Source organism: Heptranchias perlo, unplaced genomic scaffold (genome assembly GCF_035084215.1).
Source record: "Heptranchias perlo isolate sHepPer1 unplaced genomic scaffold, sHepPer1.hap1 HAP1_SCAFFOLD_47, whole genome shotgun sequence".
In the NCBI taxonomy this organism is placed as follows: domain Eukaryota; kingdom Metazoa; phylum Chordata; class Chondrichthyes; order Hexanchiformes; family Hexanchidae; genus Heptranchias; species Heptranchias perlo.
In genome coordinates, this window is record NW_027139484.1 from 1,979,422 (window position 1) to 2,051,510 (window position 72,089).

The window sequence follows — 72,089 nt, forward strand, 5'->3', positions numbered from 1 at the left end:
TGTATTGTTTGAGGAACACTATTAGTTTGAAGTGAGATATTTGTTTGAGGAACACTATTGGTTTGAGTGCTGGATTAGTTTGAGGAACACTATTAGTTTGAGGTGCTGTATTTGTTTGAGGAACACTATTAGTTTGAGGTGCTGTATTTGTTTGAGGAACACTATTAATTTGAGGTGCTGGATTAGTTTGAGGAACTCTATTAGTTTGAGGTGCTGTATTAGTTTGAGGAACACTATTAGTTTGAGGTGCTGTATTTGTTTGAGGAACACTATTAGTTTGAGGTGCTGTATTTGTTTGAGGAACACTATTAGTTTGAGGTGCTGTATTTGTTTGAGGAACACTATTAGTTTGAGGTGCTGTATTTGTTTGAGGAACACTATTAGTTTGAGGTGCTGTATTTGTTTGAGGAACACTATTAGTTTGAGGTGCTGTATTTGTTTTAGGAACACTATTAGTTTGAGGTGCTCTATTTGTTTGAGGAACACTATTAATTTGAGGTGCTGGATTAGTTTGAGGAACTCTATTAGTTTGAGGTGCTGTATTAGTTTGAGGAACACTATTAGTTTGAGGTGCTGTATTTGTTTGAGGAACACTATTAGTTTGAGGTGCTGTATTTGTTTGAGGAACACTATTAGTTTGAGGTGCTGTATTTGTTTGAGGAACACTATTAGTTTGAGGTGCTGGATTAGTTTGAGGAACACGATTCGTTTGAGGTGCTGTATTTGTTTGAGGAACACTATTAGTTTGAGGTGATGTATTTGTTTGAGGAACACTATTAGTTTGAGGTGCTGTATTTGTTTGAGGAACACTATTAGTTTGAGGTGATGTATTTGTTTGAGGAACACTATTAGTTTGAGGTGCTGTATTTGTTTGAGGAACACTATTAGTTTGAGGTGCTGTATTTGTTTGAGGAACACTATTAGTTTGAGGTGCTGTATTTGTTTTAGGAACACTATTAGTTTGAGGTGCTCTATTTGTTTTAGGAACAATATTAGTTTGAGGTGCTGTATTTGTTTGAGGAACACTATTATTTTGAGGTGCTGGATTAGTTTGAGGAACACGATCAGTTTGAGGCGCTGTATTTGTTTTAGGAACACTATTAGTTTGAGGTGCTGGATTAGTTTGAGGAACACTATTAGTTTGAGGTGCTGGATTAGTTTGAGGAACACTATTAGTTTGAGGTGCTGTTTTTGTTTGAAGAACAGTATGAGTTTGAGGTGCTGGATTAGTTTGAGGAACACTATTAGTTTGAGGTGCTGTATTTGTTTGAGGTACACTATCAGTTTGAGGTGCTGTATTTGTTTGAGGAACACTATTAGTTTGAGGTGCTGTATTTGTTTGAGGAGCACTTTTAGTTTGAGGTGCTGTATTAGTTTGAGGAACACGATTAGTTTGAAGTGCTGTATTTGTTTGAGGCACACTATTAGTTTGAGGTGCTGTATTAGTTTGAGGAACACGATTAGTTTGAGGTGCTGTATTTGTTTGAGGAACACTATTAGTTTGAGGTCCTGTATTTGTATTAGGAACACAATTAGTTTGAGGTGCTGTATTTGTTTGAGGTACAGTATTATTACGAGGTACTGTATTAGTTTGAGGTGCTGTATTTGTTTGAGGAACACTCTCAGTTTGAGGTGTTGTATTTGTTTGAGGTACACTATTAGTTTGAGGTGCTGTATTTGTTTGAGGAACACTATTAGTTTGAGGTGCTGTATTTGTTTTAGGAACACTATTAGTTTGAGGTGCTGTATTTGTTTTAGGAACACTATTAGTTTGAGGTGCTGTATTTGTTTGAGGTACTGTATTAATTCGAGATACGGTATTAGCTTGAGGTACTGTATTAGTTTGAGGTACTGTATTTGTTTGAGGCACTGTATTAATTCGAGGTACAGTGTTAGTTTGAGGTGCTGCGTTAGTTTGAAGTGCTGTGTTAGTTTAAGATGCTGTACTAATTTGAGGTAATATATTAGTTCGAGGTACTGTATTAGCTTGAGGTGCTGTATCAGTTTGATGTGCTGTATCAGTTTGAGGTGCTGTATTAGTGTGAGGTGCTGTATTAGTTTGAGGTGTTGTATTAGTTTGAGGTGTTGTAGTAGTTTGTGGTGTTATATTATTTTCAGAATCTGTGTCAATTTGAGGTGCTGTGTTAGATTAAGGTGTTGCATTCGTTTGAGGTACTGTATTAGTTTGAGGTACTGTATTAGTTTGAGGTACTGTATTAGTTTGAGGTACTGTATTAGTTTGAGGTACTTTATTAGTTTGAGATACTGTATTAGTTTGAGATGCTGTATTAGTTTGAGGTATTCGATTAGTTTCAGGCTCTGTATCGGTTTGAGGTATTTTTAGTTTGAGATTATGTATAAGTTTGAGGTACTATATTAGTTTCAGGTTCTTTATCGTTTGAGGTACTTTATTAGTTTGAGCTACTGAATTAGATTAAGATGCTGTATTAGTTTGAGGTATTATATTAGTTTCAGGTTCTGTATCGGTTTGTATTAGTTTAAGGTGTTGTATTTGTTTGAGGTACTGTATCAGTATGAGACGATGTATTAGCTTGAGGTATTATATTAGTTTCAGATTCTCGATACGTTTGAGGTACTGTACTAGTTTGAGGTACTATTTTAGTTTGAGAAACTCGATCAGTTTGAGGTGTTATATTAGTTTGGGGTATCTGGATTGTAAGGAAAGAGTTAGTCTTTATATTGAAGTAATATTAACCTTTAGCTTTTGCCTCTTAAGTAAGGAAGTATAAATCTCTGTTGGGAGAATGAAACTACAATCATAAGACAGATTTGCTTCATTTTACATGCATGCATATGTTTAACATAGAGACTAGTAGATTCTGAAGTCCAGAAACTCTTGGATTGCAGCTGATATCATAATACTCGTAAGTTAATTGTCCTTTTGATATAAACAATTCTCTGACAATCATAACAAGGCCTTTAAATCATTCAGAGTTGGTGAGTATGTGTATCAGACAGCATTGTGTGCTATTCGTCTTACCAGCTTCACAGGGAAGCAGGAGAGGTGTGACATCTGTATGATTGCTACGTATCATTCCATACTGACGCAGCGGGAAAGGGCTGTACTGGTGAGAGATAAACACCATTCTGCTTTTTGGTCAATGGGCAAGGCCATATGTTTTAACCAACAAGTTCAAAAGTTATAGTTATAATTAATGCCTAAAGCAGAACACCTGGCTGTGCGGAAGGAGCCTGTTTGCACCACAAGGCGACATCTAGTGGATGAGTGTAGTTAGGTGATGAGGGAAGTGATACTCTGATAACAGAGAAAATGCTGGAAACCCTCAGCAGGTCAGGCAACATCTGTGGAGAGAGTAACAGAGTTAATGTTTCAGGTCAATGACCTTTCATCAGAACCAAGTTGGGCAGTTGTGTTAGGTAATAGTATGAAACATAGGAATTGTTTCACTCATGTGAGGTGATTTGGGTACTTTTCTGTCTTTGGACGTTCAAGATCAAAAGTAAAATAAGGGCTCGTCCGGGATCTCTCACATATTTGGACAAACAACCCCGAAGCGAGAATCATAACCCTGGACCAACATACCCATTGGCAAAAGCCAATGCACTCAAAAGCCAGCCATCGTAAAACCCCTTTTGGTGGCTATCCTTGATAAGCAATTATGAGGACAGGTTGCATAGACTGGACTTGCATTCCCTTGAGTATAGAATATTAAGGGGTGATCTAATTGAGGTGTTTAAGATGATTAAAGGATTTGACAGGGCAGATAGAGACTATTTTCTCTGGTGGGGAAAGTCCAGAACAAGGGGGCGTAACCTTAAAATTAGAGCTCAGCTGTTCAGGAGTGAGGTCAGGAAGCACTTCTTCACACAAAGGGGAGTGGAAATCTGGAACACTCACCCCCAAAAAGCTGTTGAGGCCGGGGGTCAATTGAACATTGCAAAACTGAGATTGATTGATTTTGGGGCTAATTCGGGAGTTTAATGACTTTGACATTTTTCCCTGTGACTTGTATAGTTTCGATCGATGAAATATTCGTGAAGAGAGTCAGTGTAAAGAGTCTCAGCAGTTCATGTTTCCCCGAGACACTTCCTTCAGACCTGAGACCGAAAAGTTTGTCCTTTCCGTAGTGTAGCGGTTATCATGTTCGCCAGTTACATGCAGAAAGTCCCCGATTTGACCTCGGAGGGAAACATTTTGTTGGGACTTGCTCCCCATAAACCTCCAGGGTCGAGTTTGTTCATGCGTGAAAGGGGCGACAAACCTTTTTAAATTTAACAACGGCTACACCGGATTCCTGGTATAATAAGCACTAAACATTTTTAAGCAGACTCCTAAAATACAGTATGTAAAATGGGAAGGGATAAAAGTTCATGACATGCAAAGCTCAAAGATGTATTGACGTTTTAATTGTCACTTGGCAAACAAGTTAACATTTCCTTCAGTGTGCAACAGAACGTATTAATGGCGATTAAAAAAACATTAAATGTCTCACAGACTTGAATTATTTTTGTGCAATGAACTATTCCCAACCACAAGGGAACACTGCATCAAATATTTATATATTTAAGGATATAATAAGTTTTCATACATATATAATCTATGCCATCAGTAGACCTCGTGGTGAAACGGTAGCGCGTCTGATTCCAGATTCTGAAGACTGCGTATTTAAATCATGTCGAAATCACTATTTATCTTACCATTCATATCAACCTGGATAATTTCGGAATCACTGCTTTTTAATAATAAACGGAACTTTGGTCACTCGTTCATTGTTCATTGCTCCCTGTCATTGATAATTGAAATGAAATGTTAATCTGGCAAAACCGGAGAACAAAATATTAAACAAGCGAAACAAATACTGAGCAAAATTATTTGCAATGTTTTGGGGAAGTGCAGCTGAAAAGCAGAAGATCTGAATGGAATGATCAATGATTGAGCGGAATACATTGCTCGATTTGTTACTCGATTGCCTTCGACACCATGGAATTCAGGAGAACCTGTTTCATGGTTTGCACTGAACCCTTGGAGCGGAGCCAACAGCCGGCTCGCTGCCACAAAAGACAAGGAAGTAACAGTTTCCTCAGGCTTGGCTAGCTCAGTCGGTAGAGGCATTCCCCTCGGGATCGTGGGTGCGAGTTGCAACTTTTACGCTGCACTCATGAGCGGACCCCAGCGCTCCATTTTCGCTGAAATTGAGAATTTCTCCGCCACCTTTTTCTTGATATCACAATTGCTGCCGGTGCGAGTGAAAACGGCCCTCCGCTTCACTGTGAGTGCAAGAGACAAGTCTGGAGGAGCCGCGTGGCGTCCAATGAATGTCAAAACTTTAAAAGAAGAGTTAGCGATTCAGGGACACAAACCTCGCTGGTGGGCAAGAGATTTATTGTCAGAGGTTCCAGCCTTGCCTTCATCTCTTGTCCTCTGCGAGGCACTTGTTCCGGTTTAAATTTACAAACTGGGTGAGTTGGTGATCGGGGGGACTGCAGGAGACTCAGCGGCCCCGAGTGAGACACAGAAAAATCCGCCCAAGCCCTGTCCCAATGTACGTATGTGGAAGTAAAGACGGGAGGGGACGGTTTGACGCTCCAGTCAAACCGCCTGTCGGGGAACGCCTTGATTTTAAAATTCTCATCCTTGCTTTCAAATCCCACCAGAACCTCGCTAACCCACCCTATCATGTGGCTACAAGAGCAGGTCAGAGGCTGGGTATTCTGCGGCGAGTGACTCACCTCCTGACTCCCCAAAGCCTTTCCACCATCTACAAGGCACAAGTCAGGAGTGTGATGGAATACTCTCCACTTGCCTTGTTGAGTGCAGCTCCAAAAACACTCAAGAAGCTCGACACCATCCAGGACAAAGCAGCCAGCTTGATTGTCACCCCATCCACCACCCTAAACATTCACTCCCTTCACCACTGGCACAATGTGGTTGCAGTGTGCACCATCCACAGGATGCACTGCAGCAACTCGCCAAGGCTTCTTCGACAGCACCTCCCAAACCCGCGACCTCTACCACCTAGAAGGACAAGGGCAGCAGGCACATGGGAACAACACCACCTGCACGTTCCCCTCCAAGTCACACACCATCCAGACTGGGAAATATATTGCCGTTCCTTCATCGTCGCTGGGTCAAAATCCTGGAACTCCCTTCCTAACGGCACTGTGGGAGCACCTTCACCACACGGACTCCAGCGATTCGAGAAGGCGGCTCACCACCACCTTCTCAAGGGCAATTAGGGAGGGGTAATAAATTCTGGCCTCGCCAGCGACGCCCAAATCCCATGAACGAATAAAAAAAATCTCTGTGCTCCTCCAATTCTTGCCTCTTGCGCATCCCCGATTTTAATCGCTCCACCATTTGCGGCTGTGTCTTCAGCTGCCTAGGCCCTAAGCTCTGGAATTCCATCCTTAAACCTCTCCGCCTCTCTCTCCTTTAACACATACCTTAAAACCTAACTCTTCGACTAAGCTTTTGGTCACCTGTCCCAATATCTCCTTATGTGGCTTAGTGTCAAGTTTTGTTCAAAAACTCTTCCTGTGAAGCACTTTGTGAGGTTTTACTGCATTAAAGGTGCTATAAAAATGCAGGTTGTGTCCTCTGGTTATCGACCCTCCTGCCAATGGAAATAGCTTCTCCCCATCCATTCTATCAAAATCCCCTCATAATTTTGAACACCTCTATTAAATCTCCCCTTAACCTTTTTTTTTGCTCGAAGGAGAACAATCCCAGCTTCTCCAGTCTCTCCACATAACCCATCCCTGGACACGATGGAAGGCGGAGGGCTGCAACCAGGTTTGCAAATTATTGCCAATCGGGAGCTGGACAAATCGAAAGGAACCGAAATGACAAAGAGCTTTGTGTATCTGTAGATACGCTTTGGGAAACGGAATTGTAGGCGAATAAAGGACTGAGCAGACAGGCGGCCAAGACGCAGCTGAGTCGGCATGTCGCCCTGGAACAGTTACTCTGATGTTGTGGGTGAAATTAAGAGGTCGGAGCCATTTAAAGCGCTCCCAGTTACTGCAGATCAGGCATCAAAACCTGATATCAGCGTCAGGACGCTCAGAATACTTTTTCTTCATTCGTTCATGGGTTGTGGGCGTCGCTGGCGAGGCCGGCATTTATTGCCCATCCCTGATTGCCCTTGAGAAGGTGGTGGTGAGCCGCCTTCTCGAATCGCTGGAGTCCGTGTGGCGAAGGTTCTCCCACAGTCCGACTCAATAACAGACAAAGCACCGGTGGGCGCGCCGGTTGCAGGAGAGCTGGTTCGCGGTGATATCGACGCTGTGAGCGAGACCAGACCGTTTCCATGTTTCCACAAACAATGTCCCATCCTTTATTTCTGGAAAAGTAAGACTGATAGTGGACAATTGCATTTCTGTGGCTGCAACATGTAACTTTGGCTCGGTGACACGCTGCTTTAGTGTATCTAGCAAGAAAAAGCACCGGGCGGTTTCTGTGGCGCAATCGGTTAGCGCGTTCGGCTGTTAACCGAAAGGTTCGTGGTTCGAGCCCACCCAAGGACGAAAATTGCGCTTTTTTTCTTCCCACTTTCGGATTCATTGCCTCATTCTGATCGCCCTGAAGCCGGTGCCAGCTTTTCATTCCTGATCTGCAGTCACTGGCCGCACTTTAAATGGCTCCGATCTCTTCATCTCATTTCACGTTTTCGAATGTGTGATTTGGCTGCAAGAAAACACTCTGTGAACAATGTGATCTGAGCATGCCTGATTCGCCATAATTTACACTGCGGTCGGATATCAGGCACATGAAAAAAAACAGTGAAATGTTTGTGTGGGCGCGATGCTCTGGGATTCCCTGCCTGACCATCTCCACCGATCCTTCTCTGCAGCCTTCCGAAATACAGCGCAGTGAATGTATCCCTGTGAAATGAGCTCCTGGACAGTAATACGGAAATTAGTTTGGCTGAGGGGTTATATCCTTAACACGGAGTTTGCAGCATCAGGTTTCCGTAGTGTAGTGGTTATCACGTTCGCCTTACACGCGAAAAGTCCCCGGTTCGAAACCAGGCGGAAACATTTTAAAACCCTGTTCCCATTAAAAATTAGTAAATATTTAACGATTCACATTGCTGAATAATATGAACAAAGTCCATATCTCCCATCCCTGTTAATGCAGTCCGCTGAGAGCAGGCGATGAAAGCCAGCGTGATCGTGGGGGTGAAGGCTGCTTCCAATACTGTCTCATTCCCGGTGGGATCTGGCGGAGATTTGATAAGCCCCATCGATTCAACCAAGGTGGGAGAAATGAAACGGTGTTTGAGAAACATTCATATAAATGATAACATCCAGGATCCTGTCTTCAGAGCGCGTGGTGCAAAGGTCTGACTCCAGATCAAAAGGCTGCGTGTTCACATCACATCGGGGTCAGTGTTTCTTTCACCGCTCACATGAGACTGGATCATTCCCGAATGAAGGTTTTAATTGCTTTTTCACAAAAAAACCCAGAAGTTTGGTCTGAACCCTGACTCAGTACCGACCCAGTGGCAGGGAGGGTTGCGCCTGATACTCTCATTTATTTCATGCAACAAACTGACATGAACACTGGTATTGATTCAAAATTGACCTGCAGATGGACACACATGGAAAAAAGACAACCACAGAAACAGACAGCAACGACTTGCATATATTACATCCATATACATATTTATATATATGTACATAGCGCCTTTAACGTGGTCAGACGATTTAAGCTCGGTGAACTTGTTTCAGATTTCTGAAATGTACTTGTACATCCTTCAGAGGTCACGGGAAATATATTTTTTTCCCTTTCGAAAAAAGACGCGAAAAGCAGACATGTTTTGTTTTCAAAACGGCTGGAGAAATGGCGGACGATCATAAATTAGGAGTCGCCTTTGAAACATTTAAAGGCGACTACCTAAAAATCACTTAGTGCAAATTTCAAATCACGGTTACTATTTATTTAGGTCTGAAATAAATAACAATAAACATGTCAGTCAGCGCCCGCGGTGAGACGGTGATGAACTTGTTTGTTGTGAAGTTCACCGCTGGGCTAAAGTTGACGCCGTTCAAAAGACGTGAACCCACTCAATGTAAAGGATGAGCTCATAACCAACAGGTCCCGTCATCGTCAAACACCTCCTTTCTTGTTCAATAGAGGGAGCAGAGGCGTGTACATCATCAGACACCAGCAACTTTAAGAAATGGAACAGATAAAGGCACAGATGCAAGTTCCAAATCTTTTCAATGCAAAGTTATTTCACTTTACTTAAAGTGCCGTGAGGCTGAAAACGGGTCCCAGATGATTTGCGTTCACTCGTGACTTGTTTTCCAGTGTTGGTCCGTCAGGTTTGCAATTCAATTTGTGTTGGATATTGAAGATATTTCAGGATGATTGCACAACATACCATGTGTAAAGAAACATCTTGATAACTTCAATCATCGCACACTCTACATTGACGCTGCAGAGGCCCCAGCACCCCTTTCAATATTGTTTTTTTAACTCACAGTTTTCAAAAGGGAATTGGATAAACGCTTGAATGGAAACATTTTCAGGGCTATGGGGAAACAGCAGGTGAGTGGGACTAACTGGACAGCTCTTTCAGAGAGCTGGCACAGGCACGATGGGACGAATGGCATTCGAATGGCGCTGTCCTATTCCATGATTCCATTAATAGATCAATTTCCGCCTTTCACTGAGCCTCCCTAAATGGTGCGCAGTAATCGTGTCCCTGTGAAATGAATCTGAACAGTAATACGGAAATTAGCGTGGGTGAGCGGTTTGAAACTCTGGTTAGGCACCTAACAGGAAATTTCCCCTCTCAGTTTGATGAGATTATCAATGATCTCCCCCCCTTTCGATCTTCAATGTCTTTATATTTTTTTGATCTCTTCTTCCACTGTCATGCACTCAATGCTGGTCTCCCTGGTAAATACTGAAGAAAAGTGATTATTTAATATTTCTGCCATTTCGCTGTCATTGCCTGTGAGTTTGTCGTGTGTATCCCTTAGTGACCCTATTCCGATCCTAAACTTTCTTTGGCTGTTGATGTGTCCAGAATACATTGCTTTTTTTGATATTCCTTTTTGCCTTTCTAATAGTTCTTTAGACTTCTTTCCCAGTCTTTTCACATTCCCCCTCTCCTTTATTGTCCAGTGTGGGCCTTTTTCTTTCGTTTCAATTTTACCCTTATTTCTTTATTCATCCCTGGTGTGTCATTTCTGGCTAGTTTGTTCTTACTTTTTAGTGGGATATATTTCTCCTGGACTCTATTGATCACCGTTTTAAATGTTTCCCACTGCTGTTCTATTTCTTTGTCCAGGTCATTAATATGTCAACCATTTCACCGTTCGAAACTTCTCAAGTCACATATCCATGACAAAGCCAGTTGCTTTTGTGGGAGGAGCAAATCGACTTGGCAGTAAAATCAGCTGCAGCCCAATCCACAAATAAAATATTTCCACGTAACAGTAAAGATAACAAATGTCAGAAGTGGGATTCGAACCCACGCCTCCAGAAGAGACTGCGACCTGAACGCAGCGCCTTAGACCGCTCGGCCATCCTGACGACCGATTTCATGTTTCATTCTGCATCATTTCTGCACTGTTGGCCAGTGAAAGCATCATAAAAGTTTAAAATGGCACTCGCCTAAAGTCGGGCTCGAACCCACGATTAAGAGCTTAGTGCTCTGTCCGACTGAGCTCGCCGGGCCTGAGTATTGTTCACCGCCTGATCTGTCATTGCAGCAAGCAGGAGAAAGACACCATTTCGAATTATTGCAATCAATTCTGAGGGATCGGATGAACTGTCACTTCGAAAGTCACGGATTAATCAAGGACAGTCAACATGGATTTGTCAAGGGGAGGTCGTGTCTGACTAACCTGATTGAATTTTTCGAGGAGGTGACAAGGAGGATCAATGAGGGTAGCGCAATTGATGTAGTCGACGTGGATTTTAGCAAGCCTTTTGAAAAGTTCCCACATGGCAGATTGGTCAAAAAAGTAAAGGCCCATGGGATACAAGGGAATGCGGCTTGTTGGATCCAAAATTGGCTCAGTGGCAGGAAGTTAATGGCCGACGGGTGTTTTTGCGGCTGGAAGGCTGTTTCCAGTGGGGTGCCGCAGGGCTCGGTACTTGGTCCTTTGATTTTTGTGGTATCCATGAACGATTTGGACTTAAACGTCGGAGGCATGATAAAGACATTTGCGGGTGACACAAAAATAGGCCGTGTGGTTGATAGCGAGGAGGAAAGCTGTAGACTGTGGGGGTTCAGGCATTTTTCTGATAACAAAGCACTCAATCTATCGCTGAACGAATCTTGAACGAATACGTGTGTTTGACCCGGCACAGGCACGATGGGCCGAATGATCTCCTCTTGTGGACTAACATAATACGATGATACCAAGTGTTATCAGATGGAAAAGCAACACATTCCAAATAAAAGCAGAGAGAGGAAACTAGTCTAACAGCAAAACAGCACGGTGAGATATTGTATTTGGGAAGGATGAGGAGGGACAGTTTATCATGGTGGTAGTCACATAGGGTATCAATTGTGACTTTGATAAGGACCATTTCATGCTGCGACAGTCTCTGGTACTGTGTGTGAGTGTGGGATTCATTCTGTATCTGTCAGTCTCTGGTACTGTGTGTGAGTGTGGGATTCATTCTGTATCTGTCAGTCTCTGGTACTGTGTGTGAGTGTGGGATTCATTCTGTATCTGTCAGTCTCTGGTACTGTGTGTGAGTGTGGGATTCATTCTGTATCTGTCAGTCTCTGGTACTGTGTGTGAGTGTGGGATTCATTCTGTATCTGTCAGTCTCAGGTACTGTGTGTGAAGTGTGGGATTCATCTGTATCTGTCACTCTCTGATACTGTGTGTGAGTTTGGAATTGATTCTGTATCTTGTCAGCAGTGTGTGTGAGAGTTTGTGATTAATTCCTTACATAAAACTGTGTGTTAGTGTGGGAATCTTTCGGTATCTGTCAGTCTCTGGTACTCCATGTGTGTGTGGGATTCATTCTGTATATACAGTCTCCAGTACTGTATGTGGGAGTTGAATTCATCCTAGATATGCAGTTACTCATACTGCATGTGATTGTGGGATTCATTCTGTATATACAGTCTCCAGTACTGTATGTGGGAGTTGAATTCATCCTAAATATGCAGTTACTCATAATGCATGTTAGTGTGGGATTCATACTGTACCTGTCAGTCTCTGGCACTGTGTGTGAGTGTGGGATTAACTGTGTGTCTGTCAGTCTCTTGTACTGTATGTGAGTTTGGGATTCCTTCTGCATCTGTGAGAGTTGGAGTCATTCTGTGTCTCTGTGTCTCTGGTACTGTCTCTGAATGTGAGATTCATTCTGTATCTGTACGTAATTATTCTGTACAGATTACATTATGGCGTTCAATATTGTAGCTTTAATATCTCGATGTTAAAATAGTTTTACTCATTGTTTAATTGGTAAATATGGACATACTTTAGGATATGATGCTGGAGGTTTTAATCCGATAATTTGTGTGCTTTTTGGAGTACTATTAAATCTGTATCTCTGTGAGTACTGTTGTGGATATTAATGTATCTTTCAAACTGATAAGGTGACATTTTTGAATTGGTATGTAATGTGTAGATCAGTCTGTAGAAATAGAATTGACACCGTATCTTTCAATCTAATCTTGTATGAGATTTTTGGACTGGTATGTAATGTGTATCTCAGTCTGCACTAATAGAATTGACAATCTATCTTTAAATCTCATTCTACGAGTACATTCTGAACAAGTATCTAATTTGTTTCTCAGGTTTACTATCTTTCAATATTTCTCAATCTGATACTCTACCTGAGTTTTGGACTTGTGTGCAATGTGTATCATATGATACACTTTTCGAATGGATATTGCATGTATTAAAGTCATGTGTGAGAGTTCTGGGCTAGTATTCAATTTGAATCTCGGGGTACATTATTGGGATTCATTCTGTACCTTTGAATCGGGTACCATGTGTGATTTCTATCTGGTATTTAATTCGTAGCTAATTTTGCTCTATTGTGAGATTGACACAGTGCCTTTCACTCTGAGAGTGTGATTTTGGACTGGGATTTTTGTATCTACCTGTCAGCGGGACTGAGTTAGGGGGAATGGAACAGTGCCAGCCTCACCTACTCTGCTTGACTGTTGGATTGAAAATGTGTCTCTGGAAATTGTGATCAGTGTGGGACTGACTACTTCTGCTGTCTGAGACTGTGGAACTGATGACCTGTCTGTGTCTCTGTGCTCTGTGAGTGATAATATACCTACTGTGTGTGAGAAGGAGCTGGCTGCATTGTTCCTTCTGCCTCGGATGGAGGAAGCATCACATTTATTCTGGATCGTTCCAGTGTTTGCCTGGAGAAAGAAAACTATCTCTTGTTACTCAGGAACACGTGAGGTAGAAAATACAGAAGTGATCAGTTTAATATCTCTGTTAATGATCATTTTGAATATCCACAAATGAAATCCAGTGATACAAACAGTGTCAGTGTCTGACTCCACTGCAGTACTGCAGCACTCAGCTTCAGCATACCAGGTGTGTTGAGCTGTTTTACAACAATTTAATGACATCCAGACACGGCCCAACCCCTGCACCGATCCATGAATGGGACGACCCGATGGGGCAGGGACCTTTGTCCAGGTCAGGTTTCGAATCCCCTCTCCCATGGGACTAACCGTTCAACGGAAACCAAACAGCCGCTGTTTAAAATGTGTCCTTCACACTTCTCAGCTAAAGCCTGCAATAGATGCTCTTTGTATAACTCCCCACATCCTTACTGTCCGGCTCTGTTTCCACTCTTCACTATCCAATCACAATAAATAGGGTGAGGCTGGAACTAAACCAGGGCCATTCATTACTGGTTTGGGGAGAGAAAGCAGCAATGATTTTAATAGCAGGTTCTTCCCATTCTCTCTCCCTTCCCCTGGACACACCCTGTACACACACAGCCCGAGAATGACCTCTCCCTTCCCCCTCACACTCCATGTTCCGGGACCAGTTCCTGATCCACTCCGCCTCTTACAAACAGCCCCCCGGACTCCCGCTGAACTTCCCCCGGACTCAATGCCGATCTCTGAGCCCATCTGCGGACACGGTCCCGAAGCGATGATCTGCTGTAACGAGGCTGCTCTTTGCTCCCTTCCCCCGGGGGCCGTGATCTCTCCATTCCCGGCTGTTTTAAACCATCTTCTTCCGCTCACTGAGGGAATGGCGCCCACAATTCCCAATCCAAAAATCGATGGAAACTTTCCCCAATTGGAATTTTTCCGAGTCTGAGCAAAGGAAGTGGGTCTGGGGGAAAGCTCAGAGGGAATGGGGTCCACAGGCAGTGCAGGAACAGGCACCAGAATGGGAAACAGATGGGATTCCACCAGTGCCTAACGCTGGAATCTAGACTGACTTTACAATCTCCAACTATTAAACTAGATGTTTCCATCCCTGCTGTTTCTCTCGGGGTCTTTTGATGGTAAAGAGCCTTTCAGAGATAAAGTGAGCGGCTGTGAAATCAGCCAATGGATTCTCTTCATTAATGGTCCCTATAATGTGTGACTGAGAGAGGATTTCTCAAACCAATCCTGGAGAAACATGGGAGGAAAGTGGAAGTCGGTGTATTTGCTGGGACCGTGTAGGGTTAATATCAGGCAGCAACAGTCGCAGATTAATTTAACCGGAGTGAGACTGTAGGTCACTGAGAGTAATATCGAACAGCCCTGAGCTGTAAAACTGCAGATAGTACAACAGGCATTAGAGGGTTAAATGTGACCCATTGTTTCTGTCCCTCTCTGTACTGTCCCTGAGTGTGGGATTAATAGTGTGTCTGACCCTTGTACAATATCAGTGAGAGATGAGATTGCATCTTCTGTCTCTCCAACGCGATCTTTCTGGATAAAACGGCACTTTCCCGGTCAGTCTGGATCTAATACTGTTAACGTCTGTCTGTCACTGTGTCTCACCGCTCTCTGTCTCTCTCACCATGTCTGCCTCCCTCTCTCTCTCTGGTGCTGTATATGAAGGTGGATACTGCTATTGAGCGTGATTTGGACACAGATAGGGAGTGTAAGACTGATACTGTCTCTCTCTCTCTCGATTGCTGGACATGAAAGTGGGATACTGTCTGATATAAAATAGAGAGAATGAGATGCCCGGGCCGGGCCTCACAGTAAATGGGGATGTTTCGGCTCCAGTCCCAGTTCATGGTCATAATCTTTTCACAGATTCAGGGCGAGAGTCTCTGTGAGACGGTAACACTAGTGGAGAAACTCCGCGTCATAACTCAAACCCCAACACATGAGATTCTCCAAATAAACTGGAATAAGGTGTTTGTAAAACGCTGAACCCGTCTGGGAGGGGATGTGTGGGGAGATAGAACAGGGAAACAGACTGAAATGGAGGAGCCGAGTTGACTTGTTATTGAATGGACTGTATTTAGGCAGGAATATTAACGATTTTTCATTGTAACGGGGCTTATTTGAAAGCTTCGTGTTTTGGGAATCCTTGAATATGAAGCCCGGGTCTGTCAGGGTTTGTGCGGAGCGCTGAGGTTCGGTTCGATTATCGATAAACGGTTTGAAACTGTCAGATGGGGAGAACTGGAGGTTGAGCTGGAAGATCAGAGGCCGCTCTCCGCACTGTCACTCTGACTGTCTCCTCCCCTCCCGATTTCTCTGTTTAATCCCCCATATGGAACCAAAGCGGGTAGGTGGACTCTAAACACGGTTTACTCGATAACAGGACGAAAGGCGAGTAATGTTCCTGATCTCCTGGGCACCAGGCAATTCACTGTTATTTGTTTCTGTACAGAGTTACATTTCAGTGATTCCCCAGTGAGTTTGATGCGTTATGTAAATAATCCAACAAAATAGAACAGAAACGGAGCGAAGCGCTGAATTCCAGAGATGTGGAAAGGTTATTCGAGCAGTTCTGGTGATTCTTTACGAGCCCAATATGGCAAGTAGTTTAAATAAATACAAGAAACCTGGTGATGTGTGGGCTGGGATCGAGAAGTCACCGTTTAAAGTACCGGACTGTGGTCACTGCCCCGACTCCAGTCCCATTAATACCTCATCTCGTCCACAACGAGAAAAAAGCAGCTCAAAGCCACACTGGTAGCATGATATCAGCGTCTCCCTTCAGACAGTAACCAGCCCTTTCACAGATACAGTGGGTGGCTCTGAAAAGAGCCTTTACATCGAGTTACATTGAAACTGCACCACCGAAACAGGCCATTCGGCCCAACTAGACTATGCCAGCGTTTATGTTGCTCATGAGCCTCCTCCTTCCTGACTTCATCTAACCCTATTGGCATATCCTTCTATTCCTTTCTCCCTCATGTGCTGATCTATCTTCCCCTTAAATGCCCCTATGTTATTTGCCTCAGCTACTCCTCGTCATTGCAAGTTCCACATTCGAACCACTCTCTGGGTAAAGCAATTTCTCCTGAATTCCCTATTTGATTTATTAGCGACTATTTTATATTTATTACCTGAAGTTTTGGACTCCCCACAAGTGGAAACATTTTCTCCACATCGATCCTAACAAACCCTATCATTATCTTAAAAACCTCGATCAGATCAACCCTCAGCCTTCTCTTTTCGAGTGAAACGAGACCCAGTCTGTTCAGTCTTTCCTGATAAGAATATCCTCTCATTTCTGGTATCATCCTTTTGAATCTTGATTGCACCTTCTCCAATGCCCCTATGTCTATAATATGGAGACGAGACCTGTTCGCATTATTCCAAGTCTGGTCTAAACAAGGTTCTATACAAGTTTAACATAACTTATTTGCTTTTCAACTCTATCCCTCCAGAAATGAATCCTAGTGTTTGATTTGTCTTTTTATGACCTGATTAACCTGGGTCGCTACTTTCAGTGATTTGTGTATCTGTACCACTAGATCCCTAGCTCCTCTATCTCGTTTAGACTCTTATTATCCAAGCAGTGTGTGACCTCCTGATTCTTCATTCTGTAAGTTTATTATTTCCCTCTTGCATTTTGATGCATTCTTCTTTTGTATTAACTAAATCCCCCAATTTGGTGTCGTCCCCAAATTTTGGAATTGTACTTCAGATTCCCGAATCCAAATCGTTAATGTAAATTGTGAAGAACAGTGGTCCCAGCAACTGGAACTCCACTTCCCACCTTTTGCCAGTCTGAGTAGCGACCCTTAACCTCAATTCTCGGCTTTCAGTTTTGTAGCCAACTTACTATCCATTCAGCCAACTGACTCTGACTCCACGTGCTCTGAACTTAGCCATGAGTCTACAATGTGGTACATTATAGAAGGCCTTCGGAAAATCCAAATATATCACCTCTACTGCATTAACTTATCTGCACTTTCTGTTCCTTCTTCTAAGATTTCAATCAGGTTGGTCCTGTCCTTTGGGTTATCAGATTAAGCCTTGGCCGGTTTACTTGCTCTTGGAGCTCACAATGCTGGTTTTCTTCTGCAGCAGCACGGCCTGGATATCAGACAACACCCTGAGCGATGGTCACCCGTCCCAGCAGCTTGTTGAGCTCCTCGTCGTTGCGGATGGCCAGCTGCAGGTGTCTGGGGATGATGCGGGTCTTCTTGTTTGTCCCGGGCCGCGTTGCCGGGCAGCTGGAGGATTTCAGCCGTCAGATACTCGATGCACAGCATCCAGATAGACCGGGACTCCGGCACCCACACGTTCAGCATAGTTCCCCTTTCGCAGGAGCCTGTGAACACGGCTAACAGGGATTTGGCAGTCCGCCCCGGGATGAGCGAATCTTGGCCTTGGACAAAGCTTTACCGCCGGTTTTTCCTCTTCCAGACATTTCCACAATCTCACAAACACTTTCACAAAGAATGAAGAAATCCTCCCGCACTCGCCCTTCTGATACCTTCTGGAGGAGTACAGTGGGGGCAGTTGTGATGGGTCACTCTCAGAGTGTTTACACTGCCCGCTCACCCTCACTGATATTCTATCTTTGAACTGCTGTAATATTGTCCTTTAGTAATATTGCTGCTCCTCCTCCTTTCCCTATTTCCCTGTCCTTTCTAAAGATCTTATAGACTTGAATATTAAGCTGCCAATCCTGTCCAGTTGGTCGTCCGGTCTCTGTAATGATTTAATGTAATTATTTAACTTTACTCAATGGCTGATGTGAGCTGTGGTAAAATGTATTTCCAGCTGGTCAAGTATTGCAGGTATCGACTGTCTCTTCAGTCCGATATCAGGTGAAGAATTACTGGCTGGTGTGGAATTTCCATTGATTGGGGGTTGGTGAAATCTACTGGGCGGAAACAGGAACTGCAACAGAGCGAGAAAGGATCCGTCAGAAACCAGTGAAAATGAAGAACAAAATCCAACAGCCTGCAGTGTCTGGTCAGGATCTGATGTCTGGGAACTATTTTATTGTTGATTATTTTCAGCGATGGTGGTGTAGCGGTGAGCATAGCTGCCTTCCAAGCAGTTGACCCGGGTTCGATTCCCGGCCATCGCAATTAAGTGTTCGTATTAGTTTATTTCCATCAGAAACTCTTAAGTTCACAATCGAATTTGATGCAGTTCAGTTGGATATTATTTCCAAAACATAATCGGGTGTAATTATAGTAAACTGTTTTCAACCTTCATTTCTTTTCCCTATCGAAGGAAAAGAGGAAAAACATGCTGGAAATACTGATTTACCAAGGGTCCAATGAGAGTGAGGAAGGGAAATGATATGTTCGCCTTTATTGTAAGGGTGTTGGAATATCAGGGTAAGGAGGTCGTACTGCAATTGTCGTCTGAGGAAGTATTGTGTAAAATTGGCCAATATCCGGTGGAGTTTAGAAGAATGAGAGGTGATCGCATTGAAATGTATAAAATTCTTAGACGGCTTGACAGGGTAGATGCTGAGAGTCTGATTCCCCTGGCTGGAGAGTCAAGAACTAGAGCTCATAGTCTCAAGATAAGGGGTCGGCCATTTAGGACCGACATGAGGAAACATTTCTTCACTCAAAGGATTGTGAATCTTTGGAATTCTCTGCACCCCAGAGGGCTGTGGATGCTCAGTCGTTGAGTTATATTCAAAGCTGAGATCGATAGATTTTAAGAGAGCAACATGCATTATAAAGAGTTGGACGACCATGCATTATAAACAGTGAGAGCACCATGCATTATAAAAGTGAGAGCACCATGCATTGTTATCAGTGAGAGCACCATGCATTTAAAAAAGTGAGAGCACCATGCATCACCAACAGTGAGAGCAGCATTGATTATGAACAGTGAGACCAATATGCATTTTAAACAGTTAGAGCACCGTGCATTATAAACAGTGAGAGCACCGTGCATTATAAACAGTGAGAGCAACATGCATTGTAAACAGTGAGAGCACCATGCATTATAACCAGTGAGAGCACCATGCATTATAATCAGTGAGAGCAGCATTGATTATGAACAGTGAGACCAATATGCATTTTAAACAGTTAGAGCACCGTGCATTATAAACAGTGAGAGCACCGTGCATTATAAACAGTGAGAGCAACATGCATTATAAACAGTGAGAGCACCATGCATTATAACCAGTGAGAGCACCATGCATTATAATCAGTGAGAGCAGCATTGATTATGAACAGTGAGACCAATATGCATTTTATACAGTGAGAGCACCATGCATTATAACCAGTGAGAGCACCATGGATTATAATCAGTGAGAGCAGCATTGATTATGAACAGTGAGACCAATATGCATTGTATACAGTGAGAGCACCATGCATTATAAACAGTGAGAGAACCATGCATTATAAACAGTGAGAGAACCATGCATTGCAAACAGTGAGAGCAGCATTGATTATGAACAGTGAGACCACGATGCATTTAAAACAGTGAGAGCACCGTGCATTTAAAACAGTGAGAGCACCATGCATTATAAACAGTGAGAGCACCATGCATTATAAGCAGAGAGAGCACCATGCATTGTAAACAGTGAGAGCACAATGCATTTTAAACAGTGAGAGCACCACGCATGATAAACAGTGAGAGCACCATGCACGATAAACAGTGAGAGCACCGTGCACGATAAACAGTGAGAGCACCATGCATTATAAACAGTGAGAGCACCATGCATTATATACAGTGAGTGCACCATGCATTACAAGCAGTGAGAGCACTATGCACATTAAACGGTGAGAGCACCATGCATTATAAACTGTCAGAACACCATGCATTATAAACAGTAGGAGCACAATGCATTATAAACAGTGAGAGCACCATGCATTATAAACAGTGAAAGCACTGTGCATTATAAGCAGTGAGAGCACAAAGCATTACAAACAGTGAGAGCACAATGCATTGAATGCAGTGAGAGCAACATGCATGATAAACAGTGAGAGCAACGTGTATTATAAACAGTGAGAGCACCATGCATTATAAACAATGAGAGCAACGTGCATTATAAACAGTGAGAGCACCATGCACATTAAACAGTGAGAGCACCATGCATTATAAACTGTCAGAACACCATGCATTATAAACAGTAGGAGCACAATGCATTATAAACAGTGAGAGCACCATGCATTATAAACAGTGAGAGCAACGTGTATTATAAACAGTGAGAGCACCATGCATTATAAACAATGAGAGCAACGTGCATTATAAACAGTGAGAGCACCATGCACATTAAACAGTGAGAGCACCATGCATTATAAACTGTCAGAACACCATGCATTATAAACAGTAGGAGCACAATGCATTATAAACAGTGAGAGCACCATGCATTATAAACAGTGAGAGCACTGTGCATTATAAGCAGTGAGAGCACAAAGCATTATAAACAGTGAGAGCACAATGCATTGAATGCAGTGAGAGCAACATGCATGATAAACAGTGAGAGCAACGTGTATTATAAACAGTGAGAGCACCATGCATTATAAACAATGAGAGCAACGTGCATTATAAACAGTGAGAGCACCATGCACATTAAACAGTGAGAGCACCATGCATTATAAACTGTCAGAACACCATGCATTATAAACAGTAGGAGCACAATGCATTATAAACAGTGAGAGCACCATGCATTATAAACAGTGAGAGCACTGTGCATTATAAGCAGTGAGAGCAAAAAGCATTATAAACAGTGAGAGCACAATGCATTGAATGCAGTGAGAGCAACATGCATGATAAACAGTGAGAGCAACGTGTATTATAAACAGTGAGAGCACCATGCATTATAAACAATGAGAGCAACGTGCATTATAAACAGTGAGAGCACCATGCATTATAAACAGTGAGAGCACCATGCATTATAAACAGTGAGAGCAACATGCATTATAAACAGTGAGAGCACCATGCATTATAACCAGTGAGAGCACCATGCATTATAATCAGTGAGAGCAGCATTGATTATGAACAGTGAGACCAATATGCATTATAAACAGTGAGAGCACCATGCATTATAAACAGTAAGAGCACCATGCATTATAAACAGTGAGAGAACCATGCATTGCAAACAGTGAGAGCAGCATTGATTATGAACAGTGAGACCACGATGCATTTAAAACAGTGAGAGCACCATGCATTTAAAACAATGAGAGCACCATGCATTATAAGCAGAGAGAGCACCATGCATTGTAAACAGTGAGAGCACCATGCATTTTAAACAGTGAGAGCACCATGCATTATAAGCAGAGAGAGCACCATGCATTGTAAACAGTGAGAGCACCATGCATTTTAAACAGTGAGAGCACCATGCATTTTAAACAGTGAGAGCACCACGCATGATAAACAGTGAGAGCACCACGCATGATAAACAGTGAGAGCACTGTGCACGATAAACAGTGAGAGCACCGTGCACGATAAACAATGAGAGCACCATGCATTATAAACAGTGAGAGCACCATGCATTATATACAGTGAGAGCACTGTGCATTATAAGCAGTGAGAGCACTATGCACATTAAACAGTGAGAGCACCATGCATTATAAACTGTCAGAACACCATGCATTATAAACAGTAGGAGCACAATGCATTATAAACAGTGAGAGCACCATGCATTATAAACAGTGAGAGCACTGTGCATTATAAGCAGTGAGAGCAACATGCATGATAAACAGTGAGAGCACAATGCATTGAATGCAGTGAGAGCAACATGCATGATAAACAGTGAGAGCAACGTGTATTATAAACAGTGAGAGCACCATGCATTATAAACAGTGAGAGCAACGTGCATTATAAACAGTGAGAGCACCATGCATTATATACAGTGAGTGCACCATGCCTTATAAGCAGTGAGAGCACTATGCACATTAAACAGTGAGAGCACCATGCATTATAAACAGTGAGATACCCAGCATTATAGACAGTGAGAGCACGATGCATTTTAAACAGTGAAAGGACCATGCATTTCAACCAGTGAGAGCTCCATGCATTATAAACAGTGAGAGCGCCATGCATTATAAACAGTGAGAGCGCCATGCATTATAAACAGTGAGAGCACTATGCACATTAAACAGTGAGAGCACCATGCATTATAAACAGTGAGATACCAAGCATTATAGACAGTGAGAGCACGATGCATTACAAACAGTGGGAGCACCATGCATTATAAAGAGAGGAGCATTGATTATGAACAGTGAGACCAATATGCATTATAAACAGTGAGAGCACCTTGCATTAGAAACAGTGGGAGCACCATGCATTATAAAGAGTGAGAGCAACATGCATTATAAACATTGAGAGCACCATGCATTGTAAGCAGTGAGAACACCATGCATTTAAAACAGAGTGAGCACCATGCATTATAAAGAGTGAGAGCCCCATGCATTTTAAACAGTGAGAGCACCGTGCATTTTAAACAGTGAGAGCACCGTGCATTATAAACAGTGAGAGCACCGTGCATTTTAAACAGTGAGAGCACCTTGTATTTTAAACTGTGAGTGCACCTTGTATTTTAAACTGTGAGTGCACCTTGTATTTTGAACTGTGAGAGCACCGTGCATTTTAAACAGTGCACCTTGTATTTTAAACTGTGAGAGCACCATGTATTATAAATTGTGAGAGCACCATGCATTAAAAACAGTGAGAGCACCATGCATTGTAAACAGTGAGATACCAAGCATTATATACAGTGAGAGCACCATGCATTTTAAACAATGAGAGCACACTGCATGACAAACTGTGGGAGCACCATGCTTTATAAGCAGTGAGAGCACCATGCATTATAAACCGTGAGAGCACCATGCATTTAAAACAGTGAGAGCACCATGCATTTTAAACAGTGAGAGCACCATGCATTATGGGCAGAGAGAGCACCATGCATTTTAAACAGTGAGAGCACCATGCATTGCAAACAGTGAGAGCAGCATTGATTATGAACAGTGAGACCACGATGCATTTAAAACAGTGAGAGCACCGTGCATTTAAAACAGTGAGAGCACCATGCATTATAAACAGTGAGAGCACCATGCATTATAATCAGAGAGAGCACCATGCATTGTAAACAGTGAGAGCACAATGCATTTTAAACAGTGAGAGCACCACGCATGATAAACAGTGAGAGCACCATGCACGATAAACAGTGAGAGCACCGTGCACGATAAACAGTGAGAGCACCATGCATTATAAACAGTGAGAGCACCATGCATTATATACAGTGAGTGCACCATGCATTACAAGCAGTGAGAGCACTATGCACATTAAACAGTGAGAGCACCATGCATTATAAACTGTCAGAACACCATGCAATATAAACAGTAGGAGCACAATGCATTATAAACAGTGAGAGCACCATGCATTATAAACAGTGAAAGCACTGTGCATTATAAGCAGTGAGAGCACAAAGCATTACAAACAGTGAGAGCACAATGCATTGAATGCAGTGAGAGCAACATGCATGATAAACAGTGAGAGCAACGTGTATTATAAACAGTGAGAGCACCATGCATTATAAACAATGAGAGCAACGTGCATTATAAACAGTGAGAGCACCATGCACATTAAACAGTGAGAGCACCATGCATTATAAACTGTCAGAACACCATGCATTATAAACAGTAGGAGCACAATGCATTATAAACAGTGAGAGCACCATGCATTATAAACAGTGAGAGCACTGTGCATTATAAGCAGTGAGAGCACAAAGCATTATAAACAGTGAGAGCACAATGCATTGAATGCAGTGAGAGCAACTTGCATGATAAACAGTGAGAGCAACGTGTATTATAAACAGTGAGAGCACCATGCATTATAAACAATGAGAGCAACGTGCATTATAAACAGTGAGAGCACCATGCACATTAAACAGTGAGAGCACCATGCATTATAAACTGTCAGAACACCATGCATTATAAACAGTAGGAGCACAATGCATTATAAACAGTGAGAGCACCATGCATTATAAACAGTGAGAGCACTGTGCATTATAAGCAGTGAGAGCACAAAGCATTATAAACAGTGAGAGCACAATGCATTGAATGCAGTGAGAGCAACATGCATGATAAACAGTGAGAGCAACGTGTATTATAAACAGTGAGAGCACCATGCATTATAAACAATGAGAGCAACGTGCATTATAAACAGTGAGAGCACCATGCATTATAAACAGTGAGAGCACCATGCATTATAAACAGTGAGAGCAACATGCATTATAAACAGTGAGAGCACCATGCATTATAACCAGTGAGAGCACCATGCATTATAATCAGTGAGAGCAGCATTGATTATGAACAGTGAGACCAATATGCATTATAAACAGTGAGAGCACCATGCATTATAAACAGTAAGAGCACCATGCATTATAAACAGTGAGAGAACCATGCATTGCAAACAGTGAGAGCAGCATTGATTATGAACAGTGAGACCACGATGCATTTAAAACAGTGAGAGCACCATGCATTTAAAACAATGAGAGCACCATGCATTATAAGCAGAGAGAGCACCATGCATTGTAAACAGTGAGAGCACCATGCATTTTAAACAGTGAGAGCACCATGCATTATAAGCAGAGAGAGCACCATGCATTGTAAACAGTGAGAGCACCATGCATTTTAAACAGTGAGAGCACCATGCATTTTAAACAGTGAGAGCACCACGCATGATAAACAGTGAGAGCACCACGCATGATAAACAGTGAGAGCACTGTGCACGATAAACAGTGAGAGCACCGTGCACGATAAACAATGAGAGCACCATGCATTATAAACAGTGAGAGCACCATGCATTATATACAGTGAGAGCACTGTGCATTATAAGCAGTGAGAGCACTATGCACATTAAACAGTGAGAGCACCATGCATTATAAACTGTCAGAACACCATGCATTATAAACAGTAGGAGCACAATGCATTATAAACAGTGAGAGCACCATGCATTATAAACAGTGAGAGCACTGTGCATTATAAGCAGTGAGAGCAACATGCATGATAAACAGTGAGAGCACAATGCATTGAATGCAGTGAGAGCAACATGCATGATAAACAGTGAGAGCAACGTGTATTATTAACAGTGAGAGCACCATGCATTATAAACAGTGAGAGCAACGTGCATTATAAACAGTGAGAGCACCATGCATTATATACAGTGAGTGCACCATGCCTTATAAGCAGTGAGAGCACTATGCACATTAAACAGTGAGAGCACCATGCATTATAAACAGTGAGATACCCAGCATTATAGACAGTGGGAGCACGATGCATTTTAAACAGTGAAAGGACCATGCATTTCAACCAGTGAGAGCTCCATGCATTATAAACAGTGAGAGCGCCATGCATTATAAACAGTGAGAGCGCCATGCATTATAAACAGTGAGAGCACTATGCACATTAAACAGTGAGAGCACCATGCATTATAAACAGTGAGATACCAAGCATTATAGACAGTGAGAGCACGATGCATTACAAACAGTGGGAGCACCATGCATTATAAAGAGAGGAGCATTGATTATGAACAGTGAGACCAATATGCATTATAAACAGTGAGAGCACCTTGCATTAGAAACAGTGGGAGCACCATGCATTATAAAGAGTGAGAGCAACATGCATTATAAACATTGAGAGCACCATGCATTGTAAGCAGTGAGAACACCATGCATTTAAAACAGAGTGAGCACCATGCATTATAAAGAGTGAGAGCCCCATGCATTTTAAACAGTGAGAGCACCGTGCATTTTAAACAGTGAGAGCACCGTGCATTATAAACAGTGAGAGCACCGTGCATTTTAAACAGTGAGAGCACCTTGTATTTTAAACTGTGAGTGCACCTTGTATTTTAAACTGTGAGTGCACCTTGTATTTTGAACTGTGAGAGCACCGTGCATTTTAAACAGTGCACCTTGTATTTTAAACTGTGAGAGCACCATGTATTATAAATTGTGAGAGCACCATGCATTAAAAACAGTGAGAGCACCATGCATTGTAAACAGTGAGATACCAAGCATTATATACAGTGAGAGCACCATGCATTTTAAACAATGAGAGCACACTGCATGACAAACTGTGGGAGCACCATGCTTTATAAGCAGTGAGAGCACCATGCATTATAAACCGTGAGAGCACCATGCATTTAAAACAGTGAGAGCACCATGCATTTTAAACAGTGAGAGCACCATGCATTATGGGCAGAGAGAGCACCATGCATTTTAAACAGTGAGAGCACCGTGCATTATAAACAGTGAGAGCACCGTGCATTTAAAACAGTGAGAGCACTGTGCATTATAAACATTGAGTGCACCGTGCATTTTAAACAGTGAGAGCACCTTGTATTTTAAACTGTGAGTGCACCTTGTATTTTAAACAGTGAGATCACCGTGCATTTTAAACAGTGAGAGCACCGTGCATTATAAACAGTGAGAGCACCGTGCATTTAAAACAGTGAGAGCACCGTGCATTTTAAACAGTGAGAGCACCTTGTATTTTAAACAGTGAGAGCAACGTGCATGTTTATCAGTAAGTGCACCGTGCATTTTAAACAGTGAGAGCACCGTGCATTTTAAACAGTGAGAGCAGCATGCATTATGAACAGTGAGAGCACCGTGCATTTAAAACAGTGAGAGCACCGATCATTTTAAACAGCAATTGCACCTTGTATTTTGAACAGTGAGAGCACCGTGCATTTTAAACAGTGAGAGCACCGTGCATTTTAAACAGTGAGAGCACCGTGCATTTTAAACAATGAGAGCACCGTGCATTTTAAACAGTGAGAGCACCGTGCATTGTAAACATTGAGTGCACCGTGCATTTTAAACAGTGAGAGCACCTTGTATTTTAAACCGTGAGTGCACCTTGTATTTTAAACTGTGAGAGCACCGTGCATTTTAAACAGTGAGAGCACCTTGTATTTTAAACAGTGAGAGCACCGTGCATTTTAAACAGTGAGTGCACCTTGTATTTTAAACTGGAGAGCACCGTGCATTTTAAACTGTGAGAGCACCTTGTATTTTAAACTGTGAGAGCACCTTGTATTTTAAACTGTGAGAGCACCATGCATTTTAAACAGTGAGAGCACCGTGCATTTTAAACAATGAGAGCACCGTGCATTTTAAACAATGAGAGCACCGTGCATTATAAACATTGAGTGCACCGTGCATTTTAAACAGTGAGAGCACCTTGTATTTTAAACTGTGAGAGCACCTTGTATTTTAAACTGTGAGAGCACCGTGCATTTTAAACAAGGAGAGCAGCGTGCATTTTAAACAATGAGAGCACCGTGCATTTTAAACAGTGAGAGCACCGTGCATTTTAAACAGTGAGAGCACCGTGCATTTTAAACAGTGAGAGCACCGTTCATTATAAACATTGAGTGCACCGTGCATTTTAAACAGTGAGAGCACCTTGTATTTTAAACTGTGAGTGCACCTTGTATTTTAAACAGTGAGAGCACCGTGCATTTTAAACAGTGAGAGCAACGTGCATTTTTATCAGAAAGTGCACCGTGCATTTTAAACAGTGAGAGCACCTTGTATTTTAAACAGTGAGAGCACCTTGTATTTCAAACTGTGAGTGCACCGTGCATTTTAAACTGTGAGTGCACCTTGTATTTTAAACTGTGAGAGCAACGTGCATTTTAAACTGTGAGAGCACCATGCATTTTAAACAGTGAGAGCACCGTGCATTTTAAACAGTGAGAGCACCGTGCATTTTAAACAGTGAGAGCACCGTGCATTTTAAACAATGAGAGCCCCGTGCATTTTAAACAATGAGAGCACCATACATTTTAAACAGTGAGAGCACCGTGCATTTTAAACAGTGAGAGAACCGTGCATTTTAAACAGTGAGAGCAACGTGCATTTTTATCAGTAAGTGCACCGTGCATTTAAAACAGTGAGAGCACTGTGCATTATAAACATTGAGTGCACCGTGCATTTTAAACAGTGAGAGCACCTTGTATTTTAAACTGTGAGTGCACCTTGTATTTTAAACAGTGAGATCACCGTGCATTTTAAACAGTGAGAGCACCGTGCATTATAAACAGTGAGAGCACCGTGCATTTAAAACAGTGAGAGCAACGTGCATTTTAAACAGTGAGAGCACCTTGTATTTTAAACAGTGAGAGCAACGTGCATGTTTATCAGTAAGTGCACCGTGCATTTTAAACAGTGAGAGCACCGTGCATTTTAAACAGTGAGAGCACCATGCATTATGAACAATGAGAGCACCGTGCATTTAAAACAGTGAGAGCACCGAGCATTTTAAACAGCAATTGCACCTTGTATTTTGAACAGTGAGAGCACCGTGCATTTTAAACAGTGAGAGCACCGTGCATTTTAAACAGTGAGAGCACCGTGCATTATAAACATTGAGTGCACCGTGCATTTTAAACAGTGAGAGCACCTTGTATTTTAAACCGTGAGTGCACCTTGTATTTTAAACTGTGAGAGCACCGTGCATTTTAAACAGTGAGAGCACCTTGTATTTTAAACAGTGAGAGCACCGTGCATTTTAAACAGTGAGTGCACCTTGTATTTTAAACTGGAGAGCACCGTGCATTTTAAACTGTGAGAGCACCTTGTATTTTAAACTGTGAGAGCACCTTGTATTTTAAACTGTGAGAGCACCATGCATTTTAAACAGTGAGAGCACCGTGCATTTTAAACAATGAGAGCACCGTGCATTTTAAACAATGAGAGCACCGTGCATTATAAACATTGAGTGCACCGTGCATTTTAAACAGTGAGAGCACCTTGTATTTTAAACTGTGAGAGCACCTTGTATTTTAAACTGTGAGAGCACCGTGCATTTTAAACAAGGAGAGCAGCGTGCATTTTAAACAATGAGAGCACCGTGCATTTTAAACAGTGAGAGCACCGTGCATTTTAAACAGTGAGAGCACCGTGCATTTTAAACAGTGAGAGCACCGTTCATTATAAACATTGAGTGCACCGTGCATTTTAAACAGTGAGAGCACCTTGTATTTTAAACTGTGAGTGCACCTTGTATTTTAAACAGTGAGAGCACCGTGCATTTTAAACAGTGAGAGCAACGTGCATTTTTATCAGTAAGTGCACCGTGCATTTTAAACAGTGAGAGCACCTTGTATTTTAAACAGTGAGAGCACCTTGTATTTCAAACTGTGAGTGCACCGTGCATTTTAAACTGTGAGTGCACCTTGTATTTTAAACTGTGAGAGCAACGTGCATTTTAAACTGTGAGAGCACCATGCATTTTAAACAGTGAGAGCACCGTGCATTTTAAACAGTGAGAGCACCGTGCATTTTAAACAGTGAGAGCACCGTGCATTTTAAACAATGAGAGCACCGTGCATTTTAAACAATGAGAGCACCATACATTTTAAACAGTGAGAGCACCGTGCATTTTAAACAGTGAGAGCACCGTGCATTTTAAACAGTGAGAGCAACGTGCATTTTTATCAGTAAGTGCACCGTGCATTTTAAACAGTGAGAGCACCTTGTATTTTAAACTGTGAGTGCACCGTTCATTTTAAACTGTGAGAGCACCTTGTATTTTAAACAGTGAGAGCACCGTTCATTATAAACATTAATGCACCGTGCATTTTAAACAGTGAGAGCACCTTGTATTTTAAACTGTGAGAGCACCGTGCATTTTAAACAGTGAGAGCACCTTGTATTTTAAACAGTGAGAGCACCGTGCATTTTAAACAGTGAGTGCACCTTGTATTTTAAACTGGAGAGCACCGTGCATTTTAAACTGTGAGAGCACCTTGTATTTTAAACTGTGAGAGCACCTTGTATTTTAAACTGTGAGAGCACCATGCATTTTAAACAGTGAGAGCACCGTGCATTTTAAACAATGAGAGCACCGTGCATTTTAAACAATGAGAGCACCGTGCATTATAAACATTGAGTGCACCGTGCATTTTAAACAGTGAGAGCACCTTGTATTTTAAACTGTGAGAGCACCTTGTATTTTAAACTGTGAGAGCACCGTGCATTTTAAACAAGGAGAGCAGCGTGCATTTTAAACAATGAGAGCACCGTGCATTTTAAACAGTGAGAGCACCGTGCATTTTAAACAGTGAGAGAACCTTGTATTTTAAACAGTGAGAGCACCTTGTATTTCAAACTGTGAGTGCACCGTGCATTTTAAACTGTGAGTGCACCTTGTATTTTAAACTGTGAGAGCAACGTGCATTTTAAACTGTGAGAGCACCATGCATTTTAAACAGTGAGAGCACCGTGCATTTTAAACAATGAGAGCACCGTGCATTTTAAACAATGAGAGCACCGTGCATTTTAAACAGTGAGAGCACCGTGCATTTTAAACAGTGAGAGCACCGTGCATTTTAAACAGTGAGAGCAACGTGCATTTTTATCAGTAAGTGCACCGTGCATTTTAAACAGTGAGAGCACCTTGTATTTTAAACTGTGAGTGCACCGTTCATTTTAAACAGTGAGAACACCTTGTATTTTAAACTGTGAGAGCACCTTGTATTTTAAACAGTGAGAGCACCGTTCATTATAAACATTAATGCACCGTGCATTTTAAACAGTGAGAGCACCTTGTATTTTAAACTGTGAGAGCACCGTGCATTTTAAACAGTGAGAGCACCGTGCATTTTAAACAATGAGAGCACCGTGCATTTTAAACAGTGAGAGCACCGTGCATTTTAAACAGTGAGAGCACCGTGCATTTTAAACAGTGAGAGCAACGTGCATTTTTATCAGTAAGTGCACCGTGCATTTTAAACAGTGAGAGCACCTTGTATTTTAAACTGTGAGTGCACCGTTCATTTTAAACAGTGAGATCACCTTGTATTTTAAACTGTCAGAGCACCTTGTATTTTAAACAGTGAGAGCACCTTGTATTTTAAACAGTGAGAGCACCGTTCATTATAAACATTAATGCACCGTGCATCTTAAACAGTGAGAGCACCGTGCATTTTAAACAATGAGAGCACCGTGCATTTTAAACAATGAGAGCACCATACATTTTAAACAGTGAGAGCACCGTGCATTTTAAACAGTGAGAGCACCGTGCATTTTAAACAGTGAGAGCAACGTGCATTTTTATCAGTAAGTGCACCGTGCATTTTAAACAGTGAGAGCACCGTTCATTATAAACATTAATGCACCGTGCATTTTAAACAGTGAGAGCACCTTGTATTTTAAACTGTAAGAGCACCGTGCATTTTAAACTGTGAGAGCACCGTGCTTTTTAAACAGTGAGAGCAACGTGCATTTTTATCAGTAAGTGCACCGTGCATTTTAAACAGTGAGAGCACCTTGTATTTTAAACTGTGAGTGCACCGTTCATTTTAAACAGTGAGAGCACCTTGTATTTTAAACTGTGAGAGCACCTTGTATTTTAAACAGTGAGAGCACCGTTCATTATAAACATTAATGCACCGTGCATTTTAAACAGTGAGAGCACCTTGTATTTTAAACTGTGAGAGCACCGTGCATTTTAAACTGTGAGAGCACCGTGCATTTTAAATTGTGAGAGCACCGTGCATTTTAAACTGTGAGTGCACCTTGGATTTTAAACTGTGAGTGCGCCTTGTATTTTAAACAGTGAGTGCACCGTGCATTTTAAACTGTGAGTGCGCCTTGTATTTTAAACTGTGAGAGCACCGTGCATTTTAAACTGTCAGAGCACCGTGCATTATAAACAGTGAGAGCGCCGTGCATTATAAACAATGAGAGCGCCGTGCATTTTAAACAATGAGAGCACCTTGTATTTTAAACAACAATTGCACCTTGTATTTTGATCAGTGAGAGCACCGTGCATTTTAAACAGTGAGAGCACCATGCATTGTAAACAATGAGAGCACCTTGTATTTTAAACTGAGAGCACCGTGCATTATAAACAGTGAGAGCAACGTGCATTTTTTTCAGTAAGTGCACCGTGCATTTTAAACAGTGAGAGCACCGTTCATTATAAACACTGAGTGCACCGTGCATTTTAAACAGTGAGAGCACCTTGTATTTTAAACAGTGAGAGCACCTTGTATTTTAAACAGTGAGTGCACCGTGCATTATAAAGTTGCAACAATGTCCAGATCTGAAATTACATTCTGCACATTACAAGGTGGCTTGGACTCAGTCCATATCTGAAATCACATTCTGTACAATACACAGTGGGTTGGACTCAGTCCATACCTTATATTACATTCTTTTCAATACACAGTGGGGTGGACTCAGTCCATATCTTTTATTACATTCTGTACAATACACAGTGTGTTGGACTCAGTCCATACCTTATATTACACTCTTTTCAATACACAGTGGAGTGGACTCAGTCCATATCTTATATTACATTCTGTACAATACTCAATGGGTTGTACTCAGTCCACATCTTATATTACATTCTGTATATTACAAGGTGAGGTGGACCCAGTAAATATCTTATATTACATTCTGTATATTACAAGGTGAGGTGGACTCAGTCCATATCTTATATTACAGTCTGCACAATACAAGATGGGTTGTACTCACTCCATATCTTATATTACATTCTGCACATTACAAGGTTGGGTGGACCCAGTAAATATCTTATATTACATTCTGTATATTACAAGGTGAGGTGGACTCAGTCCATATCTTATATTACATTCTGGACAATACAAGGTGAGGTAGAGGTCGAGATTGAACAGGGAGGGGCGAGCTTCTAATTCAAACAGGAGAAAACAGTTGAGGGAATAGCTGTTGACCTTTCGCTGACAGCAACTGCCAGAATTAAAGTTGCAACAATGTCCAGAGCAGGTGTGGGCGAGGCCCAGGGACAGAAGAGAAAACACACCCAGGGGGAGGGTTGGACCCTGCAGCAAACACTGAGCAGCTCAGACAGGCAGTGCGGCACCGGTTAGAGGCATTCAGAGGAAAGGCAGGGGAGAAACAAGCTGCAGACTTGGATTAGGGAGAGATTGTGTGCAACTGGGGGAGTGTGAGAGAGGGAGAGGGAGAGGGGGAGAGAGAGGGAGAGAGAGAGAGAGGGAGGGAGAGAGAGAGGGAGAGTGGGAGGGAGAGTGGGAGGGAGAGAGAGGGAGATTGGGAGGGAGGGAGAGTGAGAGAGAGTGAGAGAGAGAGAGAGGGGGGAGAAAAAGAGAGAGTGAGAGAGGGAGTGGGAGGGAGGGAGTTCTGGCCTCTTGCTGTGCCTTTTTAATCCCTTGCTTTTGTATTTTAATCAATTCCCTCTCTCTCCCCTCAGGAATCTTTTTGATGAAATGCTGCAAGGAGATGATCCAGAAAGAGACATTTTGTGAGGAGGAGGAGGAGTGGGAGAAATCCTGGGTCAAGCATCGTTCTCTCCGCTGGGGACGGACTGACTGAGACCTTCACCACAGCCTGGACCCGATGGGGAGCACGTGAGTAATGTCTGGGTTACTCTGGGGTCACTGGGTGCACACTGGAATCACTGGGATATTCAGGGGACACTGGGGGGGGGTGGTCACTGGGACATTCAGGGGACACTTGGGGTGGTCACTGGGACATTCAGGGGACACTGGGGGGGGTCACTGGGACATTCAGGGGACACTGGGGGGGTCACTGGGACATTCAGGGGACACTGGGGGGGGGTCACTGGGACATTGTTGTGGTAGTTCTTATTGTTGTGGTGGTGGTCTGAACATCAAGACCGCCACTCTGGCATCACTCTGGCATGAATGGTTGCAAGCTGGGAACCCTGGCTGCACCCTGGCATCATCGTGGGTTGACTGCGGGATCACTGGGGACACTCGGTTGGCTCCTTGCCGCCATCTGACCAAGATGGCGGCTGGCGCAGCCGCCATTTTTCCATAATGTTGGCCTGGCTGTCCTCCATTTTGTCCAAGGTGGTGGCCAAGTTGGCCTCCATTTTGTCCAAGGTGGTGGCGACGCGGGCCTCATTTTGTACGGCATGGGAGCCGCGTGAGCGGCGACTTTTTAAAAAATGTTGGTCGCCCTCGCCCCCATTTTGTCCGGGACGCACTCCCCGCTGGCCTCCATTGGGTCCAAGCCCGGCTGCCGTACCTGCTGCCGTGCTGCCCCTGTGCAAATACACTTCCAAATATACAAATACATCATAAATATACAGGTAATATATCTATATTATAAACACAAGTCAGTAAGAGCTTGAGTGATTGGTGAGTGACTCACCAATCAAAAAACCAGTGGTGTGGATGGAATCCCTGGCGAGGATGTGGAGATTTTGGGGCCAAAGATCATGACTTCCAATTTTTAACTGGAGGAACTGGTGGCTCATCTAAAACAGAATGTGGACCTGACAACACAAAGATATTGGAAGGGTCAAGAGAGGCGGTGGTTTTGTCAGCGTCCATCTGAAAGCTGGTCCATGTCTGTAGACTGTGTCACCAAAGGGCAGCATGTGGATGAGGAAGAGGAGGGAGCCAAGGATTGAACCTTTAGAAACATCAGAGAAAACGGTGATAGGGTGGGAAGAGAAGCTTCTTCTGGCTCTGATCAGATAGGTGAGTGGAATCAAGTGAGGGGACTCCCAGCAAAAGAGGCCAGTGTCCGATGAATGAGATGGTGACGGGTGGGTTGTCTGTAGGTATGGAAATGGGGAGGGTTTTAAACCCAAGGATGAGAATTTTAAATTTAATGAATATGTAACTGGGAGCCAGTGAGGGTCAGTGAGGCCGAGCAGGACCTGGTGCTGGTTGGACACGGACAAGAGTTTTGGACGAGCTCACGTTTATAGAAGGTGGGGATTGGGTGGCCGGTCAGGAGTGTATTGGAGGAATGGAGTCTGGAGGGGACAGAGGCATTGATGAGGGTTTCAATGGCAATGGGCTGAGGAAGGAATGGAGGCGGGTGAAGGAATCACGGGGCCTTGTGATGGAGGTGAAAAAGGGTCATGAGCTCAGCTCGGTGTGACACGGGACCAATTTTACTGGAACCGTGAACCAATGTAGAATAAACGGGTAAACATCCGCAGTAAAATAGCGGAGAGAGGAATGTCAATGGGACACGTTCAGTGTCCGTCCCCTAATATCACCCACAGTCATTTCTAGGCTGCAATCCTCAACCTGCCCTTTAACTGTCCTCGTGTCAGAGACTCACAATTCATATTTTGACTGGGAAACTGCAGGGACAGAGTGAAACGGGTCTGCTTGTGTCCCTGGGTTCAGTCTACACTGCGGAGACATCTGTCTAAATTATAAATGAAACACCAGGAGTGAACATGGTCAATATAGTTATATAAAAGCTGTAAATGAAGCCGTTTATTATTGTTGGATCAGTCCTGTATGAGATCAGATTTAAACTTTATTCCTGAGAGAGGTCTGATTAAGTAATATCGTGGACTTTCAGATGTTTGTGTTTTATTCACCACATTATTTACATCGGAGTCAAAGCTGCTGATATAATGTGTTTGTTAAACTGTCTGTAACTAATAGCAATGATCAGGAGTATAACCGTGTCAGTGGAGACTTATCCCCTGTATAAATCAGGGCTTGTTGGAATGGATCAGCTCAGAGTGTCTGCTGGAGCTGTGGTTTCCAGACCAACAGAAGTCAGTGCTTCTCACAGAAATGGAATATCCAGTAATCTATCAGATACAACGTATTTATTATCCTGTTCTTGCAGCCATTGGAGTTCCGGGTAAGCCGTTATCTCATCTGTTAATGGTGTAAATCGGTGTTAACTCTGCTGCTGTACTTGGCAAATTGTTTTTTGTCCCTACATATTTCACACAGTCACTTGTTCTGTTCTATTGGTTGAATGATGGAATGTGTTAAGTCTCTGCTCTTTCGGTATTGAGGCGCTGCATTATATCTGTCATGAATTTGTCTATCCAACCCTGGCATTGTTACAGGATTATTCCCTGTACTGAATGTATTGGAATCAGGTGTCTGGGCTAAGAGTTGGTATCAGACCATCAGGAGATGATAACAGTTTCTTGTTGTGGAACTAACCTGTCCTGGAATATGTTTTCATCAATGTGTTTTCAGTGATTGATAATGAGACAGCTTACGGTCTCAGTGTTGCAAGGAGGCAGCGCAATGTCCTCCCTCTCCAATAACATGCTTCAGTTTAACTGAGATTTCAATGTATTTATTGGTGATCACTGTTATGAAATATTATTTCATTATGTGTGTATCTGACGCCGCTTCAGATGTCTGGTTACTGAACTGAGTTTTCTGCTGACTCTTTCACATCTCCTTCTCTGCTTCACTGTGGATGAATTCACTGACTGTCACTGGACTTCACTGTAAAATGAAATGTTTTGATGTTTTGTGGTCTCAATTTGCACTGTCCCTGTTGGAATCAGCAGCCCTTCTGTGTACCTGTAGGTTATAAGTATGATGTTGGTGTTTTGTAAATTGAACAATCCCGCCATCTATCCCTGTACCCTATAATTACTGGAGAAGGAATCTCAATTATTGTGAGATCTGCCTGGTGGAGGGATTCGATTCTGTTCATTCCATGATTTGTGGATGAAGTGAACAGTGTTGGTGAACAGGTGGAGAATTGGATGATCTGTAGAAACATTAAACTATTCCACAGAGGCTTCACTATTCAACAAACTAACACTGAGAATCGGATCGGTGGAACACGGGGCTGGTGAACAGAATGCAGGCACAGGATGATAGGATTTAATCGGATATGAAAATGGACTTGAGATAGGGAGTAGAGTGAGTGATAGAGAGGGCGACTGAGAGGGAAAGCGAGAGGCTGTGGTGTGAATAATTCATCAGAATGAACTGCTGAAACTTCCAGTACAATTAAACATCGAAAATGTGATTTGAAGGTGTTATTATGAAGTGGTCAGATTGGGTGAGTTTTTATTGTGGGACTCGCTCCTCATGTTTATATCCCTGTCAGGTCCTCAGTCTGTTTTTGTGAATGTTCCTTGTTTTCCAACTTAAAATTAAACATAATGAAAACTTACTTCAAGAACACAATCAGTAATTTCTTGATCGTAATGAATTATTCGGATACTCTGTTTTTAAAGCTCGGCTGAATTCAATAAACAACTGGGTTGATTTAATTAATAAATGTCTATTTAATTTCAATTGAAGGTACAAAGTAAATTTATTGAACATATTTTACACCCAACACAGGTTCCCTGACATCAATAACCACAGAAATGAACTGTTGAATGTATTAGTTGGATTGTGTAAGTTGGAGCTATATATTTCATTGCCTCTAACACTCTGCTGCAGTCGCTCTCTCTCCGAATCCCAGCCTCTCCTCCCACTGCATTTTATCCTCTGTCTCCTCATCCCATACTTCAGTTTGTCCACTTTCCCAAACCATCTGCTCCTGACTCCCCTCCAGCTCTTACATATCCTTTTCCTTGCCTCCCTCCCAATCTCACTCACTGGCTCGGTCTCCAACTGCCTTTCCCATTTAGTGCCTGCCCCTGTCGGCTCTCTTAACCCAGAACAACAAAGCAGCTGCACCTCCCCCTGTCCCCTCACCTTCACGGCCTTTCCCCTCTCTTTCCTCGTCCGTCTGGAGCCCAAACCCGGTTTAATCCACTGTATTCCCGGTGTGTAAAACCCCTTCTCCCTTCCCCACGGCACTGCACCCTCACACAGCCCTTCCACTAGATCCGGTGCTCACTTTATTCACTTTCTGTATCCATCTCCCAATTCATTATTGATCATTGTGTTTAAAAACATCTCTCTGCCCGAAAGCACTGCCCAGGTCAATCAATTACTTTCCACCCTTCGATGCAGCAACAAAGCTGGAAATTTCACCCCAGATCCTCTCAATCTGCTGCTTTGACTCCAGGTCTGATCAGTAATTTCTCTGCTTCCTTTTCTCTCTCACACAGTTAACTTGGTGGCGATTGTGATCCTGTCCCGAGGAAAGTGCGGTCTCTCCAAATGTATCAGTGTCTACCTGGTGGGAATGGCAGTGGCCGATCTCATGGTCGTTATCGCTGATCCGATATTGAGATGGATTAATGAGCTGTATCTCTCATGGTCATTCCTGCACATCACTCCCGTGTGTAGTTTTGTTATATTCTTGTGTTATGTAACCGCGAATGTTTCTGTCTGGTTCACAGTCGCTTTCACCTTTGATGGATTTGTTGCCATTTGTTGTGAGAAGCTGAAAACTAAATATTGCACCGAGAGAACGGCGGCTGTGGTTCTGGGAACAGTGAGTGTGCTGGGCTGTTTGGAGAGTGTCCCCTGGTACTTTATATATGAACCTCACTATATAATTGATAATGTTCCCTGGTTTTGTGTGGTTAAACCGAGCTTCCGTACTTCCCCCGCATGGACCGCATTTGACATGTTTCACCTCATTTTAACCCCTTGTGTCCCGTTCTGTCTGATTTTACTGTTCAATGTTCTGACTGTCAGGCGTATTTTAGTGTCCAGTCGAGTCCGCATGGGACTCCGGGGCCGCAGCAATGGAGAGAATCAGAGTGATCCAGAGATGGAGAACCGAAAGAAATCCATCATTTTACTCTTCAGTATATCGGGCAGTTTTATACTGTTGTGGCTGACATGGGTTGTATTTTTCATTTATATGCGAATTGCAGACATTCGGAATTTTTACTCCTACACTGACCCTGTTTATCTCACACAACAGACAGCAAAGTTGCTGCAGCTTCTCAGTTCCTGCACAAACACGTGTATTTATGTCCTGACCCGGACTAAATTCAGAGAGGAGCTGAAGAACGCGGTGAAATACCCACTCAATCTAATTATTAAATTAGTGAAATCATAGAAAGAACAGAAGGGTTTCAAGCACTAGAACTAAATCCCATTTCATTCTCCATCCCCTACACTTCCCAGGGGATGGAAAGTACATTTTATATTAGCAGCACAGAGCCATTAAATGATCTTAAATCTGATTCGAAGATTATATTTTATTGATAATCTGACCTATTGAGGCAGCATTTGCTTTGCAGACAACACGTGAATTGTTGCTCAAAATAGCGGCACCAAAGAGCTCAGCTGGACTTTAATTAACTGACCGCAAGGCAAAATGGGCAAAGCTGGAAATCAAAGTCACTTCTGTGGCCCTGTTCAGAATGTGTGTACTCCACATAAATTGTGAGAGAGAGGGAGAGAGGAAGGGAGAGACGGAGAGAGAGACGGGAGACAGAGAGAGAGAGCGTGAGAGACAGAGAAAGAGGGACAGAGATAGTGTGGAGGGGGAGAGCGGGAGAGAGAGAGAGAGAGTGAAAGAAAGAGAGAAGGAGCTAGAAGGAGGGAGAGAAAGGGAGAGGCAATTAGAGAGGGACAGAGAGAGGGAGAGAGAGAAAGAGTGAAAGAGGGAGAGAGGGTGCTCGAAAGAGGGAAAGAGAGGGATAGGCAATTAGAGAGAGACAGAGGGGGAGAGAGGGAGAGAGAGACAGAGAATGTGACAGAGAGAGACACAAAGAGAGAGGCAGGGAGAGAGAGACAGAGAGAAAGAGAGAGGGAGGACAGAGAGAGAGAGACAGAGAGAAAGAGAGAGGGAGAGACAGGGAGGGCAGAGAGAGAGAGAGACAGAGAGAGGGAGACGGAGGGAGAGAGAACACAAGGACAAAAGAAATGTACCAATTACAAAAGTGCAGAAACAAAGAGGGGCAGAGACAGAGTTACTCGGAGACGAAGAGAAACAAGGAGTAGGTTATTTAGATTGGAGATAAAAATAAAGAGAGAAAAAAAGCATATATTATAATGAGAGAGAGACAACACAAATATGGATGGAACGAGAGTGAAACACTGACAAATGATAATAAAGTGATCGGAGCGGAGAGGTAATTAGATGGAAGAAATCAATTCAAAATAACTAGAGACTGAGAGTGAGGCAGAGCAGGAGAGTGTCAGACATAAAAAGACAGTAAGAGAAAGAGAGAAATAGGAACAGAAAGCAAGGAGAATAATAGAAAACAGGAGAGATGGGAGAAATACAAAGATTAAAATGGAGACTGAGAGAGATGGAATGAAATACTGAAACAGATGGAAAGAAGAGATCGAGAAGTCAAATGGAACCGGAGAGAAAGAAGGAGACAGAAGTAGAGCTGGAGAGAGTGAAAAACAAACAGAATAGAACAAAGACAGGTGAAAAGGGAAAAGTAGATCCACAGAGAGAAACAATGAGAGAGGTGATGCCGGGATGCCCCACAATAAAGTCACTCAGCCTTGTGTACCTGACCCTGACCATTACTTACTGCAGGAGTTTCCCAGCTGCTCTGTGCAGTAAAAAATCATCTGATAAACGAAAGGCTGAAATTAAATCAGCTTCAGCATGTCTGAAGGAAAAGGATGATTAAAAGGAGGAAGGACTGTTAAAAGGATTGTTAATGACACATTGTAAAAGATCACAGAGCAGAGGATAGATCACCATAGCAACAAGAACGATTCAAGGAGGGCTCGAGGTCGTTTGAACACCTGCCGACTTAACTTGGTTACGTTGTGGACACTGAGAGACAACAAGTGAAGTGTCAATCAATCGTGGGTTATATTTGACTGAACCAATTGTTGATAACCCACCGTCCCAGAGGTGTGATTCTTTGTTAAAAAGGTCTTTAAAATCTGGGCAGACGTTGATTGGAGAGAGACACAGATCCACCACGACTGCTCCAACCTCACCTTTCACTTCCTGGCAGCACCACCTCACCTGGAATCTTCCTGACTGCTCGCTAACTCCCAGCTTGATGCCTCGATGCAGGTTTACAGATTGCCTGTGAAGCAGATGACCTGGATACAAGAGAAAGTCACACTACACTACAACGGTATCCATCAAAATACCTGGAATTTTCCCGGCAAGATTGAACCAACCATGAGGATATAACTGTTGTTATGGGATCAGTCTAAGATAGATATTTGATTTCCAAACAGTTACGTATTTTGGGAATTCAGAGTGTGTTGTTTTATTGTTGTTGAAGCAATTCTAAATCTGGCGTAAACCAAAGATGTTGATTAAATTGTAATCTCAATTTTTCTTGTAAATTAATAATAATAATAAATGATTGTCTTGTTCATAAAGCCATGGTTTGTGCCTAAAGTTTATTTAGGATAAAGAGCCCATTATTTCAAATAAAATTAAACATCGTGGAGACAAAAAGTCATTGCCCCAAATTAAAGTGTAAATTCACTTTGTACCTTTTTGCTCCTCCATCTGGACCATGTGTAACTTTCCCAGTGAGCTGCTGGATTCTGTAATAAATCACAATGTACTCTTACCCCTTCTGCTGTGTTACTAAACTGGACAGGGTCCTGCAGCACTCTCCTGATCTGTTACTGTTACAAATACTGTTACTGTTTCAGATTAAAGAAAAATATTAATAATGGAGAAATGAATTAAATCCCAGATCAGAACTACATTCAGATTTAGTCCAATTTTACTCTGAATTATTTAACAGAAGCTAGAATTACAATTACAGGGAGAGGTTAGACAGACTGGGACTTTATTCCCTGGAGAGTAGGAGGTTAAGGGGTGATCTTATAGAAGTCTATAAAATAATGAGGGGCATAGATAAGGTCGATAGTCAAAATCTTTTCCCAAAGGTAGGGGAGTCTATAACGAGGGGGCACAGATTTAAGGTGAGAGGGGAGAGATACAAAAGGATCCAGAGGGGCAATTTTTTCACTCAAAGGGTGGTGAGTGTCTGGAACGAGCTGCCAGAGGCAGTAGTAGAGGCGGGTACAATTTTGTCTTTTAAAAAGCATTTGGACAGTTACATGGGGAAGATGGGTATCGAGGGATATGGGCCAAGTGCAGGCAATTGGGACTAGCTTAGTGGTATAAACTGGGCGACATGGACATGTTGGGCCGAAGGGCCTGTTTCCATGTTGTAACTTCTATGATTCTATGATTCTCTACACGAAATGGCTAATTGGTCCTTTCCTCCATATGTCTGGCCTCTCCTTCTCTGTCACCATTACGTCCAAATAACCAAATGTTAATCCACTTTTTTGCAGAAGTTCACATTTTTGTGTTTAATTCCCTCACTGCACGCTATCTTTGTGTTAAACACCAGCTAGTACCAGTCTCACTCAGTTTGTATCTTTAACTATAGCGCAACTGTGATTTAACAAGAACACGAAATAAACCCTTTCCGTATCTCTCACCAGAACAAGCTCCACCTTGCCCCTCAGTAAGATGGATGCCTTACTGGTGGCCATTCAGCTTCAGGTTCAGAACGGCCATTTTGATTAAAATTCATCGCCGCCTTGCCCCTCAGTCAGATGGCTGCCTTATTGATGGCCATTCAGTTTCAGGATCAGCGCGGCCATTTTCTTTAAGCTTCATGGCGGCGAATTTGTTCAATATGACCATCTTGCACCCCCAGTACGTTGGCCGCCTTACCCCTCAGTAAGTTTGCCGCCTTAATCATGTCCATTTTGTTTCACGTTCACGGCGTTGAAATTATTGTTCATCGATTCATGGTTTCATTATGGGTACAATGCAAGAGGGAGTCCATTCAGCCCACCATGCTTTTGCGAGCTCTTTGAAAGCGCTATCCAATTAGTCCCATTTCCCGTTCTGCTTTTCCCCCACAGCCCTTTTGGAGGCTTTGTAATAGTAGGTGTATAATGGAAATACATATATATGTATATTTGCAAATTTAGTTGCAAATGATTGTCTCTCAATCTTTTGGTCTGTAGATTCTTCTCCTTTATAAACTGGGCTTTGCTTGTGCGTAAATGAATGTTGCTGAGAGATTGTCCCTGCAACTGAGTGAGGGACCTTGCTGTGTATTAGTTTTTAAAAAAAACACTTTTTTGCTTTGGCTCTTTTATACGTCATGAATTTGTTTGAACTCTTTGGCAGATTGGAAAAAGCCACAAACTGTAAGTTTACCACAAACTACAGGCTTTTTGTCCACTGCTAATTAAAACAAGAGAAAAGAGCAAAGGTAAAGTTGGTTCACCTTTGCAAACTGCAACATAAAGGGGTAAAGTGGCAAAAAATGCCCAGGGTTTTTGTCGCCTGTTCCAGCAACAGAAGAGAAAATGAGCACAGGGGTAATGTGGACCCTGCAGAAAACACTAACCAGAACAGACAGACAGACCAGCACCTTTTAGGGGAGAGGTGAGAGGGAGTGGGTGAGTGAGGGAGTGAATTTTAAAGCAGTAGAGAAAACCCTGAGAGAGAGACAAGCAACTTGTGCTCTTCAGCCTGCCCTGAGTGTCTTTCTGTCTCTCTCTCTCCCAACTTTTCTCTCTTTTCTTTAGATTCTCTGATTTGTAACTGGGGAGTTTCTTTGTCAGTGGTGTTTACTGAGCGATTGCCTGCCTGTGTAATGGAGTGAGTGAGTGAGTGAGTGTGAATGTGAATGTGTGTGAGTGAGTGAATGTGAGGGAGCTCTGGGCTCTTGCTGTGCCTTTTCAATCACTTGCTTTATTTTTAATCAATTCCTTTTCACCACCTCTCTCTCCCTACAGAGGATATTTTTTTGTGGAAATGCTGTAACATGAAGATGTGGAAAGAGAATTTTTGGGAGGAGGAGGAATCCTTGGACAAGAAGCTTTCTCTCCACAGGGGACTGACCGAGGCCTTCACCACAGGCTGCATTCAATGTGGCTCACGTGAGTTTTGCCTGGGTCACTGTGGGATCGGTGGGAGCACTGTGGGATCACGGGTTCCTGTGGGATCACTGGGATCCTGCAGGTTCACTGGGGCACTGGCGGCCATTTTGTTTCAGCTTCATGGGGTGACAGGAGAAACAACTTTACCCATTCTATGTAATATAGAAATATTATACATATATATACGTTATTTTATATACACATGAAAGTCTCTCAAACTTTTAAACCAATGAAGTTTGGATACTGGGACCTCTGGGTGCACTATGGAATCACTGAGTACACTGTGGGAACACTGGGTGCTCTGTGGGATCACTGGGATCTCTTTGGGAGCAATGTGGCATTATCACTGGGTGTGCAGTAGGATCACTGGGTCACTCTGCGATCACTATGGGATCACTGGGTTCTCTGCGGATTACTCGGACAATGAGGATCACTGGGACGCTGTGCAAGACTGGGGCAGTAACACTGGGTGTACTGTGGGGTCACTGGGTCACTCTGCGATCACTGTGCAATCACTGGGTGCACTGTAGATCACTGGGACACTGTGGATCAATGGGGCACTATCACTGGGTGCACAGTGGGATCAATAATCACTGTGGGGACTCTATGGGATATTTATTTACCCAGTTGGGCCGAATGACCTCTGTTTCTCTGCTGTAAATTCGATGTAATTCTGTGTAGTATACAAATATATATAATGTTGTTATGATGTTGTGGGAAAACAGGGAATCCCGAAGAGACTTCCTTACACAGATGGGCCGAATGGCCTCTTTCTGTGCCGTGCTGTATTCAATGCTGTATATGTATGCATATATATATTTTATATACACAAGCAAATGTTGTAAAATACAAATAGAAGTCGGGCTGAATTGCCTCTGTACTATACTGTGTTGTACTGTACATTCAATTTAAAATATATGCAACTGTATAATTATATTATATACTATATCATACCATATATTCAAGAATTGTTGTTGTTGTCAAATAAGAAATTCAGGGGAACTTCTTTACCCAGAGGGGCTGAATGGCCTGTTTCTGTGCCGTGCTGTATTATATATAAAATATATATAAAGATCTGTACGGGGTTAAATTCGATAACCCCCGAATACGGGCGCAGGGGGCGATTAAACCCCACATGATTAACCTGCACCCGGTCGTTGAGATGCAGACAGTCCGTGAGATTGGTGCTGCCTGGTGATTTACCTGATTCCTGCGAGCAGTCAGGCCTGGCTGCGCTGTTGAGCGGCTTCTCACCAGCAGGGGGGGCGATATTGCGTGAGTGGTTCGCACCTCTGAAAGGCAGCTTGCTCCTCTGAAAGTCAAACAATTGATTGAGATGCAAGCCTCCGGGGTCATCTCTTTTCGTACAGTTTTGATTGGCAGCTTCTAAACTCGATCCAAACTCGCCCAAGTGACTCTTAATTCTGTCCCGGATTATCGACTCTAAAAATTTCCCCAACCACTGAGGTGGAACTGACTGGTCTAGAGTTGTTGGGTTCATCCTTACACCCTTTTTTGAACAAGGATGTAACATTTGCTATCTCCAGTCCTTTGGCACCACCCCCGTATCTATGGGTGTTGGAAGATTATGGCCAGTCCCTCTGCAATTTCCACCCTTACTTCCCTCAGCAACGTAGGATGCATCCCATCCGGACCGGGTGACTTATCTACTTTAAGTACAGCTGGCCTTTCAAGTATTTCTTCTTTATTAATTTTTAGCCCATCCAATATCTCAACTATATCTTCCTTTACTGAGGTTGTGGCAGCATCTTCTTCCTTGGTAAAGACAGCTTCAAAGTACTCCTTTAATACCTCGGCCATCCCCTCTGCCTCCATGAGTACATCTCCTTTATGGTCACTAATCGGTGCCAACCCTCCTCTTACTACCCGTTTACTCTTTACATGCCTGTCGAAGACTTTTGGATTCCCTTTTATTTTGCCTGTCAGTCTATTCTCCTAATCTATCTTTGCCCCTCTTATTTTATTTTTCACTCCCCCTCTGAACTTTCGATATTCGGCCTGGTTCTCACTTTGGTTATCAACCTGACATCTGCCATATACCCCTTTTTACCATTTCATCTTACTCTCTATCTCCTTTGTCATCCAGGGAGCTCCGGATTTAGTTGCCCTACTTTTTGGCATCGTGGGAATGTACCGAGACTACACCCGAACCAACTCCTCCATAAAGCCTGCCCACTGTTCAATCACAGTTTTGCCTGTCAAACTTTGATTCCAATTTACCTGGGCCAGATCTGTTCTCATCCCTTTGAAATTGGCCGTCCTTCAATTGATTACTTTTACTTTAGAATGGTCCATGACCTTTTCCATAGCAATTCTAAACCTTATGATACGATGATCGCTGTTCCCTAAATCCTCCCCCACTGCAACATGCTGCAGTTGGCCCGCCTCATTCCCAAGAACCAAGCCCAGCAATGCCTCCTTCTTCTTAGGGGCGGAACGGGGCGGGGGGGGGGGGGGGACAGCGGGGGGGGGGGGGGGGGTGCAGCTGAACGTACTAGTTACGAAAGTTATCCTGAACACATTACAAAAATTCGTCCCCCTCTGTGCCCCTTATATTGTTATCATTATCCTAGTCTACATTAGGATAGTTGAAGTCCCCAGTTATCACTACTCTATAGCTTTTGCACCTTTCTGTAATTTCCGTGCAAATTTGCTCCTTTTTATCCTTCCCACCAGTTGGTGGCCTATAGAATACAGCCAGTAATGTAATGGCACCTCTTTTATTTCTTAACTCTAACCAAATAGATTTGGTCCTTGACCCCTCCAGGAGATTCTCTCTCTCCAGCTCTGCAATATTCTACTTAATCAATACTGCTACTCCCCTCCTTCATTTCCCTCCCTATCTTTCCTGAACACCTTGCATCCTGGATCACTTGCTCCTCCTCTCCCCCTTGTTCCTGTATGCACCTCGAGTGGCTGATGCTCTTGTGGTGGACGATGGCAAACAGTTGACAATTGGGACATGTGAGGATTGCAGAGCAATGGTATTGGCTGGGAACTGCCTCAAACAAGGAAGCTGAATGGATTATTTATCACCATCCAGTAATATGAAGGTAAACAGTTTGTTTCTTTTCGATGTGATGACCCAGTAACTTGAATCTGATCACGTTCTGGATCACATTCTTCTCCTCTCCTCCTTCGACCTGGATGACGTTTTCCTCACTTAGATATTTAGAAAACCATAATATGATGAGGCAAAGTCAAAACCGTTTTATGAAAACGAAACCGTGTTTGACAAATCTACCAGAGATTTTTGAGGAAGTAACTAACAGGGTAGAATGAAGGGGATCCAGTGGATGTGGTATATTTTGATTTTCAATAGGCATTCGATAAGGTGCCACATTAATGGTTGTTACACAAGATAAGGGCTTATGTGGTAGAGCCTAATATATTAGCATGGATAGAGGATTTGTTAACAGACAGAAAGCGGAGAGGAGAGATAAACGGTCATTTTCAGGCAGGTTGTTACTAGTGCGGTGCCGCAAGGATCAGTTCTTGGGCTTCAGCTAATTACAATCTATATCAATGACTTAGATGAAGGGACCGAGTGTAATGTATCCGAGTTTGCTGATGATACAAAGTAGATGGGAAAATAAACTGTGAGGACGCAAAGAGTCTGCAAAGGGATATAGACAGGTTAAGTGAGTGGGCAAGAAGGTGTCAGATGGAGTATAATATGGTGAAATGTGAGGTTATTCACTTTGGTAGGATGAATAGAAAAACAGATTATTATTCAAATGGTTAGAAACTATTAAATGTTGGTGTTCAAAAGGATTTGGGTGTCCTTGTGCACGAAACACAGAAAGTTAACAAGCAGGTACAGCAAGCAATTAGGAAGGGAAATGGTATGTTGGCCTTTTTTGCAAGGCTGTTGGAGTTAAAGAGTAATAAACTCTTGCTGTAATTGTACAGATCTTTGTGAGACCGCATTTGGAGTAATGTGTGCAGTTTTGGTCTCCTTACTTAAGGAAGGGTATACTTGCCTTAGAGGCGGTGCCACGATGGTTCACTGGAGTAATTCCAATGAAGAAAGGGTTGTCCTGTGAGGAGAGATTGAGTAGAATGGGCCTATGCTCTCTGGACTTTTGAAAATGAAAGGTGTTCACATTGAAACATATAAGATTCTGAGAAGGCTTGAAAGAGTAGATGCTGAGATGTTTCGCATGGCTGGAGAGTCTAGAACTAGAGGGAAATAGTCTCAGCATAAGGGGTCGGCCATTTAAGACTGAGAGTAGGAGGAGTTTCTTCACGCAGAGGGTCGTGAATATTTGGAATTCTCTAACCCATAGGGCTGTGGATACTGAGTCATTGAATATATTCAAAACTGAGATTGGTAGATATTTGGAGTCGAGGGGAATCGAGGGATGTGGGGTTCGAGCAGGAAAGTGGAGTTGAGGTTGAAGATCAGCCATGATCTTATTCAATGGCGGAGCAGGCTCGAGGGACCGTATGGCCTACTCCTGCTCCTATTTCTTACGTTCGTTTGTTCTTTAGTTTGATGGGAGTGATTAGTGACAGGTTTGGGCACTTCCGGTTTTCGTTCAACGCGTGACGTCCCATGCGCCGGGCCATTCGATGACATCACTCTCAGCGCATGTTAAAAAGCTACGGCTCCCTGAGCGACACCGCCTCCAATGACGTCACTCTCACGCGTTCTCGTTGAATGAAATGCGCTCTCACTAAACCAACCTTACAGCTCAAATTATGTAAAATAGTCAATGCTGAAGATTTATCAAATTCAGCCTCAGAGATCTGGTTATAACTCCCCGCATGATCTTGCAGTGCCCGTTCACGGGGCCCCATATTTGAAGGAGCCCACAAGTCAATTGCCGGGTTGGCCTGGCTTGGAGAGTTTTCAGAAAAAAAGCGAGGTGGGAGGCTGCTCAATGTGGAGGCCTCACTCCCCCAGCAGACAGGAGTTTGGTGGGAGTTTTTACAGATCATGCTGATAACATTCGACAAGGTTCCACGTGAGGGAATGTTAAATGAGAGCACATGGAATGGGAGGCAACCTATTGGATTGAATGGGGAATTGATCAGTAGGTAGGGACAGAGAATAGGAATAATGGGCATGTACTCAAATTGGCAGGATGTGACTAGTGGTGCCCCCCACTAAGCTGTACTGCGACCACGGCTTTTCACTATATTTATAAATGACTTGGATGAAGGAATATCTGTATATCTAAGTTTGCTGATGAAACTAAGTTAGGTGGCACAGTAAATAGTGTAGATGGGAGCAGAAAGGTGCAAAGGGCCGTAGATAGATTCAGTGAGTGGGCAAAACTATGACAGATAGAGTTCAATGTGGGAAAGTGTGAGGTCATCCCCTTTAGACCTAAGAAAGAAAGATCAGAGAATGTTCTAAATGGCGAGAAGCTCGGAACTGTGGATGAGCAGGGAGATTTAGGCTCCATGTACAGAAATCATTAAAGCGAGTGGACAGTTACAAAAAATAATTTAAAAGGCTAATGGAATGTCGGCCTTTATCTCCGTGGCTGGAATATAAAGAGATAGAAGTTATGTTACAGCTTCACAGAGCTCTGGTTAAACACCATCTGGAGTACTGCGTTCAGTTCTGGGCATCGCACCTCAGGAAGGATATATTGGTCTTGGAGGGGGTGCAGCACAGATTCACCAGAATTATACCTGGACTAAAAGGTGTAAATTGTAAGGACAGGTTGCATAGACCAGTCTTGTATTCGCGTGAGTGTAGGAGATTAAGGGGTGATCTAATTGAGGCGTTTAAGATGATTAAAGGATTTGATTGGGGTAGAGAGAGTGCCCAGAACAAGGGGCCATGACCTTAAAATTCGAGCTAAAGCGGTCAGGGATGATGTCAGGAAGCACTTCTTCACACAAACAGTAGAGGGAATCGAGGACTCTCTCACCCCTAAAAAGCTGTTGAACACTGAGACTGGTAGATTTTTGTTAGGCAAGGTTATTAAAGGGTCAGGAACCAAGGCAGGTAGATCGAGTTAAGATACAGATCAACCATGATCAACAACAACACCTTGGATTTATATCGCGCCTTTAACGTAGTAAAACGTCCCAAGGTGCTTCATAGGAACGATTGTCAAACAATATTTGACATCAAGCCACATAAGGAGATATTAGGGCAGGTGACCAAAAGCTTGTTCAAAGAGGTAGATTCTAAGGAGCGTCTTAAAGGAGGAGAGAGAGGGAGAGAGGCGGAGAAGTTTAGGGAGGGAATTGCAGTTTAGGGCCGAGGCAGCTAAGGCACGGCCTCCAATGGTGGAGTGATTAAAACCAGGAATGCACAAGAGGCCAGAATTGGAGGAGCGCCGAGATCTCGGAGGGTTGCAGGGCTGGAGGAGGTTACAGAGATGGAGAGGGACGAGGGCATCGAGGGATTTGCAAACAAGGAGCCAATGTAAGTCAGTGAGCACAGGGGTGACGGGTGAACGGGACTTGGTGCGAGTTAGGATACGGGCAGCAGGGTTTTGGATGAGGTCAAGTATATTGAGGGTGGAAGCTCGGAGACCGGCCGGAGGGCATTCGAATAGTCAAATCTAGAGGTAACAAGGGCATGGATGAGGGTTTAAGGAGCTGGTGAGCTGAGGTAGGAGCGGAGACGGGCGATGTTACGGAGGTGGAAACAGGCCGTCTTGGTGATGGAGCAGAAATGTGGTCAGAAACTCATCTCAGGTCGCCGAGGTTGTGAGCAGTCTGGTTCATCCTCAGACAGTGGCCAGGTAGAGGGATGGAGTCGGTGGCTAGGGAATGGAGTTTGCAGCGGGGACCAAAGACAATGGCTTCGATCTTCGGAGGAAACTTTTGCTCATCCAGTACTGGATGTCAGACAAGCAATGTGACAAATGAGAGACAGTGGAGGGGACGAGGGAGGTGGGTGTGAGGTCGAGCTGGGTGTCGTCAGTGTACATGTGGAATCTGACATTGTGTTTTCGGATGATGTCGCCGAGGGGCAGCGTGTAGATGAGAAATAGGAGGGGGTCAAGCATAGATCCTTCGGGGACTCCAGAGGTAACGGTGCCGGAGTGGGAAGAGAAGCCATTGCAGGTGATAGTCTGGCTATAACTGGATAGATAAGAATGGGACCAGGAGAGAGCAGTCCCACCCAGCTGGACGATGGAGGAGAGGAGTTGGAGGAGGATGGTGTGGTCAACCGTGTCAAAGGCTGCAGACAAGTCGAGAAGGATGAGGAGGGATAGTTTACCATCGTCACCGTCACATAGGATGTCATTTGTGACTTTGATAAGGGCCGTTTCAGTTCTGTGGCAGGGACGGAAACCTGATGGGAGGGATTCACACATGGAGTTGCAGGAAAGATGGGCACGGATTTGACAGGCTACAACACGTTCAAGGACTTTGGAGAGGAAAGGGAGGTTGGAGATGGGACGGTAATTTGCAAGGACAGAGGGTCAATGTTGGGTGTTTTGAGGTGGGTTTGATGACGGCGGATTTGAAGGGGAGGGGGACAGTACCTGAGGAGAGGGAACCATAAACAATATCAGCTAGCATGGGGCCCAGGAAGGGACGTTGGGTGGTGAGCAGTTTATTGGGAATAGAGTCGAGGGAGCAGGAGGTGGGTCTCATGCTCAAGACGAGCTTGGAAAGGCTGTGAGGGGAGACAGGAGAGAAACAAGAGTAAGATGTGAATTCAGGGCTAGGGCATGGGGGAGCCGTAAGGGAAGTTTGGCTTGATGGGCTAGAGGAAGGGAGGCAGCTGAACGTATGGTCTCAATCCTAGTGACAAAGAATTCCATGAGCTCCTCGCACTTTTCGTTGGAGGTGAGGGTGGAGGGTGGAGAGGAGAGGGGTTTATGAAGATGGTTTGTAGTGGTGAAGAGAAGCCGGGGATTATGTTTGCATTCCAGGAATAGGAATGGTGAGCAGTTTTGGCAGAGGAGAGCAGGACCCGATAGTGCCCGAAAGAAGGCCCAAAATGAGGAGATATTAGGAGGGATGACAAAAGCTTGGAGCAAGAATGAATTTCATGAGAGGTCTGAAAGAAGGAAGTAACTTGCCTTTATATAGCGTCTTTCAAGACTTCAGGACATGCCAAAACAGACAATGAAGAACATTGTGAAGTGTAGTCACTGTGGTAATGTAGGAAACGCGACAGCCAATTTGCACACAGCAAGATCCCACACACTTCACTGAGATAAATGACCAGAAAATCAATTTCAGTAATGTTGGTTGAGGGATAATTATTGGCCAGGACAACAGGGAGAACTCCCCTGCACTTTTTTGAATATTACTGGGGGATTTTTACATCTACCTGAGAGGGCAGATGGGCCCTCGGTTTAACATATCCTACAAAATTCAGCACGTCTGACTCTACTGTGCTTCCTCAGGATTGACCCTCCAACAGTACAGCGCTCCCTCATTGCTGCCAGTCTGACATTGCAACACGCCCTCATTATTGGCCCTCCGACAGCACTGCACTCTCATAAAACTGACCCTCCGACAATGCAGTACTCCCTCAGTACTGCCCCTCCGTCAGTACTGCACTACCTCAGTACTGCACTGCAGTGTCAGCCTGTATGATGTTTTCAAGTCTCTGGAGTAGGACTTGAAATCACAACCTTCATATTCTCAGAGGCGAGATTACTACCACTGAGCAACGGCTGACACTTGAAAGAGGGAGAAGGAGATGGGTGGGCTTAGGGAGGGCATTCAGGTGTGTGGATATAGCTGAAAGAACGACTGACTAAATTTGGGCGAATGGACGACAGATGCACAAGCGACCAGAGGTGGAAGAGCAGAGTGTTTGGGAGCGTCTATGGGACTGGAGGGGGTTACAGAGATAGGGAGGGGTGAGGCCCTGATGGATTTAATTTTAAGGAAGAATAAAAATAAACTACACGAATATGAGACTGGAATCCAGAGCAGGTCAGCAGGGGCTTCAGCAATTGGTGAGTGACTCAGCAATCAAAAAGCCAGGGGTGGAGATGGAATCCGTTGCAAGGATGTGGAGATTGTGGGACCAAAGGTCATGAGTTCACAATTTTTAACTTGAGGAAATTGTGGCTCATCTCCAACAGAAAGTGGGTCTGACAACACAAAGGCATTGGAAGGGTCAAGAGAGGCGGTGGTTTTGTCAGCGTCCATCTGAAAGCTGGTCCATGTCTGTGGACTGTGTCACCAAAGGGCAGCATGTAGATGAGGAAGATGAGGGAGCCAAGGATTGAACCTTTAGAAACATCAGAGATAACGGTGAAAGGGTGGGAAGAGATGCTTTTCCTGGCTCTGAACAGATAGGTGTGTGGAACCAAGTGAGGGTTGTCCTTGAAAAAGAGGCCAGTATCTGACGAATGAGGCGGTGACTGGCGTGTTGTCTGTAGTTATGGAGATGGGGAGGGGTGGGTCATGGAGGGATGTAAACCCAAGGATGTGAATTTTAAATTTAAGTGATATGGAACTGGGAGCCAGTGAGGGTCAGTGAGGCCGAGCAGGACCTGGTGCTGGTTGGACACGGACTACACAGTTTTGGATGAGCTCACGTTTATGGAAGGTGGAGGTTGGGTGGCCGGTCAGGAGTGCATTGGAGGAATGGAGTCTGGAGGGGGCTGAGGCATTGATGAGGGTTTTAATGCAATGGGCTGAGGAAGGAATGGAGGCGGGTGAGGGAAACACGGGGCCTTTGTGATCGAGGTCAGGTCAGGTCATGAACTCAGCTCGGTTTGACACGGGACCAAATATACTGGAGCCGTTCACCAATGTAGAATAAACGGGTAAACATCTGCAGTAAAATAGCGGAGAGAGGAATGTCAATGGGACACGTTCAGTGTCCGTCCCCTAATATCACCCACAGTCATTTCTGGGCTGCAATCCTCAACCTGCCATTTAACTGTCCTCGTGTCAGAGACTCGCAATTCATATTTTAACTGGGAAACTGCAGGAACAGAGTGAAACGGGTCTGCTTGTGTCACTGAGTTCAGTCTACACTGTGGGAGAATCGGTAACATTTATAAATGAATCATGGAGTGAACTTGTTCAATATAATTATATAAAAACTGTAAATGGAGCAGCTCATTATTATTGGATCAGTCCTGTATGAGAACAGATTTAAACTTTATTCCCGAGAGAGGTCTCATTAAGATAATAACCTGGACTTTGAGGTGTTTGTGTTATATCCAGCACATTATTTACATCAGAGTCAAAGCTGCTGATATAACGTGTTTGTTAAACTGACTGTTACTAACAGCAATGATCAGGAGTAAAACCGTGTCAGTGGAGACTTATCCCCTGTATAAATCAGGGCTTGTTGGAATGGATAAGCTCAGAGTTCCTGCTGGAGTTGAGGTTTCCAGGCCAACAGAAGCCACGACTTCTCACAGAAATGGGATATCCAGTAATCCATCGGATAGAAGACATCTATTATCCTGTTCTTGCAGCGATTGGAGTTCCAGGTATGCCGTTATCTCAGCTGATAATGGTGTAAATCAGTGTTGAATCTGCTGCTGTACTTTGGATATGATTTTTTCTCCAACCATGTTTAACACAGTCACCTGTTCTGTTCTATCGGTTGAATGATGGAATATGTTAAGTCTCTGCTCTTTCGGTCTTGTAGGATCTGCACTATTTCCATAATTACCCTTTTATATCCAACCCTGGCATTGATACTGGTTTATTGTCTGCATTGAATCTATTGTTGAATAATGATATTACTTCAACTTCCAAACTTTCGATATTGTAGGAGCTGCATTATATCCATAATGACTCTTTCATATCCAACCCTGGCATTGATACTGGATTATTCTCTGTATTGAATCTATTGTTGAATAATGATATCACTTCAACTTCCAAACTTTCGATATTGTCGGAGTTACATTATATCTGTAATGCCTTTGTATATACAAAGCTGGCACTGTGACTGGATTATTCTCTGTGTGGAATGTATTGGAATCAGGTGTCTGGGCTAAGAGCTGGGCTAGGAGCTGTTAACAGTTTCATTTTGTGGAACTAACCTGTCCTGGAATATGTTTTTATCAACATGTTTTCAGTGATTGATAATAAGACAGCTCACGGTCTCAGTGTTACAAGGAGGCAGTGCAGTGTTCTCCCTCCCCAATAACATGTTTCAGTTTAACTGGGATTTCAATGTATTTATTGGTTATCACTTTTGTGAAACATTATTTCATTATGTGTGTATCTGACGCCGCTTCAGATGGCTGGTTACTGAACTGAGTTTTCTGCTGACTCTTTCACATCTCCTTCTCTGCTTCACTGTGGATGAATTAACTGACTGTCACTGGACTTCACTGTAAAATGAAAAGTTTGGTTGTTATGTTATCTCAATTTGCACCGGATCTGTTGGAATCAGGAGCCCATCTGTGTATCTGTAGAATATAAGTGTGATTTTGGGGTTTTGTTAATTGAACAATCCCGCCATCTATCACTTTACTTCATAATTATAGGAAAAGGAATCTCAATTATTGTGAGGTCTGCCTGGGAGAGGCATTTGATTCTGTTTATTCCATGATTTGTAGATGAAGTGAACAGTGCAGGTGAACAGGTGGAGAATCGGATGATCTGTAGACATATTAAACTATTCCACAGAGGCTTCACTATTTAACAAACTAACACTGAGAATAGGATCGGTGGAACACGGGGCTGGTGAACAGAATGCAGGCACAGGGTGATAGGATTTAATCGGCTATGAAAATGGACTTGAGATCGGGAGTAGAGTGAGTGATAGAGAGGGTGACTGACAGGGAAAGCGAGAGGCTGTGGTGTGAATAATTCATCAGAATGAACTGCTGAAACTTCCAGTACAATTAAACATAGAAAATGTGATTTGAAGGTGTTATTATGATGTGGTCAGATTGGGTGAGTTTTTATTGTGGGACTCGCTCCTCATGTTTATATCCCTGTCAGGTCCTCAGTCTGTTTTTGTGAATGTTCCTTGTTTTCCATCTTAGCACGAAATATAATTGAAATTTACTTCAAGAGTAGAATCAGCAATTTATTGATCGTGATGAATTATGAGGATGCTGTGTTTTCAAAGCGAGGCTGAATTCAATAAACAACAAGTTTGATATAATTAATACCCAACAAATGTTGCCTGACACCAATAACCACAGAAATGAACAGCTGATTGTAATAGTTGGATTGTGTTAGTAGGACCTATAGATTAGATTTCCTCAAACAATCTGCTGCAGTCTCTCCCTGTGAATCCCAGCCTCTCTCACTGCATTGAATCCTCTGTCTCCTCATCCCTTACTTCAGTTCGTGCAAGTTCCCAAATTATCTGCTCCTGACTCCGCACCAGCTCCGACATGTCCTTTTCCTTGTCGACCTCCCACTCTGACTCACTGGGACGGTCCTCAGCCGCCTTTCCCGTTTAGTGCCAGCTCCTGTCAGCTCTCTTAAACCGGAGCAACAAACTAGATGTACCTCTATATGTCCCCTCACCTTCCTGACCCTTCCCTCTCTTTCCCGTCAGTCTGGAGCCCAAATCCGGCTTTAATCCGCTGGATTCCTGGTGTGTAAAACCCCTTCTCCCTTCCCCACCGGCACTGCGCCCTCACTCAGCCCTTCCAGTGGATCCGGTGCTCACTTTATTCACGTTCTGTATCCATCTCCCAATTCATTATTGATCATTGTGTTTAAAAACATCTTTCTGCCCGAAAGCGCTGCCCAGGTCAATCAATCACTTTCCACCCTTCGATGCAGCAACAAAGCTGGAAATTTCACCCCAGATCCTCTCAAACTGCTGCTTTGGCTCCAGGTCTGATCAGTAATTTATCTGCTTCCTTTTCTCTCTCTTACAGTTAACTTGGTGGCGATTGTGATCCTGTCCCGAGGAAAGTGCGGTCTCTCCAAATGTATCAGTCGCTACCTGGTGGGAATGGCAGTGGCCGATCTCCTGGTCGTTATCATTGGTGTGATATTGAATTGGATTGGTATGATTTATTTCACAGGTTCATTCCTGGACATTACTCCCGTGTGTAGTTTTCTTGCCTCCTTGGGTGGTGCAGCCACGAATGTTTCTGTCTGGTTCACAGTCACGTTCACCTTTGATCGATTTGTGGCCATTTGTTGTGAGAAGCTGAAAACTAAATATTGCACTGAGAAATCAGCGGCTGTGGTTCTGGGAACAGTGAGTGTGCTGGGCTGTTTGGTGAATATCCCCTGGTATTTAACATTTGAACCTTATCATATAATTGATAATGTTCCCTGGGGTTGTGAGGTTAAACCGAGCTTCCGTACTTCCCCCGCATGGTCCGCATTTGACATGTTTCACCTCATTTTAGCTCCTTGTGTCCCAGTCTGTCTGATTTTACTGCTCAATGTTCTGACGGTCAGGTGTATTTTAGTGTCCAGTCGAGTCCGCAGGGGACTCCGGGGCCGCAGCAATGGAGAGAATCAGAGTGATCCAGAGATGGAGAACCGAAAGAAATCCATCATTTTACTCTTCAGTATATCGGGCAGTTTTATACTGTTGTGGCTGACATGGGTTGTATTTTACATTTATGTGCGAATTGCAGACATTCGGTCTTATTACTCCTTCACTGACCCTGTTTATCTCACAGATCACACAGCAAAGATGCTGCAGCTTCTCAGTTCCTGCACAAACACATGTATTTATGTCCTGACACAGACTAAATTCAGAGAGGAGCTGAGGAACGCGGTGAAATACCCATTCAATCTAATTGTTAAATTAATGAAATCATAGAAAGAGCTGAAGGGTTTCAAGCACTAGAACTAAATCCCATTTCATTCTCCATCCCCTGCACTTCCCGGGGGATGGAAAGTACATTTTATATTAACAGCACAGAAATATGAAATGATCTTAAATCTGATTCTGAGATTATATTTTATTGATAATCTGACCTATTGAGGCAGCATTTGCTTTGCAGATGATACGTGAATTGTTGCTCAAAATGGCATCACTAAAGAGCTCAGCTTGACTTTAATTAACTGACCACAAGGCAAAATGGGCAAAGCTGGAAACCAAATTCACTTCTGTGGACCTGATCAGGATGTGTGTACTTCACATAAATGGTGAGAGAGGCGGAGAGAGGAAGGGAGAGAGGGGAGACGGAGAGAGGGACAGAGAGAGAGAGAGGAGGGGGAGAACGGGAAACAGAGAGAGAGTGAGAAAGAGGGAGTGAGGGAGCGAGAAAGAGGGAGAGAAAGGGAGAGGCAATTAGAGAGAGACAGAGACAGAGAGGGCGAGACAGAGAGAATGAGAGGGAAAGGCAGAGACAGAGAGTTGGAGAGAGACAGAGAGAGAGACAGAGAAAGAGAGACAAGGGGGAAGAGAGAGGGAGAGGGCGAGAGAGGGAGAGAAAGTGGGAGAGAGAGAGGGAGAGAAAGAAGGAGAGGCAGAGATACAGAGAGGGAGATATAGAGAGAGGATAGCGAGGGAAAGAGAGAGACAGAGAGAGAGAGAGAGAGAGAGAGAGAGTGGCACAGAGAGAGGCCGAGAGAGAGACAGAGGGAGAGACCAGGAGAAAGCAAAGAGAGAGGCAGGGAGAGAGGGACATAGAGAGAATGAGAGACGGAGAGGGCAGAGAAAGGGAGATAAACAGATAGATAGAGAGGCAGAGGGAGAGAGACGAGAGACAGAGAGAGGGACAGACAGAGAGAGAACACAAGGACAACATAAATGTGCCAATTCGAAAAGTGCAGAAATAAAGAGAGGCAGAGACAGAGTTATTCAGAGACGGAGAGAAATAAAGAGTAAGTTATTAAGACAAGAGAGAAAAATAAATACTTTCTTTCTCTATATATAATGAGAGAGAGAGACACTGACAAATAATTACAAAGGAGAGGAGAGGTTAATAGACAGAAGAAATCAATTCAAAATAACTAGAGACTGAGGGAGATTCAGAGCAGGAGAGTGTCAGACATAAAACGACAAAGAGAAAGAGGAAAAGAGGAACAGAACGCAGGGAGAAAATAGAAAACAGGAGAGAGGAGGAGAAATACAAATATTAAAACAGAGACTGAGAGAGATGGAATGAAATACAGAAACAGATGCAAAGAGTTCGAGAATTCAAATAGAAACAGAGAGAAAGAAGTAAACAGAAGCAGTGCTGGAGAGAGTGAGAAGCAAACAGAATGAAATAAAGACAGATGGAAAGGGATTGAGGAAGAGACAGATACAGAGAAGGAAAAGGGAAAAGGAGATCCACAGAGAGAAACAAAGAGAGAGGTGATGCCAGGAGGCTGCACAATAAAGTCACTCAGTCTTGTGTACCTGACCCTGACCATTACTTACTGCAGGAGTTTCCCAGCTGCTCTGTGTCGTAAACATTCATCTGATAAACGAAAGCCTGAGGCTAAATCGGCTTCAGCATGTCTGAAGGAAAAGGACGATTAAAAGGAGGAAGGGCTGTTAGAAGGATTGTTAATGACACGTTGTGAAAGACCACACAGCAGAGGATAGATCACCATAGCAATAATAACGATTCCAGGAGGGCTGGAGATGGTTTGAACTCTTGCCGGCTTGACTTGGCTACGTTGTGGACACTGAGAGAAAACAAGTGAAGTGTCAATCAATCGTGGGTTGTATTTGTAGGAACCTATTTTTGATAAGGTACTGTCCCCAGAGGTGTGGTTCTATGTTACAAAGAAGCTGGGCAGAAGTTGAGTGGGGAGAGACACAGATCCACCACTGCTGCTCCAAACTCACCTTTCACTTCCTGGCAGCACCACCTCACCTGGAATCTTCATGACTGCTCGCAACCTCCCAGCTTGATGCCTCGATGCTGGTTTACAGATTGCCTGTGAAGCAGATGACCTGGATACAAGAGTAAGACAGGCTACACTACAACGGTATCCATCAAAACGCCTGGAATCTTCCAGGCAAGTTTGAGTCAACCATGAGGATATAACTTTCGTTATCAGCTTAGTCGAAGATTTCCAAACGGTTATTCATTTTGGGAATTCAGAATATGTTGTTTTACTGGTGTTTATGCAATTCTAAGTCGGGTATATTCCCAAAATGTTGATAAAATTCTAATGTAAATTTTTCTAGTGTATTAAGAATAATAAATGATTCTTTTGTTCATAAAGCCATGGTTTGTGCCTGAAGTTTCTTTAGGATAAAGAGCCCATTATTTAAACATACATTTTAACCTTTTGGAGATAAAAAGACACTGTCCCAAATTAAAGTGTGAAATCACTTTGCACCTTTTTGCTCCTCCATCTGTCCCATGTGTATCCTTCCCAGTGAGCTGCTGGATTCTGTAATAAATCACAATGTACTCTTCCCCCTTCTGCTGTGTTACTAAACTGGACAGGGTCCTGCAGCACTCTCCTGCTCTGTTACTGTTACAAATACTGTTATTGTTTCAGATTAAAGAAAAATATGAATAATGGAGAAATGAACCAAATCCGAGTTCAGAATTGCATTCAGATTCAATCCAATTTTAATCTGATTTATTTAATAGAAGCTGGAATTGCAAACTCCACACAAAATGGCTCATTTGACCTTTCCTCTGAATGTCTGGTCTTTCCTTCTCCAGAAGCATTACGTCCAAATAATCAAATATTAATCCATTTTTTTGCAGAAGTTCACATTTTGGTCCATGATTTCCTCACTGCTCCGCTGTCTTTGTGTTCAACACCAGCTAGTGCCAGTCTCACTCCGTTTGTATCTTTAACTATAGTTCAACAGTGATTTAAAAGGAACAGCAAATGAACCCTCTCCGTATCTCACACCACAATAAGCTTCATCTTGCCCCTCAGTAAGATGGCTGCCTCATTGGTGGCCATTGGGTTTCAGGATCAAGGCGGCCATTTTGTTTAAGCTTCAAAGCGGCCAATTTGTCCAACATGACCATCTTGTCCCCCATTAAGTTGGCCGCCTTGCCCCTCAGTTAAATGGCAGCCTTGCCCCTCAGTTAAATTGCAGCCTTGCCCCTCAGTATGATGTCCAGCTTGCCCCTCAGTTAAATGGCTGCCTTGCCCCTCAATAAGATGACTGCCTTACTGGTGTCCATTTTGTTTCAGGTTTATGACATTGAAGTTGCTTTTCATAGATTTAAGGTTTCATGGTAAATATGGCACAAGAGGAGACCTTTCGCCCCACTGTGCCTGTGCCAGCTCTTTGAAAGCGCTGTCGAATTAGTCCCATTTCCCCCTTTGCTTTTTCCTCACATCTTTATGGAGGCTTTGTAATAGTAGTTGTATTATGCAAATACATATACATGTAATAATGCAAATTGATGTTGTAGTAGTTGCTGTAAGATATAAATACAAGTTGTTGTCGATAAAGATTGTCTCTCAATCTTTTACTACTTAGATTCTTCTCCTTTATAAACTGGGCTTTGTTTCTGTGCAATTGAATGTTGCTGAGAGATTGTCCCTGTAACTGAGTGAGGGATCATGCTGTGTGTTAGGTTTTTTAAAAAACGTTTTGCTTTGGCACTTTTAAATGTCATGAATTTGTTTGAAATCTTTCGCTGATTGGATAAAACCACAAACTGTAAGTTGACCACAAACTACAGGCTTTCTCTCCACAGGGCACTGACCGAGGCCTTCACCACAGGCTGCACCCAATGAGACTCACGTGAGATTTGTCTGGGTCACTGTGGGATCATTGGGACCATTGTGGGGTCACAGGTTGCTGTGGGTTCACTGGGACACTGCAGGTTCACTGGGGTATTTTGGGATCACTGGGACACTGTGGGATCACTGGGACACTGTGGATCAATGGGGCACTATCACTGGGTGCACTGTGGGATCACTTGGTCACTGTGGGAACACTGTGGGATATTTAATTACCGAGATGGGCCGAATGGCCTGTTTCTGTGACGTGCTGAATTCTATGTAATATTTATATAAAGATATCTTGTATTGTATTTTATATAAAAGAAGTGGCTGTTGTAAAACAGAAAGAGTCGTCGGGCCGAATGGACACTGTACTGTGCTGTACTGTACATTCGATGTTAAATATATATACATATAATATTTGATTATATATTGTATTATATTTTCTGCTCCACAAATTGTTGTCAAATAGGAAATTCAGGGGAACTTCTTTACCCAGATGGGCCGAATGGCCTGTTTCTGTGCCGTGCTGTATTCTATGTAAAATATATATAAAGAAATGTACGGGGTTAAATTCGATATCCCCCGAATCCGGGCGCGGGGGTCGATTAACCCCTGAGTGATTAACCTGAACCCGGTCGTTGAGATGCAGACAGTCGGTGAGATTGGTGCTGCCTGGTGATTTACCTGATTCCTGTGAGCAGTCAGGCCTGGCTGCGCTGTTGAGCGGCTTCTCACCAGCAGGGGGCCCCGATATTTCGTGAGTGGTTCGCACCTCTTGAAGGCAGCCTGCAAATCTTAAAGGCAGGCTGCACCTCTTAAAGGCAGCCTGCACCTCTTAAAGGCAGGCTGCACCTCGCAAAGTCAAACATTTGATTCAGATACAAACCTTCGGGGTCATTTCCTCTCGTACAGTTTTGATTGGCAGCTGCTTTTGAATTAAACAGACAGCTGCTTAAAATGACCGGCTCCCAGTCACTCTTTTGAAGCCATTTATCAGCCTGTCTTTTTCAAACTGGTGAGTCTGTTTGGAATCTCTGAGAATGTTCATCAAGTCGACAGCTTCCATAGTTTGTGAGAAAAAGACAACAAACAACCAGGATGTTAGAAAGTTCGGTCACAATTTCGAATAGTATTTGTGAATTATTTATTATTTTCTTTTCCAATAAGGATCTGGTTGAGCTTTACTGTAAAACTGTTGTCTTACTTCTCCTATTTGTTTGTTCTCTTACTGTTTCATCAATTTGTTGGGCAGTTAAAGTCTAAAACAAGCTCTAGTGTAGTGTGACCCTGTCACCCTCTGAAGAGCAGGCACGATTAGGCACTGGATAGAACGAGTGGGATGAGATAATCTGAAGGGGTTTCACTGTTCATTACCTGGAGCCCGTCAAATGTTACATTGATATCAGGACAAGAGGAAACACTGAGACATTGAGAGTGAAACCTCACCGAACAGATGAGCTGCTTTTTCAAGCTTAGAAATACAGCTGATTTTAAATCAGCAAAATTTCACTTCATTAAAGTCTCCACTATCTGAAAAACACAGACATTTTACTGATCGGAGAATAATGATCTTGTTCCAAAAATACAAATTACAAATGAATTGTAATCTTTTTTAAAAACGATCTAATTTAAAGCATTCTCCAACCAAACAAAAGCACCAAGCATTCCCAGGACATTGAGAGATTATGTGAATGGGCAAAACTGTGGGAAAGGAAGATGGTAGTGGTTGTTGGAGGCCAATCATCTCAGCCCCAGGGCATTGCTGCAGGAGTTCCTCAGGGCAGTGTCCTAGGCCCAACCATCTTCAGCTGCTTCATCAATGACCTTCCCTCCATCATAAGGTCAGAAATGGGGAAGTTCGCTGATGACTGCACAGTGTTCAGTTCCATTCGCAACCCCTCAGATAATGAAGCAGTCCGAGCCCGCATGCAGCAAGACCTGGACAACATCCAGGCTTGGGCTCAAAAGTGGCAAGTAACATTCGCGCCAGATAAGTGCCAGGCAATGACCATCTCCAACAAGAGAAAGTCTAACCACCTCCCCTTGACATTCAACGGCATTACCATCGCCGAATCCCCCACTATCAATATCCTGGGGTTCACCATTGACCAGAAACTTAACTGGACCAGCCATATAAATAATGTGGCTACGAGAGCAGGTCAGAGGCTGGGTATTCTGCGGCGAGTGACTCACCTCCTGACTCAACAAAGCCTTTCCACCATCTACAAGGCACAAGTCAGGAGTGTGATGGAATACTCTCCACTTGCCTGGATGAGTGCAGCTCCAACAACACTCAAGAAGCTCGACACCATCCAAGATAAAGCAGCCCGCTTGATTGGTACCCCATCCACCACACTAAACATTCACTCCCTTCACTACCGGCGCACTGTGGCTGCAGTGTGCACCATCCACAGGATGCACTGCAGCAACTCGCCAAGGCTTCTTCAACAGCACCTCCCAAACCCGCGACCTCTACCACCTAGAAGGACAAGGGCAGCAGGCACATGGGAACAACACCACCTGCATGTTCCCCTCCAAGTCACACACCATCCCGACTTGGAAATATATCGCCGTTCCTGGGTCAAAATCCTGGAACTCCCTTCCTAACAGCACTGTGGGAGAACCGTCACCACACGCACTGCAGCGGTTCATGAAGGCGGCTCACCACCACCTTCTCGAGGGCAATTAGGGATGGGCAATAAATGCTGGCCTCGCCAGCGACGCCCACATCCCGTGAACGAATAAAAAAAAAAACTCTATCCAACAGTATAACTACTATTAGGGAGCCTGTGAATTATTCCCACTGTGTTTTTTGCCCCTTGTTACTTTTTATTTCCACCCATACTGGTTCTACTTCCTCATCTTCCGAGCCAAGATCCTTTCTCACCACTGCCTTTATCTCATCCTTTTTCACAGGGTTACGCCCGCTCCTTTTCCATTTTGTCTGTCTTTTCCAAAAATCACGTACCCTGGAATACTTTGGTCCCACTCTTGGTCAGCTTGCAACCACTTCTCAGTAATGACGACTAAATCAAACCCATTTATCTCTCTTTGTGCCATTAATTTGTCTATCTTGTTCCAAATATTTCATGCATTCAGATGAATCACCTTTCGTTTTAACTTTTTACTCTTTACTCTTTTCCACTGATTTGACCTTATTCACTGATGCTCTATTACCATTAAAGCCTCTGTACCACCCTGACACACTATAGTTATCTTTACCCAAATCACTACACTGCTCGATGGCCTTGACTTTTCGCCATGAATTGAAACCTCTGTCTCCCACACCACTCCTTGAGCCACGCATTTAACTCTCTGATCTGTTTGTCCCGATGCCAATTTGCTTGTGGCTCAGGTAGTAATCCAGACCTGATTACCTTTGAGGTTCTGCTTATTAATCTGGACCCTCGCTCCTCAAATTCCTTCAGCAGAACCTCATTCGTTGACCGACCTATGTCGTTGGTTCCTACGTGGACGACGACAACTAAATCCTCCCATCATGCTCCAAGAGCTGTGTGCTGTCACTGTACATGTGGAATCTAACGTTGTGTTTTCGAATGATGTCGCCGAGCAGCAGCATGTAGATGAGAAATAGGAGGGGGCCAAGGATCGATCCTTGGGCGACTCCAGAGGTAACGGTGCGGGTGCGCGAAGAGAAGTCATTGCCGGCGATTCTCTGGCTATGACTGGATAGATAAGAATGGAACCAGGCGAACGCAGTCCTAACCAGCTGGACGACAGAGGAGAGGCGTTGGTGGTAGGTTGTGTGTCCAACGGTGTAAAAGGCTGCAGACAGGTCGAGAAGGATGAGGAGTGATAGTTTACCACGGTCACAGTCACATAGGATGTCATGTGTGAATTTGATAAGGTCCGTTTTAGTACTGTTCCAGTACCGTTTCAGAAAGAGAAAAATTGACTGGTGCAAACTCAAGCAGGCAGATTGTTCGGGTCTGATATGCAGATTGGAGGATCTGCGCGTTTGTTTTGAGAAACGTTTATTCAATAGATAAAATAAAAGTACAAAAGACCAGACTGAAGTGTTTGCGGCCATCTTCAGCCAGAAGTGGAGAGTGGATGATCCATCTCGGCCACCTCCCGATATCCCCACCATTCGAGAAGCCAGTCTTCAGCCAATTTGATTCACTCCACGTGAGATCAAGAAACGGCTGAATGCACTGGATACAACAAAGACTATGGGCCACGACAACATTCCGGCTGTAGTGCTGAAGACTTGTGCTCCAGAACTAGCCGCACCTCGAGCCAAACTGTTCCAGTACAGCTACAACACTGGCATCTACCCGACTATGTGGAAAATTGCCCAGGTATGTCCTGTCCACAAAAAGCAGGACAAATCCAATCCAGCCAATTACCGTCCCATCAGTCTACTCTCAATCATCAGCAAAGTGATGGAAGGTGTTGTCGACAGTGCTATCAAGCGGCACTTACTCACCAATAACCTGCTCACCGATGCTCAGTTTGGGTTCCGCCAGGACCACTCGGCTCCAGACCTCATTACAGCCTTGGTCCAAACATGGACAAAAGAGCTGAATTCCAGAGATGAGGTGAGAGTGACTGCCCTTGAGATCAAGGCAGCATTTGACGGAGTGTGGCACAAGGGAGCCCAAGTATAATTGAAGTCAATGAGAATCAGATGGAAAACTTTCCAGTGGCTGGAGTCATACCTCGAACAAAGGAAGATGATAGCAGTTGTTGGAGGCCAATCATCTCAGCCCCAGGGCATTGCTGTAGGAGTTCCTCGGGGCAGTGTCCGAGGCCCAACCATCTTCAGCTGCTTCATCAATGACCTTCCCTCCATCATAAGGTCAGAAATGGGGATGTTCGCTGATGATTGCACTGTGTTCAGTTCCATTCGCAACCCCTCAAATAATGAAGAAATCCGAGCCCGCATGCAGCAAGACCTGGATAACATCCAGTCTTAGGCTCATAAGTGGCAAGTAAAGTTGGTGCCAGAGAAGTGCCAGGCAATGACCATCTCCAACTAGAGAGATTTTAACCTTTGACATTCAACGGCATTACCATCGCCGAATCCCCCACCATCAACATCCTGGGGGTCACTATTGACCAGAAACTAAACTGAACCAGCCATAAAAATATTGTGGCTACAAGAGCAGGTCAGAGGCTGGGTATTCTGCGGCGAGTGACTCACCTCCTGACTCCCCAAAGCCTTTCCACCATCAACAAGACACAAGTCAGGAGTGTGATTGAATACTCTCCACTTGCTTGGATGAGTGCAGCTCCAACAACAGTCAAGAAGCTCGACACCATCCAGGACAAAGTAGCCCGCTTGACTGGCACCCCATCCACCACCCTAAATATTCACTACCTTCACCACCGTCGCACAGTGGCTGCAGTGTGTACAATCTACAGGATGCACTGCAGCAACTCACCAAGGCTTCTTCGACAGCATCTCCCAAACCCGTGATCTCTACCACCTCGAAGGACAAGATCAGCAGGTACATGGGATCAACACCACCTGCACGTTCCCCTCCAAGTCACACACCATCCCGACTTGGAAATATATCGCCGTTCCTTCATCTTCGCTGGGTCAAAATCCTGGAACTCCCTTCCTAACAGTACTGTGGGAGAACCTTCACCACACGGACTGCAGCGGTTCAAGACGGCGGCTCACCACCACCTTTTCAAATGCAATTAGGGATGGACAACAAATGATGGCCTCGCCAGCGACGCCCACAACCCATGAACGAATAAAAAAAAGTGTTATCAGCAGTAATGTTGGAGTAGAGTCATCACATTTAAAGTTAGGGTCGGTACACCACAAGCAATTTTCGGGTAGGCTCACTGCCGGTAATGTTAGGATAAGGTCTCCATCGGTAATGATAGAGTAGGGTGAACACCAGTAATGTTAGAGTAGAGTCACCACCAGTAATGTTAGAGTAGAGTCACCACCAGTAATGTTAGAGTAGGGTCACCACCAGTAATGTTAGAGTAGAGTCACCACCAGTAATGTTAGAGTAGGGTCATCACCAGTAATGTTAGAATAGGGTCACCCCCAGTAATGTTAGAGTAGGGTCACCACCAGTAATGTTAGAGTAGGGTCACCACCAGTAATGTTAGAGTAGGGTCACCATCGGTAATGTTAGAATAGGGTCACCACCAGTAATGTTAGAGTAGGGTCACCATCGGTAATGATAGTGTAGGGTAACCACCAGTAATGTTAGAGTAGGGTCACCACCAGTAATGTTAGAATAGAGTCATCACCAGTAATGTTAGTGTAGAGTCACCATCAGTAATGTTAGAGTAGAGTCACCACCAGTAATGTTAGAGTAGAGTCACCACCAGTAATGTTAGAGTAGAGTCACCACCAGTAATGATAGCGTAGGGTCACCACCAGTAATGTTAGTGTAGAGTCACCACCAGTAATGTTAGAGTAGAGTCACCACCAGTAATGATAGCGTAGGGTCACCACCAGTAATGTTAGAGTAGAGTCACCACCAGTAATGTTAGAGTAGAGACACCACCAGTAATGTCAGAGTAGAGTCACCACCAGTAATGTTAGAGTAGAGTCACCACCAGTAATGTTAGAGTAGGGTCACCACCAGTAATGTTAGAGTAGAGTCACCACCAGTAATGTTAGAGTAGGGTCATCACCAGTAATGTTAGAATAGGGTCACCCCCAGTAATGTTAGAGTAGGGTCACCACCAGTAATGTTAGAGTAGGGTCACCACCAGTAATGTTAGAGTAGAGTCACCACCAGTAATGTTAGAGTAGGGTCATCACCAGTAATGTTAGAATAGGGTCACCCCCAGTAATGTTAGAGTAGAGTCACCACCAGTAATGTTAGAGTAGGGTCATCACCAGTAATGTTAGAATAGGGTCACCCCCAGTAATGTTAGAGTAGGGTCATCACCAGTAATGTTAGAGTAGAGTCACCACCAGTAATGTTAGAGTAGAGTCACCACCAGTAATGTTAGAGTAGAGTCACCATCAGTAATGTTAGAGTAGGGTCACCACCAGTAATGTTAGAGTAGAGTCACCACCAGTAATGTTAGAGTAGAGTCACCACCAGCAATGTTAGAGTAGAGTCACCACCAGTAATGTTAGAATAGAGTCACCACCAGTAATGTTAGAGTAGGGTCACCACCAGTAATGTTAGAGTAGAGTCACCACCAGTAATGTTAGAGTAGAGTCACCACCAGCAATGTTAGAGTAGAGTCACCACCAGTAATGTTAGAATAGAGTCACCACCAGTAATGTTACAGTAGGGTCACCACCAGTAATGTTAGAGTAGGGTCACCACCAGTAATGTTAGAGTAGGGTCACCACCAGTAATGTTAGAGTAGAGTCACCAACAGTAATGTTAGAGTAGAGTCACCACCAGTAATGTTAGAGTAGGGTCAACATCAGTAATGTTAGAGTAGGGCCACCGCCAGTAATGTTAGAGTAGAGTCACCATCAGTAATGTTAGAGTAGAGTCACCGCCAGTAATGTTAGAGTAGAGTCACCACCAGTAATGTTAGAGTAGAGTCACCACCAGTAATGTTAGAGTAGAGTCACCACCAGTAATGTTAGAGTAGAGTCACCACCAGTAATGTTAGAGTAGAGTCACCACCAGTAATGTTAGAGTAGAGTCACCACCAGTAATGTTAGAGTAGAGTCACCACCAGCAATGTTAGAGTAGAGTCACCACCAGTAATGTTAGAATAGAGTCACCACCAGTAATGTTAGAGTAGGGTCACCACCAGTAATGTTGGAGTAGGGTCACCACCAGTAATGTTAGAGTAGAGTCACCAACAGTAATGTTAGAGTAGAGTCACCACCAGTAATGTTAGAGTAGAGTCACCACCAGTAATGTTAGAGTAGTGTCACCACCAGTAATGTTAGAGTAGAGTCACCACCAGTAATGTTAGAGTAGAGTCACCACCAGTAATGTTAGAGTAGAGTCACCACCAGAAATGTTAGAGTAGATTCACCATCAGTAATGGAAGAGTAGGGTCACCACCAGTAATGTTGGAGTAGATTCACCACCAGTAATGTTAGAGTAGAGTCACCATCAGTAATGTTAGAGTAGATTCACCACCAGTAATGTTAGAGTAGGGTCACCACCAGTAATGTTGGAGTAGATTCACCACCAGTAATGTTAGAATAGGGTCACCACCAGTAATGTTATAGTGGAGTCACCACCAGTAATGTTAGAGTAGGGTCACCACCAGTAATGTTAGAGTAGAGTCACCACCAGTAATGTTAGAATAGGGTCACCACCAGTAATGTTAGAGGAGAGTCACCACCAGTAATGTTAGAGTAGAGTCACCATCAGTAATGTTAGAATAGAGTCACCACCAGTAATGTTAGAGTAGAGTCACCACCAGTAATGTTAGAGTAGAGTCACCACCAGTAATGTTAGAGGAGAGTCACCACCAGTAATGTTAGAGTAGAGTCACCGCCAGTAATGTTAGAGTAGAGTCACCACCATTATGTTAGAGTAGATTCACCACCAGTAACGTTAGAGTAGAGACAGCACCAGTAATGTTAGAGTAGAGTCACCACCAGTAATGTTAGAATAGAGTCACCACCAATAATGTTAGTGTAGCGTCACCACCAGTAATGTTAGAGTAGAGTCACCACCAGTAATGTTAGAGTAGAGTCACCACCAGTAATGTTAGAGTAGAGTCACCACCAGTAATGTTAGAGTAGGGTCACCACCAGTAATGTTAGAGTAGAGTCACCACCAGTAATGTTAGAGTAGAGTCACCACCAGTAATGTTAGAGTAGAATCACCACCAGTAATGTTCGAGTCGGGTCACCACCAGTAATGTTAGAGTAGAGTCACCACCAGTAATGTTAGAGTAGGGTCACCACCAGTAATGTTAGAGTCGGGTCACCACCAGTAATGTTAGAGTAGGGTCACCACCAGTAATGTTAGAGTAGGGTCACCATCAGTAATGTTCGTGTAGTGTCACCACCAGTAATGTTAGAGTAGGGTCACCATCAGTAATGTTAGAGTCGGGTCACCATCAGTAATGTTAGAGTCGGGTCACCATCACTAATGTTAGAGTAGGGTTACCACCAGTCATGTTAGAGTAGGGTCACCATCAGTAATGTTCGAGTCGGATCAACACCAGTAATGTTAGAGTAGAGTCACCATCAGTAATGTTAGAGTAGGGTCACCACCAGTAATGTTAGAGTAGGGTCAACACCAGTAATGTTAGAGTAGGGCCACCACCAGTAATGTTCGAGTAGGGTCAACACCAGTGATGATAGATTAGAGTCACCACCAGTAATGTGGAGTCGGGGCACCACCAGTAATGTTAGAGTAGAGTCACCATCAGTAATGTCAGAGTCGGGTCAACACCAGTAATGTTAGAGTAGAGTCACCATCAGTAATGTTAGAGTAGAGTCACCACCAGTAATGTTAGAGTAGAGTCACCATCAGTAATGTTAGAGTAGAGTCACCACCAGTAATGTTAGAGTAGGGTCACCACCAGTAATGTTAGAGTAGAGTCACCACCAGTAATGTTAGAGTAGGGTCACCACCAGTAATGTTAGAGTAGGGTCACCACCAGTAATGTTAGAGTAGGGTCACCATCAGTAATGTTAGCGTAGGGTTACCACCAGTCATGTTAGAGTAGGGTCACCACCAGTAATGTTAGAGTAGGGTTACCACCAGTCATGTTAGAGTAGGGTCACCATCAGTAATGTTAGAGTAGGTTCAACACCAGTAATGTTAGAGTAGGGTCAACACCAGTAATGTTAGAGTAGGGCCACCACCAGTCATGTTAGAGTAGAGTCACCACCAGTAATGATAGAGTAGGGTCACCACCAGTAATGTTAGAGTCGGGTCACCACCAGTCATGTTAGAGTAGGGTCAACACCAGTAATGTTAGATTCGGGTCACCACCAGTCATGTTAGAGTAGAGTCACCACCAGTAATGTTAGAGTAGGGTCAACACCAGTAATGTTAGAGTAGGGTCAACACCAGTAATGTTAGAGTAGGGTCACCACCAGTAATGTTAGAGTAGGGTCAACACCAGTGATGATAGATTAGAGTCACCACCAGTAATGTGGAGTCGGGGCACCACCAGTAATGTTAGAGTAGAGTCACCATCAGTAATGTTAGAGTCGGGTCAACACCAGTAATGTTAGAGTAGAGTCACCATCAGTAATGTTAGAGTAGAGTCACCACCAGTAATGTTAGAGTAGAGTCACCATCAGTAATGTTAGAGTAGAGTCACCACCAGTAATGTTAGAGTAGGGTCACCACCAGTAATGTTAGAGTAGAGTCACCACCAGTAATGTTAGAGTAGGGTCACCACCAGTAATGTTAGAGTAGGGTCACCACCAGTAATGTTAGAGTAGGGTCACCATCAGTAATGTTAGCGTAGGGTTACCACCAGTCATGTTAGAGTAGGGTCACCACCAGTAATGTTAGAGTAGGGTTACCACCAGTCATGTTAGAGTAGGGTCACCATCAGTAATGTTAGAGTAGGTTCAACACCAGTAATGTTAGAGTAGGGTCAACACCAGTAATGTTAGAGTAGGGCCACCACCAGTCATGTTAGAGTAGAGTCACCACCAGTAATGATAGAGTAGGGTCACCACCAGTAATGTTAGAGTCGGGTCACCACCAGTCATGTTAGAGTAGGGTCAACACCAGTAATGTTAGAGTAGGGTCACCACCAGTAATGTTAGAGTCGGGTCACCACCAGTAATGTTAGAGTAGGGTCAACACCAGTAATGTTAGATTCGGGTCACCACCAGTCATGTTA

At 43.6% G+C, this 72,089-nt stretch overlaps 4 non-coding genes across 4 annotated transcripts; 3 read left to right on the forward strand and 1 right to left on the reverse strand.

The window, feature by feature from the left end:
• Positions 1 to 7,435: 7,435 nt before the first annotated feature.
• On the forward strand, positions 7,436 to 7,509 carry trnan-guu (transfer RNA asparagine (anticodon GUU)). The gene has a single exon. It is a non-coding gene; the product is annotated as a tRNA-Asn (tRNA).
• Positions 7,510 to 7,949: 440 nt separating this feature from the next.
• Positions 7,950 to 8,022, forward strand: trnav-uac (transfer RNA valine (anticodon UAC)). The gene has a single exon. It is a non-coding gene; the product is annotated as a tRNA-Val (tRNA).
• A 2,426-nt stretch (positions 8,023 to 10,448) lies between these two features.
• Positions 10,449 to 10,531, reverse strand: trnal-cag (transfer RNA leucine (anticodon CAG)). Its single transcript has one exon. It is a non-coding gene; the product is annotated as a tRNA-Leu (tRNA).
• Positions 10,532 to 18,384: 7,853 nt separating this feature from the next.
• trnag-ucc (transfer RNA glycine (anticodon UCC)) lies at positions 18,385 to 18,456 on the forward strand. The gene has a single exon. It is a non-coding gene; the product is annotated as a tRNA-Gly (tRNA).
• The last annotated feature ends 53,633 nt before the right edge of the window (positions 18,457 to 72,089 follow it).